At 46.8% G+C, this 71568-nt stretch overlaps 3 protein-coding genes across 5 annotated transcripts in view; 2 read left to right on the top strand and 1 right to left on the bottom strand.

Annotated features, from left to right (window-relative positions):
* selenol (selenoprotein L) overlaps positions 1–13460 on the top strand; it is a 26479-nt gene extending 13019 nt beyond the window's left edge. The window contains exons 7-9 of the mRNA XM_078213366.1: positions 3366–3488; positions 8494–8631; positions 11828–13460. The gene's annotated coding sequence lies outside the window, so the exon portion shown is untranslated. The remainder of the gene's footprint in view (positions 1–3365; positions 3489–8493; positions 8632–11827) is intronic.
* A 1989-nt stretch (positions 13461–15449) lies between these two features.
* epm2a (EPM2A glucan phosphatase, laforin) lies at positions 15450–35490 on the top strand. 2 transcript variants are annotated; one of them, XM_078213362.1, is made up of 4 exons: positions 15450–16043; positions 16973–17147; positions 24962–25203; positions 32026–35490. In XM_078213362.1, exons 1-4 carry the CDS (start codon positions 15803–15805, stop codon positions 32304–32306), a joined length of 939 nt encoding a protein of 312 aa, XP_078069488.1. In that variant the 5' UTR covers positions 15450–15802; the 3' UTR covers positions 32307–35490. The 2 variants fall into 2 exon arrangements, with proteins under 2 accessions (XP_078069488.1, XP_078069489.1); XM_078213363.1 differs by having other exon boundaries at positions 15626–15980.
* A 3223-nt stretch (positions 35491–38713) lies between these two features.
* On the bottom strand, positions 38714–68911 carry tbp (TATA box binding protein). 2 transcript variants are annotated; one of them, XM_078213364.1, is made up of 8 exons: positions 68794–68911; positions 61810–61995; positions 57797–58125; positions 49993–50080; positions 49072–49163; positions 45382–45549; positions 43280–43374; positions 38714–40034 (listed from the first exon to the last, which is right to left on the bottom strand). In XM_078213364.1, the coding sequence occupies exons 2-8, from the start codon at positions 61864–61866 to the stop codon at positions 39955–39957; spliced, it is 909 nt and encodes a 302-aa protein (XP_078069490.1). In that variant the 5' UTR covers positions 61867–61995; positions 68794–68911; the 3' UTR covers positions 38714–39954. The 2 variants fall into 2 exon arrangements, with proteins under 2 accessions (XP_078069490.1, XP_078069491.1); XM_078213365.1 differs by having other exon boundaries at positions 61810–62031; positions 68794–68894.
* Positions 68912–71568: the final 2657 nt, after the last annotated feature.

Genomic DNA, 71568 nt, shown 5'->3' with positions numbered 1-71568 from the left:
ATTGCAGTCAATGGGACTTTGTCAGCGCACATTAACTGCTGCATTTCCTCCATTACAACAATGACTACACTTTAAACAGTATTTCATTGAGTGTATAGTATTTGGGGCGGCATGGTGGCACAGTGATTAGTACGCTGCCTCACAACGCCAGAGACCCAGATTCGATTCATGGCTTGGGTCACTGCCTGTGCGGAGTCTGCGTGTTCTCCCCGTGTCTGCGTGGGTTTCCTCCGGGTGCTCCGGTTTCCTCCCACAGTCCGAAAGATGTGCTGATTAGGAGCATTGGACATGCTAAATTCTCTCTCGGTGTACCCGAACAGGTGCCAGAGTGTGGCAACTAGGGGATTTTCACAGTAACTTCATCGCAGTGTTAATGTAAGCCTACTTTTAATGTTAAAGAAAATTACTACCGATGCTGGAATCTGAAACCAAAAGAGAAAATGCTGGAAAATCTCAGCAGGTCTGGCAGCATCTGTAAGGAGAGAAAAGAGCTGACGTTTCCAGTCCAGATGACCCTTTGTCAAAGCCGAGTGGTTTTTTTTCTCTCCTTACAGATGCTGCCAAACCTGCTGAGATTTTCAAACTTTAACGTTAAACCTTGTTATCAGTCAAAATCTGACACTGAGCCACATAAGGAATTTGGATAGGCTTCCAAAAGCTTGGTTAATGAGCACCTTAAAGGACCAGAAAGAGTCCGAGTGGTTCAGGGAGGGAATTCCAAAAGTTCAGGCCTGGGCAGCCTGAAGCACGGCCACCAATGGAGAAGCAGTTAAAATCATGGATAAAAGAGAAAAAGAAAACAAATTCTTGCCTTTATATTGGCATTTTGCACCATCAATGGGCATCTCAAAGCACTATCGTAGAATCCCTACAGTACAGAAGGAGGCCATTCGGCCCAATGAGTTTGTACCAACCACAATCCCACCCAGGCCCTATCCCCATATATTTACCCTGATAATCCCCTTGACACTAAGGGGCAATTTAGCACGGCCAATCCACCTAACCCGACCATCTTTGGAGTGTGGGAGGAAATCGGAGCACCCAGAGGAAACCCACGCAGACACAGGGACAATGTGCAAACTCCATACAGACAGTGACCCAAGCCAGGAATGGAACCTGGGTCTCTGGCGCTGTGAGGCGGCAGTGCTAACCACTGTGCCACCGTGCCGCCCTATATTGAGGCGTTATAGGACTATACTATACACCCAGGGACAAATACTATACACCCAATGAAATACTATTTGAAGCGTAGTCACTGATGTAATGGAGGTAATGCAGCAGTTAATATGCGCAGGACAAAGTCCCATTGACTGCAATAATGACCAGATAATCTTTTATTGTGATGTTGATTGCGGGTTAATTATTAGCCAGGACACTAAGGGAGATGAACAGTGCGATGCTCTCTTGATACTGCACTAGGGGTATCAGCCTTGATTTGTTTGTGCAAAGGTCAGAATTTGAGCACCACAGGAATCTGGAAGGTAGTTGTGGGGCTGGAGAGGGTGAGGCAGTGAAGGGATTTGAAAATACGGATGAGGATGAGGAGGAATTTCTTCAGCTAGAGGGTGGTGAATCTGTGGAATTCATTGCCACAGAAGGCCAAGTCATAAGACAGAGATAGATAGGTTCTTGATTGGTATGGGGATCAAAGATTACAGGAAGTAGTTGATGCCAAAACATTGAATGTATTCAAGAGGCGGCTAGATGTAGCAATTGGGGTGGATGGGATCAAAGGTTATGGGGAGAAAGCAGGATTAGGCTATTGAGTTGGACGATCAGCCATGATTGTAATGAATGGCAGAGCAGGCTCAAAGGGCCAAATGGCCTCCTCCTATCTTCTATGTTTCTGTTACGGGGAAAAGGCGGGAGAATGGGGTTGAGAAACTTATCAGCCGTGATTGAATGGCGGAGCAGACTGGATGGGCTGAATGGCCTAAGTCTGTTCCTATATCTAATGGCCTAATAGTTTAACTTTATTAGAGTCACAAGTAGGCTTACATTAACACTCCAATGAAGTTACTGTAAAAATCCCTAGTTGCGAAAATCTGGGGCCTGTTCAGGCACACTGAGGGAGAATTTAGCATGGCTCGTGCACCTAACCAGCACATTTTTCAGACTGTGGGAGAACCAGAGCACCCGGAGGAAACCCACGCAGATGCGGGGAGAACGTGCAGACTGCGCACAGACAGTGACCCAAGGCCAGAATGGAACCTGGGTCTCTGGCGCTGTGAGGCAGCAATGCTAACCACTGCGCCACCGTGCCACCCTATATTGAAGCGTTATAGGACTAGGGACCAACGGTAGGCGAGCAACCCAATTTCCATCGCTCCACCGTTGGTGGTCCCATCTTCTGCGTCTCGGCCCTTGGCTCTTGGGATATCCCCCTTAAACTTTACCACCCCACTATCTTCCTTAAACCCTACCTCATTAACCAAGCCGGTTCCAATGCTTCCTTATTTGGCTCAGAGGTTTGGCTGCTAACCAATGTTCCGCTAAGTTGCATAGCGATCCAGACCATATTGCGCTGTGACGAGGCAATGTAGAGGCCGTATCGCTGATAACGATGGTTCTATGTAAATGCAAAAATAAGCAATGCACTGGGGATGCTGGAATCTGAAACAAGAACAGAGAGCATGCTGGGGAACCTCAGCAGGTCTGGCAGCATCTGCCGGGGGAGAAGAGAGAGAGAACGTTTAGTGTCTGTTCTGATGTGAAGACTTGAAGACGTTAACTCTGTTTTCTCCCGCCCCATATCTAAGGAAGGATGTGCTGGTCTTGGAGGGGGTCCAGAGGAGATCCACAAGAATGATCCTAGGAATGAAGGGTTTGTCATATGAGGAGCGGTTGCGGAGTCTGGGTCTATACTCAATGCGGTTGAGAAGGATGAGAGGGAATCTGATTGAAACTTACAGAATACTGAGAGGCCGAGATAGAGTGGACTTGGAAAGGATGTTTCCACGAGTGGGACAGACTAGAACTCAAGGGCACAACTTCAGAGTGAAGGGACGCTCCTTTAAAACTGAGATGAGAAGGAATTTCTTCAGCCAGAAGGTGGTGAATCTATGGAATATCATTCCCACAGGCCAGGTCATTGAGACAGAGACAGAGATAGATAGGTTCTTGATCAATAGGGGGCTCAAGGGTTACAGGGAGAAGGCGGGAGAATGGGGATGAGAATCATATCAGCCATGATTGAATGGCAGAGCAGACTCGATGAGCCGAATGACCTAATTCTGCTCCTATATCTTCTGGTCTTCAGGTCTACAGTTGACCGGCTAAGCTTTTCCAGCGTCCTCTCTGTTCTTGCTATCTAAATGCAAACTGTTATTGAATGGAAGCCTTGCTAACTGTTGTGTTTGGCACAGAGCCGTCTAGATGCTGTTCCGCTGAAGGTGCTGGTGATCTCGTTTGGCTGCCGTGAAGGGGCTGTCCAGTGGCTTCAGGAGACCAAGTGTCCCTACGACATGTTGTTGGATCCCACTCGCCAGGTGCTTCACATTTTAAATGCTTTCAACAATTCGCAGAGCAAAGATGGTGATCCCAATGGTGATACAGTAGAATCATGCTGCATTCAAGGAGGCCTTTCGGCCCGTTGTGCCAATACTGGCTCTTTGAAAGAGTTATTTAATTAATTCCACTTTCCCACAGCCCTGCAAACTTCACCAATTCAATTCCCTTTGGAAAGTTAACATTGAATCTGCTTGAAATACCCTTTCAAAAGATGCATGGCAGACCCAGATCATTGGCGATGATCTTACATTTGTTTTGTCTGGTTTTTGACTCCCTGCCAACGGAAACAGTTTCTCCCTATGTATGCTGTCAAATTCCCTCATCATTTTGAACATCGCCGTTAACTCTTCTCACAACCTACTCTGCTCTGAGGAGAACCATCACCAGTCTCTCCACGTAAACTAATCCCTCATCTCTGGTGAATACTTTAATAATCTGTTAGTGATTCACTCTGTTCCTCTCTCAATTGAGATCTCTATGTACTTTGACCCTGTGCTAACTTTGTGTTTGGTATTAATCAAGTTTTTGAGGCGATTCAGAAACCTGAGTCCCTTTCCCCACATCTGTTTCTTTCCCTTCCCTCTCTGTATGCTGCCTATTTTATAGATTTTTATCTCATCATTCCTCTTGTTTTGTTTTGGCAACATTCAGGTCAGGCTGACAACTTTCTTGTACGCAGAATTTTAGAGTCCCATAGAATCCCTACAGTACAGAAGGAGGCCATTTGGCCCATTGAGTCTGTACCGACCACAATCCCACCCTATTCCCGCAACCCTCAATTACCCTGCTAATTCCCCCTGACACTAGGGTCAATTTATCACGGCCAATTAACCTAACCCGCACATCTTTGGACTGTGGGAGGAAACCGGAGGAAACCCACGCTGACACGGGGAGAATGTGCAAATTCCACTCAGACAGTTACCCAAGGCTGGATTTGAACCTGGGACTCTGGCACTGTGAGCAGCAGTGCTAGGCACTGTGAGGCAGCAGTGCTAACCACTGTGCCACTGTGCCGCCCTAGAGTTTAAGAATAGCTTTCAAATCTGGTGTCAAGTGGATGATGACACTGCAGTCGTCTGTAAAGTGTAGATCATTAACATCCATTGTGGTTGGTTTAGTTTTGGCACAGAAGCAACTGAAGTTCAAGAGTTTTCCATTTGGGCAGTATTTAATAAGGGGGCAGCTGATCTTTGTTGAGGTGAATAGCCACTGCCAGATAGATTGGCACGGTGGCACAGTGGTTAACACTGCTGCCTCACAGTGCCAATTCCCAGCTTGGGTCACTGTGCAGAGTCTGCATGTTCTCCCCATGTCTGCGTGGGTTTCCTCCGGGTGCCCCGGTTTCCTCACACAATCCGAAAGAGGTGCTGGTTCGGTGCATTGGCCATGCTAAATTCTCCCTCAGTGTACCCGAATAGGCGCCGGAGTGTGGTGACTAGGGGTTTTTCACATAACTTCATTGCAGCATTAATGTGAGCCTACTTGTGACACTAATAAATAAATAATCTTTAAACCTTGTTATCAGCCAAAATTTGTCACCAAGCCACATAAGGAATTCGGACGGGTGACCAAAAGCTTGGACAAAGAGCGCCAGGTTCAATTCCGGCCTTGGGTGTCTGTGTGAAGTTTGCACATTCACCCCGTGTTTGCGTGGCTTTCCACTGTAGCTCCGGTATCCTCCCACACCCAAGGATGTGCAGATTAAGTGGATTGGCCATGATAAATTGCCTCGTTAGTGTTCCAAGATATATAGGTGAAATGAATTAGCCATGGGAAATGTGTGGAGTTACGGGGATAGTGTGGGACAGAGTTCCTGGGTAAGATACTCTATCAGAGAGTTGGTGCAGACTCGATGGGCCAAATGGCCTCTTCCTGCACTGTAGGGATTCTATTGTTTTATGTTTCCATTTCTCTTCTCTGTGTGTCTCCTTCCCTTTCACTCTCCTTTCTGAGCTGAGAGACAGAGGAAACTCTTTAGACCAGGTTTATTTCACCCTTGCTCCTACTGTTTTGCACGGTTGCCACATTCCAGGCAGAACAAGCTATTCTTGTTTGACCCTGAGCCGAGTGTCTGACTCCATATCTGCTTTGTCGCGAAGGTCACCGACTTCCACCTGTCTAACACTGCCCATTTCTGTCTCGCCTCAGCTCTGCTGAAACCCTCCTCCATGCCGATTTCAGCGACAGATCCAACTATTTCACTGATGTCTTAGCTGCTCTCCCACCTCACACCCTCCATTATTGTGAGTTCATCCAAAGTTCAGCTGCCCTTATCCTAACTCACAGCAAGGCCACCCTGTGCTCACTCACCTACATTGGCTCCCAGTCCTCTCACCCCCTCTATTGAAAGTGCGAGTCCTTGTATTTAAATCCCTCCATGGCCACATAGAATCAATACAATCCCTACAGTGCAGAAGGAGGCCATTTGGCCCATCGAGTCTGCACCGGCCACAATCCCACCCAGGCCCTATTCCTGTAACCCTAATATTTACCCTGCTAATCCCCCTGACACTAGGGTCAATTTAGCATGGCCAATCAACCTAACCCGTATATCTTTGGGCTGTGGGAGGAAACCGGAGCACCCGGAGGAAACCCACACAGACACGGGGTGAATGTGCAAACTCCACACAGACAGTGACCCGAGGCTGGAATTGAACCCGGTCCCTGGCGCTGTGAGGCAGCAGTGCTAACCACTGTGCCACCGTGTCGCCCATATAAATGCATGTTGCTGTTGTTCTTTGCCTCCCTTTAGTGCTGCTCTTTCATGTCCCACAGAAGCTGGCGAAATGTGAGTGATTGTGGCCTCATTCCATGAGGTCCTGGGAAATACAGAACAAGGTTCCACAGCCTTCCTGCCTTCGCCTAGGGGTGTTGGCTGATCTTGAGGGGAGGTTGTAATAAGATACAGTTTTTTTCTCTTTTTTAAATTCTTTCATGGTACATGAGCGTCGGTGGCTGGCCAGCATTTGTTACCCATCCGTCTTGCCCTTGTTCAGAGGGCAGTTGAGAGTCAACCACATTGCTGTGGCTCTGGAGCCACAGGTAGGCCAGACCAGGTAAGGAGGGCAGATTTCCTTCCCTAAAGGACATTAGTGAACCAGATGGGTTTTTCCAACAATCGACAATGGTTTCATGGTCATCAGTAGATTCTTAATTCCAGATATTTTTTATTGAATTCAAATTCCACCACCTGCCGTGGCAGGATTCAAACTCGGGTCCCCAGAACATTAGCTGAGTTTCTGGATTAATAGTCTAGCGATAATACCACTAGGCCATCGCCTTCTGAGTTTGTGCAGTATGATTCTATCAGAATAGGACTTACAAAGCTCTGTCTTCCCGCCAACTTCACTGGGTGCAGTGTTTAAAGGTCGGAGGAAGGACCTGTGGTTTCTGATTTTTAATCCACCAATCAACCCCAGGTGGTGAAGAATATAACAGCAAAATTTTCTATTTATATAATGGGCAGGATTTTCCAGCAGCACTCGCCCCAAGACCGGAAAATCCCGCCCGAAGTCAACGGACCTTTGCATGGTCTGTGTCCCTCCCGTCCAAAGACGTGCGGGTTAGGTTGATTGGCCAGGTTAAAAATTGCCCCTTAGAATCTTAAGATGCGTAGGTTAGAGGGATTAGCGGGTAAATATGTGGGGGTAGGGCCTGGGTGGGATTGTGGTCGGTGCAGACTCGATGGGCCGAATGGCCTCCTTCTGCACTGTAGGGTTTCTATTCTATTCTATGCTACAATTCCTGTAGTGGGACAGGAAAATTCCGCCCAGTATCATTAATGTAGTCCCATAGTGCTTTATTGAACCAAATCTGACACTGAGGACACAATATTAGGACAAGTGAGAGAAAGTTTGGTTTTAGGTAGGTTGTCGCCAGTGTCTCCAAGCAGGAGAGAGTGATTTGATTTGATTTATTATTGTCATGTGTTAGTATACAATGAAAAGTATTGTTTCTTGCGCACTATACAGCCAAAGCATACCGTTCATAGAGAAGGTAAGGAGAGGGTGCAGAATGTCGTGTTACAGTCATAGCTAGGGTGTAGAGAACTTAATGCGAGGTAGGTCCATTCAAAAGTCTGCTGGCAGCAGGGAAAAAGCTGTTCTTGAGTCAGTTGGTACGTGACCTGAGACTTTTGTATCTTTTTCCCGACAGAAGAAGGTGGAAGAGAGAATGTCCGGGGTGCATGGGGTCCTTGCTTATGCTGGCTGCTTTTCTGAGGCACCGGGAAGTGTAGACGGAGTCAATGGATGGGAGGCTGGTTTGAGTGATGGACTGGGCTACATTCACAACCTTTTGTAGTTTCTTGCGGTCTTGGTCAGAGCAGGAGCCATACCAAGCCGTGATACAACCAAAAAGAATGCTTTCTATTGTGCATCTGTAAAAACTAGTGAGAGTCGTAGCGGACATGTCAAATTTCCTTAGTCTCCTGAGAAAGTAGAAAGTAGATGCTTTTTAGACATGGGAGATTGTAATCAGTGTCTCAAAGCAGGAGAGAGTGGGAGATTGTAATCAGTGTCTCAAAGCAGGAGAAAGTGGGAGATTGTAATCAGTTTCTCAAAGCAGGAGAAAGTGGGAGATTGTAATCAGTTTCTCAAAGCAGGAGAGAGTGGGAGATTGTAATCAGTGTCTCAAAGCAGGAGAAAGTGGGAGAGAGGTGAAGTGGTTTAGAGAGGCAATTCCAGAGCTAAGGGTCTAAGGGGCTGAAGGCACAGCTGCCAATGGTGGAGTGACAAAATTCGAGGATGCCCAAGATCAAAAGTGGAGGAGCGCACATATCTCAGAGGGTTGGGGGTGGCTAGGGGAGGTTCCAGATATAGGGAGAGGGCAAGGCCATGGAGGGATTTGAAAAGCACAATGAAGATGTTCAAGTTGAAGCATTGATAAGACTGTGTAGGTCAGCACGGATGGCGATCAAACATCTACTCCATTGTGTCCTGCAGGATTTCAGTCATGTTTGAATCTCACCTGCTTCTTTTGCAGTTGTACCATGCATTTGGTTTGGGAGCGTCAGTGGAAAAGGTCTGGAATGTTGCTGTACTTTCCTACTACGCTGAGCAAATCGTCAGCAATCGCTCCTTACCAAAGAAAATGGAAAACATTCAGGATGATCCTCACCAGGTCAGTTAAGTGTCACCCGCTAAACAATCCAATAAAGGTTATACTCAGATGCCCACCTCACTTACCTGAATGTTGAGCAACTCCAGCGTCTGAACTGGCATTTCCAAAATGGCGCCACAAGCTAGCCTTCTGCCAAAACCGTGCTGTGCTGTTCCACGTGGTCAGTTACGATCAGAAATTGGAAATTGAGTGAGAAAAACATACGGGAAAATGTTGGGTTCTCCTTGTGCCCCCCTTCAGTCTTTGCTATGAATGTGTCAGCCTTGGCTTCAGTTAGTAGCACACTCGCCAGTGTGGGAAAGTTGTGGATTCAAATCCCACTCCAGACACTTGAACACAAAAGTCAACGTTGATAAATCCAGAGCAGTGCTGAGGGAATGCTGCACTGGCGGAGGTTTTATAGAATCCCTACAGTGCAGAAGGAGGTCATTCGGCCCATCGAGTCTGCACCGACAACAATCCCACCCAGGTCCTATCCCTGTCACCCCACATATCTACCCTGCTAATCCCTCTAACCTACGCATCCTGGGACACTAAGGATCAATTTAGCATGACCAATCAGCCTAACCCACACATCTTTGGACTGTGGGAGGAAACCGGAGGAAACCCACGCAGACATGGGGAGAACGTGCAGACTCCGCACAGATAGTGACCCAAGCCGGGAATCGAACCCGGGTCCCTGGCGCTGTGAGGCAGCAGTGCTCACCACTGTGCCGCCCAATCTGCCATTTTCTGATGAGGCTTTCGACTGAGGCCTAATTTGTCCTCCCAGATGAAAGATCCCATGACAGTATTTGAAAATCAAGGACAAATATCTTCTCCCCAGTGCTCTGGCCTGTATGCATCCCTCAACCAACATCATTAAAAGAGATTATCTGGTTATTATCATATTGCTGTTTGTGGGATCTTGCTGTGTGAAAATTAGCTGCTGCACTTCCTGTATTACAATGGGTGAGTATACTTCAAAAATTACTTGGTTGGCTAGAAAGTATTTTGGGATTCCCTGAGGTTATTTTAACATTAAAAAAAAATCAATTTACTTTAAAAATGTTCCGTTATCCAATAAATATATATTCTATTTCCCAGTTTATTAGTTAAATTCAGTGCAACTTTATCTTTTTTATTCTTTTAACTGAATTTCTCGCTATGTACAATAATTAGACACAATTCGAGGGACATAATCGAGGTGTTCAAGATTACGAGAGGGTTCTGATGGAATTAAATAGGGAGAAGCTGTTCCCATTAACGGAAGTGTCGGCAACCAGATTTAAGATAATCTGACTTAATGTCAAAAGTATTCCTGACGACGACGTCCTGAGATTGTGGAAGGTGCTAAAAAATGTATATTTGCATTTATTTAGCACTTTTCACAACCAGCATTGACATGCTTTACAGTCAGTGAAATATTAGGGTGGCGCAGTGGTTAGCACCGCTGCCTCACAGCACCAGGGACCCGGGTTCGATTCCCAGCTTGGGTCACTGTCTGTGTGGAGTTTGCACATTCTCCCCGTGTCTGCGTGGGTTTCCTCCGGGTGCTCCGGTTTCCTCCCACAGTCCGAAAGACGTGCTGGTTAGGTGCATTGGCCATGCTAAATTCTCCCTCGGTGCACCCGAACAGGCGCCGGAGTGTGGCGACAGTAACTTAATTGCAGTGTTAATGTAAGCCAACTTGTGACACTGATAAATAAAACTTTTTTAAAAATCAATTTGCGTACTGCAAGTAACAGCAGTGTGATAAAGACCAGATAGTATGATCCTTAGTATTGAATGAGGGATAAATATTGTCTGGGACAATGGGGGTGGGGGCGTTGATGGAATCCTTCCCTGCTCCTCTTCAAGATAATGCAATGGGACCTTTTCCATCCATCCAAGCAGGAAGATGGGAGGGGCCTCGAGTTAAAATCCCACCTGAAAGACGGCACCTCAGACAGTGCAGCACTATAGAAATTATTTCTGAAATAAGATCAAACATGCTGGAAAAATGCAGGGAGCATCTATGGAGAGCAAAAAACCAAGGTCAATGTCCTTCCATCAGAACCTTCTTCCTGACCTGTGCTTGTTTCCATGTTTTTATTCATTAGTGGGACATGGGTGTCACTGGCTAGCCAACATTTATTGCCCATCCCTAGTTGCCCGAGGGCAGTTGAGAGTCAACCACATTGCTGTGTGGCTCTGGAGTCACATGTAGGCCAGACCTACAGGGGCGGCACGGTGACACAGTGGTTAGCACTGCTGCCTCACAGCGCCAGGGAACCTGGTTCGATTCTCGGTTTGGGTCGCTGTCTGTGTGGCGTTTGCATGTTCTCCCCATGTCTGCGTGGGTTTCCTCCGGGTGCTCCAGTTTCCTCCCACCGTCCAAAAGACGTGCTGGTTAGGTGCATTGGCCATGCTAAGTTCTCCTTCAGTGTATCCGAACAGGCGCCAGAGTGTGGCAACTAGGGGATTTTCGCAGTAACTTCATTGCAGTGTTAATGCAAGCCTACTTATGACACTAATATATAAAACATTTTTTAAAAAACAGGGTAAGGATGGCAGATTTCCTTCCCTAAAGGACATTAGTGAACCAGATGGGTTTTTCTGACAATTGACAATGGTTTCATGGTCATCAGTAGATTCTTAATTCCAGATATTTTTTTTCCATTGAATTCAAATTCCGCCCCTGGATCCCCAGAACATTAGGTGAGTTTCTGGATTATTAGTCTCGTGATAATACCACTCGGCCATCGCCTCCCCTATTGAGACTGACAGGAAAGGGGCGCACTTCACCATGTCTCCTTCAGGTTGTTAGTTTGATTTATTATTGTCACATGTATTGGGATACAGTGAAAAGTATTGTTTCTTGTGCGTTATACAGACAAAGCACACCGTTCATAGAGAAGGAAAGGAGAGGGTGCAGAATGTAGTGTAACAGTCATAGCTAGGGTGTAGAGAAAGATCAACTTAGTGTGAGGGAGGTCCATTCAAAAGTCTGATGGCAGCAGGAAAGAAGAGATATAATTAGAGCATTGTTAGAGTTTAAAAGAGTTAGAATGAAGTTTTAGAAGCCGAGAACGAGAGTAAAAGATAGAATTAGAAGGTATGCTGGGCACAGCTTGCAAGAAGTGGCCTCATCCAGCGCCATCTTGAGAAATCAATGTAGTAAAACCTGGCAGGAAATGGAGGGGGGGTTTCATTATTTTATTTTCTTCCCCAACAGCTTGGTGGGGACTTTGGTTTGAATCAACAAGGGACCTTGATCTTCTTCCATCCCAGCAGCAGCCCTACTGATAGGCCCGACTTATCAGAGATACTACTCGCCATGGAATAGAGCTGTTTCCACAGGAAAATCTGGAACTGGAGAGAGAGCTTTCACCAGGAATGCCTCTGATTCTACATTCATGCTCTTTGCGAAACTAATCCGACAAAATGACTGACAAATAATTAGCCATTAGATTGCCTGTCTTAAAGCAGTAAGCGTTGCGTTCTCTTTGTGACTCGGTTTTGGCAGTTAAGTGGGTCGTGGGGTGGGGAGGGAGTCGAGATATCCAGGAGATAACTGCAGACAGACTGTGATGAGTTGTTCCACACAATTACACTGAGGGCTGACTTATGACAGAGTACACGGTGCTTTGAAGGAAATCATAGAAGATAGGAGCAGGAGGCGGCCATTCGGCCCTTCAAGCCTGCTCTACCATTCATCACGATCATGGCTGATCGTCCAACTCAATTGCCTAATCCTACTTTCTCCCCATAACCTTTGATCCCATTTGCCCCAAGTGCTGTATCCAGCTGCCTGTTGAATACATTCAATGTTTTGGCATCAACTACTTGATGTGGTAATGAATTCCACAGACTCACCACTCTTTTTGGGTGAAGAAATGTCTCCTCACCTCTGTCCTAAGTGGTCTACCCCGAATCCTCAGACTGTGACCCCTGGTTCTGGACACCCCCACTATTGTGAATATCCTCCCTGCACCTACCCTGTCTAGTCCTGTTAGAATTTTATAAGTCTCTGTAAGATTTTCTCCCCCCCACACCCCCATTCGTCTGAATTCCAGTGAAAACAATCCTAACCTAGTCAATCTCTCCTCATTCATCAGTCCCGCCATCCCTGGAATCAGCCTGGTAAACCTTCGCTACACTCCCTTGAGAGCAATCACCTGGGGTTGGGATCCATCCGTCCATTCTGATCTTCCATCTCTGTAAACGATAGCTGGGAAAAATTGGAGGCAGTGGGGGGGGAATCCTCTGATTTTTACTTTTGATTCACCCCATTTCCTCCCCAGCAGGAGGCTTATTTGGAACTGAACGCATCTGAAGCGGGGAAAGACGGGTTAAACCTTAGGACTGACTAGGGAAGTTGAAGATCTTCCTGAATGGGTATTATGAAATAATTGTCAGAAATGTGGTGCTTTTGGTGCACAGCCCCTCACTGCTGCTGTTAAAAGGGAGTCAGGTCCTTGCCTGTTTTGTGTGTATGAAGGTAGTGTGGTCACTCAGAGTATCTGAACGGCATTGCTTGATCCAATTGCGAAACAGGTAAGCACATCTCCTTAAAAGGTGAATTCTCAACTTAAGAACATACCATCCGTGAATGATAACCTGGCAACGGGCTGGATTTTCCTGTTGCACTCACCCCAAAATCAGAAAATCCTGCCCATGGTTAGTGGACCTTTGCCGGGCCGCTTCCCCCCTCCCACCCACTATGATTCCCATGGTGGGCCAGACGGGGAAATTCGGCCCAATATGTTTAAAAAAAAGTTGAATACAAACTGACAGTGGATTCACAACACTGCAGAAAGCCAAAGGTTGTATTTTTTGAATTTTGAAACAATAAATACTTGTTCACAAAATGAAAGTTGTTCTGTTTGTGAGGCTTATTCCACACTCACTGCTTACTTGTGAAAATGTTAAGTCTCTCTCGCTCTCTCAGCTTTCTGGTTAGTTGATTGGATTGCAACGCTCTGCTATTTTGGCACAGATAGTTTGTCATGAGGATCACATGTGAGTCTGAAAATAGGGGCTATGAATATAAGACGATCACTAACAAATCCAATAAGGAACTCAGGAGAAACTTCTCTAACCTGAGAGTGATGAGAACATGGAACTCGAAGGACTAGGGCGGCACGGTGGCACAGTGGTTAGCACTGCTGCCTCATAGCACCAGGGCTCCGGGTTCGATTCCTGGCTTGGGTCACTGTGCAGATTCTGCACATTCTCCCCGTGTCTGCGTGGGTTTCCTCCGGGTGCTCCGGTTTCCTCCCACAGTCTGAAAGCTGTGCTGGTTAGGTGCATTGGCCATGCTAAATTCTCCCTCAGTGTACCCAAACAGGCGCCAGAGTGTGGCAACCAGGGCATTTTCACAGTGACTTCATTGCGGTGTTAATGTAAGCCTACTTGTGACACTAATAAATAAATAGGTGAAAGCTCCACAGTCTCGGCTGACACTCGGTGCTGTAAGGGAGAGTGCTGTGTGGTTGGAGGTACTGTGGCTTTTGGCTGAGACTTTAAACCAAGACACCAACTGCCTGTTCAAGAAAGATGTGGAGATGCCGGCGTTGGACTGGGGTGAACACAGTAAGAGTTTTAACAACACCAGGTTAAGGTCCAACAGGCTTATTTGGTAGCAAATACCATTAGCTTTCAGAGCGCTGCTCCTTCGTCAGATGGAGTGGAAATCCCCAGTGGCATCACTTGAAGAAGAGAGGGGAAGTTTCCCTGGTGGCCGAGCCAAAATTCTTCCCACAGCATCCAAACTAACTGGCATTTTGTCTGATTTCGCGGGATCTTCCTAAGCACAAATTGGCTACACTATTTTCTTACCCGCTACACCTCAAAGGTGTATTGGTTGTGAAGGACTCTGGGATATCATGATGGCGTGAAAGGCACTATATAAATGCAAGTCTTTCTGCAACTGGACACAATTCAATGACATGCACTTAGGCAGCTTTGAGAAAAAGACCAGGGCATTTCTGACACAGGCCTCCCACGATCTCTTGCACAGAGGAATTGGCAGGAATCCTCTGTTCTCACCACCCTCACTGCTCTAAGACCATAAGATATAGGAGCAGAATTTTGCCATTCAGCCCATCGTGTCTGCTCTGCCATTCAATCATGGCTGATAAGTTTCTCAACCCCGTTCTCCCGTCTTTTCCCCGTAACCTTTGATCCCCCTATTGATCAAGAACCTATCTATCTCTGTCTTAAATACACTCAATGACCTGGCCTCCGCTGCCTTCTGTGGCAATGAGTTCCACAGATTCACCACCCTCTGGCTGAAGAAATTCCTCCTCATCTTGGTTCTAAGTTCTCTCATCACTCACTGGTCTGGTCACTCTCCCCCAGTTACTCTGTGGGCACTCTCTGGCCACTCACTTTCAGATACTCTCTGGTCTCTCTCACTCTCGACACGGTGGCACAGTGGTTAGCACTGCTGCCTCACAGCGCCAGGGACCTGGATTTGATTCCTGGCTTGTGTCACTGTGCGGAGTCTGCACGTTCTCCCCGTGTCTGTGTGTGTTTCCTCCGGGTGCTCCAGTTTCCTCCCACAGGCCAAAGATGTGCGGATTAGGTTGATTGGCCGTGCTAAATTGCCCCTTACTGTCAGGGGGATTAGCTAGGGTTATGAGGATATGGGTTTGGCTGGGATTGTGGTATGTGCAGGTTTGATGGGCTGAATGGTTTCCTTCTGCATTGTATGATTCTATGACTCTCTGGCCACTCAGTCACTCTCCCTCACTCTCTGGTCACCCTCTCTCAATGGCCATCCTTTGGCCACTCTCAAACACTCTCTGGTCACTCAGTGGTCTCTCTGTCTCTCTCTCACTCACTCACTCTCTGGTCACTCAGTTGGTGGAGACGCTGCAGGGACAGGGATCCAGCCAAAGTCTCTGGTCTCAGTGGTCTCTCGGTGTAGACACACAGGGTTATTTTGGGCAGGCAGAATGATTCAGCCAGTCTCTGGTCTCTCGGTGATCTCTCTCTCTCTGGTCACTGGGTGTAGACACACAGGGTTATTTTAGGCAGGGACAGGGATCCAGCCACACTCCCTGCCAGTCGCTGTTCTCTGGGCTCCGCTCTGCAGCGGCAGTCGGTGTTGGGTGTTGGGGAGGGAGAATCGCTGCTGCTGCTGCCTCCCCGGGATTTAGTCCCCGCTTCCCCCGGGCTGTGGGGCCGGGCCTGCGGGCTGGCAATGCTGCTGAGGTTTGGGCTGGTGGTGACCCTGGAGCAGCGGGATGTGCAGCTGTTCGTATGCGGCTCCAGGCCGGAGCTGGGCCACTGGGACCCGGAGCGGGCACTGCCCATGGTGGAGGCTGGCAGCTCCCTGAATGAACCCTCCTTCTGGAGCGCAGAGGTGCCGCTGCAGGAAGGTAGCACAGACACCTTCTGGTTCAAATTCGCCAAAAAAATCCACGGCCAGTTCATCTGGGAAGGTACAGGATACTGAGCACTGGCGCTGGACACAGACATTAGGCACTGGCAGACACTGATACTGGACACTGGGAACAGACACTGAGCACAGATACTGGACACAGACACTGGACACAGACACTGGGCACTGGGGACAGACACTGGGCACTGGGGACAGACACTGGGGACAGACACTGGACACAGACACTGGGCACTAGGGACAGACACTGGGCACAGACACTGGGCACTGGGGACAGACGCTGGGCACAGACACTGGACACAGACAGACACTGGACACAGACACTCAGGCCGGCTGTATGAAGCACCATCCAGTCATGTGGGGAGTATTTTATCCATGAAGCACAATGTTCGCTGCTCCTCCAGTCTAAGGCTGTCTCTCTCCTTCATTTATTCACTGATGAGCCAGTCAACAGCAAATCCCGGAGAGAGAGATGGCCCGTGGCTGGAGATCTGGCAAAATCTTTCACTTCACTCACTGGTAACTTTGAACACTGGCTTTGCGGGCTGGTTGGAAAGGCACGGCTTTCGGACTGTGGGGGGAAACCGGAGCACCCGGAGGAAACTCATACAGACACGGGAAGAACATGCAGACACCGCACAGACAGTGACCCAAGGCCGGAATTGAACCCGAGTCCCTGGTGCTGTGAGGCAGCAGTGCTGACCACCGTGGTAATCTGTTGTGGTGATGTTGGTTGAGGGATAAACATTGGCCAAGAAATTCCAGAACTTCCTCAAACTGGTGACTGTTAGAACCTCTATATCCAGGGTAGACTGGGCCACAGTTCAGTGGATCTGAAAGATGGCCTCTCCGATAATGCAGCGACCCCCCCCCCCCGCCCCCAGCCCCCCGCCGCCACCCCCCCCGCAATGATTGGTTTCTGAAAGCACTACTCAGCCCAGAGAAGAGTGATCTCTCTTTGTCCTCTTTTAGGAAATGGGCCATTACACGATCGCTGTTGTGAATACGACGAGAACAACTTGGTGGATGGCGTTTACTGCTACCCAGTCGGACATTATATCGAGGGCAGCGGGTGCACAAATGAGATGAAGCACACGACAGATTTCTACTTCCACATCGCTGATCACCAGGCTATGCACTACTCCAGGTAAAGCAGCCAGGAATGCCGAATCTTGATTTGGTTTGAAATGATTTGATTTATTATTGTCACATGTATTCGTATACAGTTAAAAGTATTGTTTCTTGCGCACTATACTGACAAAGCATGCCGTTCATAGAGAAGGAAACGAGAGAGTGCAGAATGTAGTGTTACAGTCATTGTTAGGATGTAGAGAAAGATCAGCTTGATATGAGGTAGGTCCATTCAAAAGTCTGATGACAGCAGGGAAGATGCAACACGGTGGCACAGTGGTTAGCACTGCTGCCTCACGGTGCTAGGGACCCGGGTTCAATTCCGGCCTCGGGTCACTGTCTGTGTGAAGTTTGCACGTTCTCCCTGTGTCTGTGTGGGTTTCCTCCGGGTGCTCCGGTTTCCTCCCACAGTCCAAAGTTGTGCAGGTTAGGTGAATTGGCCATGATTAATTCTCCCTCAGTGTACCTGAATAGGCACCAGAGTGTGGCGACTAGGGGATTTTCACAGTAACTTCATTGCAGTGTTAATGTAAGCCTACTTGTGACTAATAAATAAACTTTAACTTTAGAAGTTGTTCTTAAGTCGGTTGGTATGTGACCTCAGACTTTTGTATCTTTTTCCCGACAGAAGGTGGAAGAGAGAATGTCCGGGGTGTGTGGGCTCCTTGATTATGCTGGCTGCTTTGCCGAAGCAGCGGGAAGTGTAGACTGAGTCAATGGATGGGAGGCTGGTTTGCGTGATGGCAACCTAGCTGCTCTGCCCAGTAGTGGTACACATTCACATAGGGTGTTTACAGGTTACATCAATACATGGAATGTCAAAATATTTACGGCACAGAAACAGCCCATTTTGACCAACTTTTTGCTCTCAGCTCTGATGAAGGGTCATCCAGACTCGAAACGTTACCTCTATTCTCTCACCACAGATGTTGTCAGACCTGCTGAGATTTTCCAGCATTTTCGGTTGTTGTTTCAGATTCCAGCATCCTCATTATTTTACTTTCATTTTTGCTTTGACCGATCTTTTCCTCGTGGCAACGCTGCACAACAGCCCTCTTTCCATCTCACTGTAACAACAACAATTCTGCTTCTTTTTCATCCTCTTGTATTCATCTAATTTCCCCTTAAATGTATCTATGCTACTTGTCTTAACGACTCCCTGTGGTAGTGAGTTTCACTTTGTCATCGCTTTCTGTGTCTCTCCTACATGCTCTATTGGAGTTCCTTTGATATTAATTTTGTGATGGGTTTGGTTTGCTCTATTTTTGATAAAAGTGTCTTTCAGCAATGTCCGGTTAGTCAGTAGGAAATAGGCATTGTCTCAGACAGAGAGCTTTGGCTGATAAGCCATAGGTTTCCTTTGTCCCTGTATAGATCTCAGCTATGTAAGGAAACAGGAGATAAGCAACATATGGTAACATAGGAACGTAGGAATTAGGAGCAGAAATGGCAAATTCAACCCTTTGAGCCTGCTCCGCCATTCAATCAGATCTCTCCCTGGTCTCAAATCCACCTCCCCACCTGTTCTCCATATCCCTTTCTCCTGTTTATTTTATCAGAAATATATCTATCTCCTTCTTGAAACCATTCAACGATTCAGACTCCACCGCGCGATGGGGCAGTGAGTTCCACAAATTCACCACCCTCTGTGAGAAGTAGCTGATCCTCATCTCAGTTTTAAATCTACCGCCTCTCAACCTATACCCTGTGACCTCTTGTTCTAGATTGCCCTACAAGAGGAAACATTTGGTCCACATTTTCTTTATCAATCCCTGTTAAAATTTTATAAATTCAATCAGATCCTCTCTCATCCTTCTAAACTCCAGCGAGTACAAGCCCAAACTGTTTAATCTCTCCTCATACGTCAACCCTTTTATCCCCGGAACCAATCTGGTGAACCTCCTCTGAAGTGCCTCCAATGCCACCATATCCTTCCTCAAATAAGGAGACCAGAACTGGACACAATACTCCAGATGTGGTCTCACCAACACCCTATACAAAACTTCTCTACTTTTATACTCCAGTCCTTTTGCAATAAATGCGAACATTCCATGTGCCTTCTTTATTACATGCTGCATCTGCATACTAACTTAAATGCCAGTAAATGCCCTACCAGGTTACCTCTTCCAACATTGATTCTTGTGCCTTGTACATGGTGGACAGGCTTTGGGAAGTCAGGTGGTAGGTTGCTCGACCCAGAATTCCCAGCCTCTGGCTGGCTGTTGTAGCCGCAGCATTTTTTAATTATACATTTGCTCTCTAACGGACTAATTACCTTGTTTTAACGTCTTAACTTTGATTTTCCTGTTCATTGGCATGGTGGCACAGTGATTAGCACTGCTGCCTCACAGCGCCAGGGACCCGGTTCGATTCCCAGCTTGGGTGACCGTCTGTGTGGGAGTCTGCACATTCTCCTCATGTCTGTGTGGGTTTCCTCCGGGTGCTCCGGTTTCCTCCCACACTCCAAAGATGTGCAGGTTAGGTTGATTGGCCATGCTAAATTACCCATTAGTGTCAGGGGGATTAGTAGGGCTAATATGATTTGATTTATTATTGTCACATTAGTATACAGTGAAAAGTATTGTTTCTTGCATGCTATACAAAGCATACCGTTCATAGAGAAGGAAAGGAGAGAGTGCAGAATGTAGTGTTACAGTCATAGTTAGGATATAGAGAAAGATCAACTTAATGTGAGGTAAGTCCATTCAAAGGTCTGATGGCAGCAGGGAAGAAGCTGTTTTTGAGTCGGTTGGTACATGACCTCAGACATTTGTATCATTCTCCTGCCAGAAGAAGGTGGAAGAGTATGTCCGGGGTGCGTGGGGTCCTTGATTATGCTGGCTGCTTTTCCCAGGCAGCGGGAAGTGTAGACAGAATCAATGAGTGGGGTTCTGGGGATAGATGGGATTGTTGTTGGTGCAAGCTTGATGGGTTGCAGTGTAGGGATTCTATGAACTGTGGAGCTTCACATATATCCTTGTACGGGAAAAAAGATCGGTATTTGATTTGTACCTTTTCCATCTCCTGTACAAATATTTTCCATTGTTTGACCAGTGGTTTTATTTGTCAATTATTTTCCTCCATTTAATCTGAACAATGTTCCTTTTGATCCCACTCTGATTTTTTTTCTCCAGTCAAGTACCTTGGTTCTTGGCTTTTCTTTCTCCCTCTTCTGTTTTTACACAATCTAATTATATCGTGCTCAGCACTTCCCAGACGTTCTCCTATATTTAGGTCACTTACTTTCTGCCTCTCATTATCCAGAACTAGATCAAGTTTATTTGCTTGTTGGAGTAGCAACATAATCAATTGAGAAAAAACATCCTGGACAAGCTTCCCCTTTCTCACTATAACAGTTTTCCTATCCCCGTCTATCTCTGGTTAATTAATTAATACAATTATATATTTTTTTCAAGCTTTTAGGAAGGATAGACAGGAAGGAAAAGGAGGTGGGTAGCTCTGTTAATAAAGGGTAATATCAGGACGGTGGTGAGAGACGACATAGGCTCTAAGGAGCAAAACATGGAATCGTTGTGGGTGGAGATAAGGAATAGTAGGGGGAAAAAGACACTAGTAGGCGTGGTCTATAGGCCCCCAAATAATAACTTCGAGGTGGGGAGGGCTATAAACAAGCAAATAATGGATGCGTGCAAAAACGGAACGGCAATAATCATGGGGGATTTTAACCTGCATATTGATTGGTCGACTCAAATTGGACGTGAAGGGCTTGAGGAAGAGTTCTTAGAATGCTGTCGGGATAGTTTCATTGAACAGTATGTTACAGAACCTACGAGAGAGCGAGTTATCTTAGATCTGGTACTGTGTAATGAGACAGGTAGAATTAAGGATCTTCTTGTGAGGGATCCTCTTGGGTTGAGTGATCATAATATGGTTGAATTTCTGATACAGATGGAGGGTGAGAAAGTAGGGTCCCAAACCAGTGTCCTCTGCTTGAACAGAGGGGAGTACGATAGGATGAGGGCGGAATTGGCTAATGTAGACTGGGCGAGCAGACTGGTAGGTAGGACAGCTGAGGAACAGTGGAGGATTTTTAAGGAGATTTTTTTAAGTACTCAGCAAAAATATATTCCAGTGATAAAGAAGGACTGTAAGAAGAGGGATAACCAGATGTGGATAACGAAGGAAATAAGGAGAGTATTAAAATAAAAACAGATGCGTACAGAGTGGCCAAAAATAGTGGAGAATTAGTGGATTGGGAAAGCTTTAAAAAACAACAAATAACGACTAAGAAAGCGATTAAGAAAGGAAAGATAGATTATGAAACCAAACTAGCTCAAAATATAAAAAATGACAGTAAAAGTTTTTACAAATATATAAAAAGGAATAGAGTGGCTAGAGTGAATGTTGGACCTTTGGAGGACGAGAGGGGGGATTTAATAGTGGAAAACGAGGAAATGGCTGAGACTTTAAATAAGCTCTTTGTGTCAGTCTTCACGGTGGAAGACCCAAATAGTTTACCGAATATTAGAGATCGAGAGTTGGTGGGAGGTGAGGTCCTTAATACAATTACTGTTACTAAAGAGGTAGTGCTTGGTAGACTAATGGGACTGAAGGTAGACAAGTCCCCGGGCCCGGATGGAATGCATCCCAGGGTACTGAAAGAAATGGCTGAGGTAATAGCAGATGCGTTAGTAGTTATTTATCAAAATTCGCTGGAATCTGGGGTAGTGCCGGCTGATTGGAAAACAGCTACTGTTATGCCGCTGTTTAAAAAAGGAAGTAGACAAAGGCGGGTAACTACAGGCCGGTTAGCTTAACGTCCGTAGTTGGGAAGATGCTGGAGTCCATCATTAAAGAGGAAATAGCAGAGCACCTGGATAAGAATGGTTCGATCAAGAAGACGCAGCATGGATTCATGAAGGGAAAGTCGTGTTTGACGAATTTACTGGATTTTTATGAAGATGTGACTAGTACGGTTAACAGAGGGGAACCAGTGGATGCGGTGTTTTAGATTTCCAGAAGGCATTCGATAAGGTGCCTCACAAAAGGTTGCTGCAGAAGATTGGGGTACACGGAGTTGGGGGTAAGGTGTTGGCGTGGATTGGGGATTGGCTATCTAACAGGAAGCAGAGAGTTGGAATAAATGAGTGCTTTTCTGGTTGGCAGTTGGTGACCAGTGGCGTGCCGCAGGGATCGGTGCTGGGGCCTCAACTGTTTACCATTTACATAGATGATTTGGAGGAGGGGACTGAGTGTAGGGTATCAAAGTTTGCTGATGACACGAAGATGAGCGGGAAAGCGAATTGCGGGGAGGACGCGGAAAGTCTGCAGAGAGATTTGGATAGGGTGGGCGAGGATCTGGCAGATGGAATATAACGTTGACAAATGTGAGGTTATCCACTTTGGAAGAAATAATAGTAAATTGGAATATTATTTAAATGAAGAAAAATTACATCATGCTACTGTGCAGAGGGACCTGGGGGTCCTTGTGCACGAATCGCAAAAACTCAGTCTGCAGGTGCAGCAGGTGATCAAGAAGGCGAATGGAATGTTGGCCTTTATCGCGAGGGGGATAGAATATAAAAGCAGGAAGGTCTTGCTGCAACTATACAGGGCACTGGTGAGGCTGCAACTGGAGTACTGTGTGCAGTTTTGATCCCCTTATTTGCAAAAGGATATATTGGCCTTGGAGGGAGTGCAGAGAAGGTTCACCAGGTTGATACCGGAGATGAGGGGTGTAGCTTATGAGGAGAGATTGAACAGATTGGGTCTGTACTCGTTGGAGTTTAGAAGGCTGAGGGGTGATCTTATAGAGACATATAGGATAATGAAGGGGCTGGATAGGGTAGAGGTAGAGAGATTATTTCCACTTAGAAGGGAAACCAGAACTAGAGGGCACAGCCTCAAAATAAGTGGGGGCCGGTTCAGAACAGAGTTGAGGGGGAACTTCTTCTCTCAGAGGGTGGTGAATCTCTGGAATTCTCTGCCCATTGAAATGGTGGAGGCTACCTTGTTGAATATGTTTAAATCACGGGTAGATAGATTTCTGATCGGTAAGGGAATTAAGGGATATGGGGAGCAGGCGGGTAAGTGGAACTGATTCGCTTCAGATCAGCCATGATCTTGTTGAATGGCGGGGCAGGCTCGAGGGGCTAGATGGCCTACTCCTGATCCTATTTCTTATGTTCCTATGTTCTTATATTTTGGTGCTCACAGTAAAGACTGGAAAATGGAACAACATTTCTTCCAAGCTCTCCCCATTTAATTCCACACCCAGTCCTCAATAACATGCCTCCAATCAACCTCAGAACATCACTCCCAACTACACCGTTGGGAAAGTTGAAACCTCCTACTATAATTACCCTGTTGTTATTGTTTTTACACACCTCCGTGAATTGTGCACACATTTGCTCCTCAATTTCCTGCTGACTATCTGGGGGTCTATAATAAACATCTAGCAACATAGCTGCCCCTTTTCAATTCCTAAACTCTACCCACAAAGCTTCATTCAATGCCCCCTCCAGGATACCTTCTTTCTTTACTACAGCAACTGACTCCTTAACTAATAATGCAATGCCTCCTCCTCTTTTACCCGCTCCCCTATCTTACCTGAAGATTCTATATCCCAGAATGTTGAGCTGCCAATCCTGCCCCTCCCTCCCTTAACCACATCTCTGTGATGGCTACTATATCATAATTCCATGTCTCAATCATCGCCCTTAACTCATCCATTTTACCTGTAATACTCCTGACATTAAAGTGGAGGCTATCCAGCCTTGCCGTACTCCCTCGAAACTTAATATAGCTGTACTCCCACTGACTTACTTTTTTGCACAATCCAAACCACTCACTGTAGTTTTTAAAATTCTACCATGGGATGTGTGCGTCACTGGCAAGGTCATCATTTGTTGCCTATTCCTAATTGCCCTTGAACTGAGTGGCTTGCTAAGCTATTTCAGTGGACAGTCAACCACATTGCCGTGGGTCTGGAGTCACATGTAGACCAGATTGGGTAAGGATGGCAGATTTCCTTCCCTAAAGGACATTAGTGAACCATCCTATCTACAAAAATCCTATCTACGCTGTCTGGAGCCCTCATGATTTTGAACAGCTCCATCAAATCTCCTCTCAACCTTCCCTTCTCCAAGGAGAAGAACCCTAGTCTTGCCAATCTATTCTTGTAACTCAAGTCCTTCGTGCCTGGAATCCTTTTCATGTCTAAACCCTTCACATCCTTCCTAAAATGGGATGCCCCGTGCTGGTCAGGTGCATTGGCCGTGCTAAATTCTCCCTCAGTGTACCCAAACAGGCGCCGGGGTGTGGTGACTAGGGGAATTTCACAGTAACTTCATTGCAGTGTTAATGTAAGCCTACTTGTGACAACTTTAAATAAGCTTTAAAAAAAAAGGATACCATAAGACATAGGAGCAGAATTAGGCCACTCGGCCCATCGAGTCTGCTCCGCCATTCAATCATGGCTGATATTTTTATCATCCCCGTTCTCCTGCCTTTTCCCCATATTAATCAAGAACCTATCTATCTGTCTTAAAGACACTCAATAACCTGGCCTCCACAGCGTTCTACACCGAAGAGTTCCACAGATTCACCACCCTCTGGCTGAAGAAATTCCTCCTCATCGCTGTTTTAATATGTTATCCTTATATAATATATATAAGGATATAATATATATCCCTCTTATATAATATATATTTAATATATGTTATACCAAGTATCTGCTCTTTCTATGGGTGTAAACTGTCTCTTACCATTTGAAGGTGGGTTCCTTGTGACGGTTAACTTAGTTAGAAGTGTTATGTAACAGCTGGAATATATTCACAATGAATTGAGTGTGGTTCTGATTGCCTGCAGGATTCTGCCCAGGATTTGGCTTGGCAGCTGTCCTCGACAGATAGAACATGTGACCATTAAACTCAAGCACGAGCTGGGGGTGACTGCGGTAATGAACTTCCAGACGGAGTGGGACGTGGTTCACAATTCGTGTGGATGTAACCGCAAAGCAGAGCCAATGAGACCTGAATTCATGATGGAACTCTACAAAGACACTGGCTTAGCCTATGTGTGGATGCCAACTCCAGATATGAGTACAGAAGGTGAGTGAGTATTGGTCTTGACTATCATTGCTTACTGTAAGAGACATAAAGCTATCAACGAAAAGTGGCTGCATCTTGAAAAATAAATAGAATCCCTACAGTGCAGAAGGAGGCCATTCAGCCCATCGAGCCATCAATGACAATCCCACCCAGGCTCTATGCCCGTAACCCCACATTTTTACCTTAGGTAGTCCCCCTGACACTAAGGGGCAATTGAGCATGGCCAATTAACCTAACCCGCACATCTTTGGAGTGGGGGAGGAAACCAGAGCACCCAGAAGAAACCCACACAGACACAGGGAGAACATGCAAACTCCGCACAGACAGTGACCCGAGCCGGGAATGGAACCCAGGTCCCAGGCACTGTGAGGCAGCAGTGCTAACCACTGTGCCACCCATACCACTGTGCCCAAGTGCTGCCCATATAGAATATAGAACACAAAATATGGGCTCACAGATAACTAACAACTTGCATTTATAGAGCGACTTCTGACAAAATCCCTCGGCACTTTACATGAACATCCTAATTTTGTGCCAAGTCAAAGAAGGAGATATGCGGGCAGATGACCAAAAGCTTAGTCTAAAGAGATGGATTTTAAGGTGGGTCCTAAAGGAGGAGAGAGGGATTGGAGAGGCAGAGAAGGGAATTCCAGACTTCAGGGCTTAGGCAACTGAAGACAAGGTCACCAATGGAAGAGTGAATGCAGTGCAGGGGGAGGGGGTGAAAAACAAAAGGGTCATGATGCAGGAGCACAGAGGCCATGGAGGCTGATGGGTCTGGAAGAGATAAGGAGGGGGCAAGGCAGTGGAGGGATTTGGGAACAAGGGTAACATTTGTTACATCAAGGCATTTGGAAACTGGGAGACAAGACGGGTCAACAAACTCACTTACAAATTCCAATGTAGCAAATTTACCCTTCCTCATTTGAAAGTTCCCATTTCAAAAAAACACCCTTAGGGTATTTTTATCCTGTTCCTTGATCATTAAGAATCCTAAAAGATGGAGTCAAGTTAATCTGAGTGCTTGATGACAAGTTGTACCTTCAGTTATTTGAATGACAACAAATAAAATATCTTCTCAAGAGCTTGTTTTTGTTAAATATCAACACATCCAGAAAACTAGTCTTTTGTGCTGAGTAATGCACCTGGATATCATAGAATCCCTACAATGCAGAAGGAGGCCATTTGGCCCATCAAGTCTGCACTGACTCTAGAGAGCATCCCATTCTATCCCCATAACCCCACATATTTATCCCACTAATCCCCCTAACCTATGCATCTTCGGACACTAAGGGGAAATTTAGCATGGCCAATGCACCTAACCCGCACATCTTTGGACTGTGGGAAGAAACCGGAGCACCCGGAGGAAACCCATGCAGACACGGGGAGAACGTGCAAACTCCACATTGACAGTCGCCTAAAGCCAGAAATTTAACCCTGGCGCTGTGAGGCAGCAGTGCTAACCACTGTGCCATTGTGCCACCCAATATACAGAAATAATTTTTTTTGGAACTGAAGGAAATCATTCACAAAGGGGCAGGGTGTTTTTTGTTAAACTACTTTTATGAGTCAAGGTTGTGTTCTCACAGAAAGTGAGCTGAGAATGTTGATTACATTGAAAGGATTTAAAGAAAAAGTTTTAAGATAGAAAAAAGTTTAAAGTTCATTTATTAGTCACAAGTAGGCTTACATTAACACTGCAATGAAGAAAATCCCCTAGTCGCCACACTCTGGCGCCTGTTCGGGTACACTGAGGGAGAATTTAGCATGGCCAATGCACCTAACCAGCACGTCTTTAGACTGTGGGAGGAAACCGGAGCACCCGGAGGAAACCCACGCAGACACAGGGGGAATGTGCAAACTCCACACAGACAGTGACCCAAGCTGGGAATCGAACCCGGGTCCCTGGCGCTGTAGCACAGTGGTCCCTGGCACGGTAGCACAGTGGTTAGCACTGCTGCTTCACAACTCCAGGGACCTGGGTTCGATTCCCGGCTTAGGTCACTGTCTGTGTGGAGTTTGCACATTCTTCCTGTGTCTGCGTGGGTTTCCTCCGGGTGCTCCGGTTTCCTCCCACAGTCCAAAGATGTGTGGGTTAGGTTAACTGGCCATGCTAAATTGTCCCTTAGTGTCCCGGGATGTGTAGGTTAGAGGGATTAGCGGGTAAATATGTGGGGATATGGGGACAGGGCCTGGGTGGGATTGTGGTCGGTGCAGACTCGATGGGCCGAATGGCCTCTTTCTGCACTGTAGGGATTCTATGATTCTATGAGTGGCAGCAGTGCTAACCACTGTGCCACCCCATTACATAGCTCTTACATCAAAATTTTCTCCAACTATCAGGAAAACCAAAACCACTGACTTCTGTTCCAGCTATAAATTCTATTTCCTAGCTATTGACTGCAGCTGGTTTGAAGCTGACTCAGACTGTTTGCAACCTTGGTGTCATATTTGTCCCAGATATGAGCTATCAACCACATATTCATGGCACAGCTAAGACTGCCTATTTCCACCGCCATGCCATCACCCAGCTCTGCCTCGCTTTTTGTATTCATTCATGGGATGTGGGCATTGCTGGCTAGGCTAGCCGGGATTCTGGGCTGATTCCGGGGATGGCGGGACTGATGTAGGAGCAAAGATTGACTAGGTTAGGATTGTTTTCGCTGGAGTTCAGACGAATGAGGGGGGTATCTCATAGAGACTTATAAAATTCTAACAGGACCAGATAGGGCAGATACAGGAAGGATGTTCCTGATGGTGGGGGAGTTCAGAACCAGGGGTCACAGTCTGAGGATTTGGAGTAGACCATATAGGATGGAGATGAGGAGACATTTCTTCACCCAAAGATGGGTGAGCCTGTGGAATTCATTACCACAGGAAGTAGTTGATGCCAAAACATTGAATGTATTCAAGAGGCGGCTGGATATAGCACTTGGGGCGAATGGGATCAAAGGTTATGGGGCGAAAGCAGGATTAGGCTATTGAGTTGGATAATCAGCCATGATCGTAATGAATGACGGAGCAGGCTCGAAGGGCCAAATGGCCTCCTGCTCCAATCTTCTATGTTTCTATGCTTCTATCCCTTAAACTTGTTATTCAAAATTCTTGTCATGTCCTTATCACCCACCACTGTCTGACCTGCATCAGCATTAAGCAATGCCTCCATTTTAAAATTCTCATCTTTGTTCTCATCCCTGGCCTTGCCCCTTCCTATCTTTGTACTCTTCTCTCGGCGAAAAGCCCTCTGAACTACCTGCGCTCCTCTAAGTCTGCCGTTTTGAGGGTCACAGTTTTTATTGCTGCACCTGTGCTGGCCGTGCCTTCAGTTGCCAACTTCTTAAAGTTGCTACTTTTTGTTGCAGTTGTTACAGTTCTAACACATTCTCCCTCCCTTCAGTTCTGACAAAGAGCTAAAGGACTCGACACGTTAACTCTGTTACTCCCCTAATAGATCCTGGCAGACCTGCTGAGTTTTTCCAGTGTCCTCTGTTCTTGTATAAACACAAGTTCGAAATCATTCTTGTAAATTATTTACCCCTCTCCTGTTACTCTACTTTAGGGTGGCACGGTGGCACAGTGGTTAGCACTGCTGCCTCACAGCACCAGGGAACCGGGTTCAATTCCCAGCTTGGGTCACTGTCTGTGTGGAGTCTGCACGTTCTCCCTGTGTCTGTGTGGGTTTTCTCCGGGTGCTCCGGTTTCCTCCCACAGTCCAAAGATGTGCGGGTTAGGTTGATTGGCTATGCTAAATTGACCCTAGTGTGAGGGCGATTAGCAGGGTAAATGCATGGGGTACAGGAATAGAGCCTGGGTGGGATTGTGGTCGGTGCAGACTCGATGGGTCGAATGGCCTCCTTCTGCACTGTAGGGATTCTATGATCCTCTGTAAAACATGGTAACTCGAACTGTACATAGTACTTCCAAGTGTTGCCTAAGCAAAGTTCTATAAGTTTACCATAGCTCCATTGTTTTTGTTCTGGCCTTACTGACTAGTGCCATTCCTATGTGATTTGTACTTATCACATTTTATTTGTGACTTTATTCTTTAAAAATGTAATACCTCACTCTTATCTATGTTGAAATTCAACTGCCATTTATATAGAAGTTTTTAAAATGTTTTCTTATAATTTGTTGCAATCGTCCTCAGTTTTGACTAGTTCTCCAAATTTGATATCATACACAAATTTAGAAATTGTGCTTTTGATTTCAAAGTCTAAATTGTGGATATATTTTGTGAAGAGTCCAGGTCTCTGAACTGATACTTGTGACAACCCCACTTTCTATCATCTGCCACTCTGAATAACTAAGGATGTGGTGGCATTGGAGGCAGTTCAGAGGAGGTTCCCCAGATTGGTTCCGGGGATTAAAGGGTTGACGTATGAGGAGATATTAAACAGTTTGGGCTTGTACTCGCTGGAGTTTAAAATGATGAGAGGGGATCTGATCGAGGTATATAAAATTTAAAAAAGGATTAATAAAGTAAACTTAGACCAAAGTAATGTAGACTGAATGTTTCCTCTTATGGGGCAATCTAGAACAAGAGGTCACAGGTACAGGTTGAGATGCAGTAGATTTAACACTGAGATGAGGAGGAACTACTTCTCGCAGAGGGTGGTGAATTTGTGGAACTCGCTGCCCCCCATAGCGCGGTGGAGTCTGAATGGTTTCAAGAAGGAGTTAGATATATTTCTGATAAAAAAGGGAAAGAGGGATATGGGAAACAGGTGGGGAGGTGGATTTGAGACCAGGGAGAGATCAGTCATGATCTGATTGAATTGCAGAGATAGATTTGTCTACTTCTGCTTCTAATTCCTATTTTCCTAAGTACTCGTTACCCATACTCTCTGCTTTGCTTTGGAAAGAGCTTGGTATCCACTTTACAATGGGTCCCCACTCCACATTTGCTGACCCTATTCATTCATTTATTATGTACTACCTAAACAAAGGCCTTTTGGAAATCTAGGTACACTACATCTATCTATGATCCCCAAGATATGCCCAAGAGGCAGTGAAGAATGGAGGGTACATAAACAGCGCAGAAACAGGTAATTAGGTTCACTGCCAATGCCCATATTCCACCCGAGCCTCCTCCTCTCCCTTTATAGCACAGAAACAGGAGTGCAGAGGGTTGGCTTATGAGAAGAAACTTAGTAGACTGGGACTATACTCATTGGAATTCAGAAGAATGAGGGGAGATCTTATAGAAACATATAAGATTATGAAGGGAATAGATAAGATAGAAGCAGGGAAGTTGTTTCCGCTGGCGGGTGAAACTAGAACTAGGGGGCATAGCCTCAAAATAAGGGGAAGCAGATTTAGGACTGAATTGAGGAGGAACTTCTTCACACAAAGGGTTGTGAACCTGTGGAATTCCCTGCCCAGTGAAGCAGTTGAGGCTACCTCTTTGAATGTTTTTAAGGCAAGGATAGATAAATTTTTGAACAGTAAAGGAATTAAGGGTTATGGTGAGCGGGCGGGAAAGTGGAGCTGAGTCCACAAAAAGGTCAGCCATGATCTTATTGAATGGCGGAGCAGGCTCGAGGGGCCAGATGGCCTACTCCTGCTCCTAGTTCTTATGTTCTTAACTCAATCCACCAGGTCTATGTTCCACAAGAGCTTCCTCCCCCATTTATTTTATTTGATCAACAAAGACTTTATTCCCTCCTCCCTTATGTACTTGTCTAGCTTCCTCTTAAACATGTTATCCATTCCTTATTAGATAAGTTGCACATTCTAATCATTTTCTAGGCAAATACATCATTGTATTAGTTATGTAATTCCTGACAGTGATAGCTCAGAGAGGTCCCACGAACCCAAGAGGCATTCCATTTCCCATAGAATAGAATCCCTATAGTGCAGGAGGAGGCAATTTGGCCCATCGAGTCTGCATCGACAACAATCCCACCCGGCCCTATCCCATAACAACACATATTTACCCTACTAATCCCACTGACACTAAGGAACAATTTGGGCAGCACAGTGGCACAGTGGTTAGCACTGCTGCCTCACAGTTCCAGAGACTTGGGTTCGATTCCCGACTTGGGTCACTGTTTGTACGTTCTTCCTGTGTCTGCATGGGTTTCCTCCGGGTGCTCCAGTTTCCTCCCACAGGCCAAAGATATGTGGGTTAGGTGGATTGGCTATGCTAAATTGCCCCTTAGTGTCCCAGGATGCATACGTTAAGAGGGATTAGCGGGGTAAACATGTGGGGTTACGGGGATGGGGCCCAGGTGGGATTGCTGTCGGTGCAGACTCAATGGGCCGAATGGCTTCCTTCTGCACTGTAGGGATTCTATGATTCTATGAATGTACCACGGCCAATCCACCTATCCAGCATGTCTTTGGAGTGTGGGAGAAAACCAGAGCACCCAGAGGATGTGCAGACTCTGCAGACAGTGACCCAAGCCAGGAATTGAACCTGTGTCCCTGGTGCTGAGAGGCAGCAGTGCTGACCACTGTACCACCCCAGTTGTGCTCAAACGTAATTAATTAATGCATCCAAATTATAAGATGTGCAATGTAAATAAAGCATTACCTTGTTCGATTTGCTTTCCTTCCCACAATCTTCTGTATTGTTAAACAACTTGATGAATAAAGTTAATAGAAGGTTTCATTTGGTAAACTGCTTCTTGATATGATGGGTCATTCACGACTAGTTCCACACATATTTTAAGCGTTCCTTTTATTTCCTTCCTTGGACTTGCAGTTAAACTATAAAGTGGTCAAATTACCCTTCTTCTGACCAGTGAAAGATTTTGACTTCAAAGCAATGAAACTTCCTGACAAACTTTCTTTGGTTCTCTCTGATTTGTCTCACATCAGGCAGGGTGAAGATGCTACCTCAGGCTGTGTACTTGCTTCATGGACTGCTGGAGAATGGTCACACTGTCTATATCCATTGCAATGCAGGAGTAGGTAGATCAACTGCTACAGTGTGCGGGTATCTGATGTACATCATTGGATGGAGTCTTAGAAAAGTTCAGTACTTTGTGACCTCCAAACGACCTGCAGTGTACATAGATGAAGAGGCTCTGATACGCGCCCAGGACGAATTTTATCAAAAATTTGGACATGTTCATTCTTCTGTGTGTCACAACTGTTAGTTATTATTAATTACACCTTAAAAAGACCATCTTTAAAGATGGGTGGTGAGTTGTGTTTTCTTTTTAAAATCAGTGCACATTTTGATTTGAATGTTAGGGTAGCCCAACACCTTTGAACAGACAATCCTTGCAACCACCTAGAATCAGTTAATACTTCCATTTTCCATTGCCTAGCCAGAGTTAATGCTTTTAATTTCATAGAATCGGAATCCCTACACTGCAGGAAGAGGCCAGAGGGCCCATCGAGTCTGCACTGACAACAATCCCACTCAGGCCCTGTCCCCATAACTCCACATATTTACCCTGCTAGCCTCCCTGACACTAAAGGGCAATTTAGTACAGCCAATCTACCTAACCCACACATCTTTGGACTGTGGGAGGAAACCGGAGCACCCGGAAGAAACCCACACAGACACGGGAAGAACCTGCAGACTCCACCCACACAGTGACCCAAGCCAGGAATCGAACCTAGGTCCCTGGCACTGTGAGGCAGCAGTGCTAACCACTCTGCCACCCATGTTCCAACGCGAGGAAGAAAAATACTTATATGCAGTTCTAAAAAGTATTGAGAGTAGGCCATGTTTATTCACCAACAACACTGGGTAGAAACTGATTGATTCTGTTGTGCTACCCCAAAGAAAGTATTGTTTATTTACAATTCTCTTTCCAAAAACCTTACTGGGGCATGCAGCAATCCTGGAGTTAAATCCTGTTCAGTAACTTGCCATTGAAAGGTATGTGAAAGATGGCATCAGGAACCTTGCCTTGTGATTTTCTCTCTTTCCTGTGGACAACATCCACGGCTTCACATAGCACTGGCTAGCCAAATGGCAAATATGGAGTAGCAAATGTTAAGGTATCAGTTAGTTGTATCACCAGGTAGCCACTTACCTTAAGAGATCAATAAATTGGAATACAACCTGGAGTCTCACACATTTATATCTGAAATTGGGGAACATGAGTTTATAGTACAAACAGGCCATTCCGCCCAACAGATCTATGAGTGTTTATCCTCCACGAGTCTCCTCCCATCTCTTTTCTTATCAGAATATCCTTCTACAGTTTTCCCTATCCACGGTAGCACAGTGGTTAGCACTGCTGCCTCAGAGCCAGGGATCCATGTTCAATTCCGGCCTTGGGTCACTGTCTGTGTGGAGTTTGCATGTTCTCCCCGTGTCTGCATGGGTTTCCTCCCAGTCCAAAGATGTGTGGGTTAGGTGGATTAGCCACGCTAAATTGACCCTAGTGGCAGGGGGATTAGCAGGGTAAATGCATGGGTTTGCGGGAATAGGGCCTGGGTGGTCAGTACAGATGCGATGGGCCATATGGTCTCTTTCTGTACTGTAGGGAATCTATCAATTGCTTAACTTGCTTTCCCTTAAAGACATCTATGCTATTCACCTCAACCACGTCATGTGGTAGCGACTTCCAAATTTTCATCACGCTTTGGGCAAAGAAACAGAATTCCCTATTGGATTTATTATCACGATCTTACATTTATCACTTCATGTTTGTTTTAAATTCTCTTGATGGACTCAACCCTCCAAACCTACTGAAGGAAAAATAAGTGCTGTACTGCTACTAACTACCTTTTTGCCTGTCCTGCATCCCAGTTTCTGAGTATACAGCGAAATTACCAGAGGGGTGGGTGACTTGTTCATCCTTTTAGCCAAGGACTGGTAGATGTCATTTAGGGACCTATGGGAGAGTGACAAAATAGGTATGTAATAAAATACAGCAAAGCCACAGAATTAGTGCTATGATAAGCTATAATTATTGTAACTTTCATGACTATTGTCATATACAGGCCATTGAGCCATGTACAAGCACACATGCCAATACTGAGCCATGAGAAAGGAATGAATATTTGACTGTACTATTCAGAAAAAGCACAAACTGCAGTAACAATCATATATTAAAGGATTGAGTGTGTGGATACTTCCTATTGTAATTTTTAAAAATTTGTCACAAGTAGGCTTACATTAACACTGCAATGGAGTTACTATGAAAATTTCCTAGTTGCCACACTCCAACGTCTGATCGGGCACACTAAGGGGCAATTTAACAAGGCCAATGCACCTAATCAGCGCGTCTTTTGGACTGTGGGAGGAAACCGGAGCACCCGGAGGAAACCCACGCAGACACAGGGAGAATGTGCAAACTCCGCACTGACAGTGACCCAAGGGGGAATTCAACCCGGGTTCCTAGCACTGTGAGGCAGCAGTGCTGGTCACCGTGCCACCAATTTTATATTAACATCGAACATTGCAATTGCCCATGTAAAATCCCAGTAACAAGTTGTTGTCAGTCAGTGCTGCTGTAGTTTGAATCTCTTCCAATTTGGTTGACATTTTTATAGGCTCAGATTTTGTGGTCGGAGGCCCTGCGACAGTATTCACTGCTGACCTTGAAGATAGCTGCCAATAAAGATCAAGTAGTCTCTGTGGTATGGATAGCCCCTTTCCTGACATCAGTGTGAATCTGGCACTAGGTCAAAGGGACCTCCAAAGGTCGAGCAGTGATGTCTTCAAGCAGGGCAAGCAGCCAATTATGCTGACATATTCCCACAGACAAAACAAGAAGCAAAATGCACTCAATTATTCCCTACTAATTTTTTTACAGAATCATAGATTACCTTACAGTGCAGCAGGACATTCAGCCCACCGAGCCTGCACTGATAATCCCACCGTAACCCCATGCATTTACCCTGCAATTCCCCCTGACACTAAGGGGCAATTTAGCATGGCCAAACAACTTAACCCAAACATCTTTGGATTGTGGGAGGAAACCCACGCAGACACAGGGAGAACGTGCAAACTACACACAGACATTGACCTGGGGCCAGAATTGAACTCGGGTCCCTTGGGTTACTGTCTATATGTTCTCCCCGTGTGTGTGTGTGTGGATTTCCTCCAGGTGATTTGGTTTCCTCCAACAGTCCAAAAGCCGTGCTGGTTAAGTGCATTAGCTGTGCTAAATTTTCCCTCAGTGCACCCGAACAGGCGTTCAAGTGTGGTGACTAGAGAATATTCACAGTAACTTCATTGCAATGTTAATGTAAGCCTACTTACAACACTAATAAATAAACTTTAATGTATGCCCAGGCTGTTGTTTTACTTTCAGTTTTGTATTCTGATGCGGAACAAAGAATTCTTCAATAAAACCTGTTGTGTGTTTGTTTGAATGTGTGTGTGCAAACCAAGTCTTTTTCTGCTAAAACATAGTTAGGACATTACAAAAAGAAAACTATCGTGCATTTATATGTCAGCCTAGATTATGAGCTCAAATATCCAAGTGGGGTTTGGTGCCACAACCTGTGCTTCCACGTCAAGCTGCAGGCTTTTACAGCCTCACTCGTCCCGAAACCATAAAATTCTGCCCGAAATCAACAGACCTTTCCATGTTCCACCCTTCGCCCGTCCCAATTCCCGTGGTAATATTCCGCCAAAGGTTAATATGTAGTTCACTATTCTATGGACTATTTGAACATCTGCCTATCAAGTTGTTTAACTAAGATAATCAAATGACTTAATTCAACATCATTCATGTTGGAAAAATGGAAATCAAGTGATTTCCATTTTTTCTTCATGCAGCATTTTACAGGTCTCAATTCATTAATCATTCACCAAAGAAGAAATGTACTATAGGAGGAATGTATTAAAACACATCACATTTAACCCATCATCACTTTGAAGTTTGCAACAATGGAAGGGAAGACCAAAAAGCTTGCCTGCACGATAAAATTATCAATCACAATCAGTTTTCAAAAGGTACATTAGCAAGCAAGCAGTGAATCTTCAGGATATCAAACTGAGCTGTCACAGATTGCCAGCCAAGAATTAATCCTAGTTACTCCTATCACTTCAATAAACTTTGAAACCGTTCATCAAGTTACATAAGTCTTGTAGCAAAACTTGATTAATTACGGCAACTATAGTTTACTGGTAGCACTCATCTTGGAGTTCAGAGGTTGTGGGTTAAAATCCCACAGTGAGAACTTGAGCACAAATACCTAGGTCATCGCGTTACTATGCAGTACTAAGGGTGTGCTGAAGCATTGGAGGTAAAAAGTGCACATAAAAGATCCCATAGCACGATTTTAAGGAAGTACATTCCATTGTCTTAGCCAATATTTATCACTTAACCAACATCATCATCAAGGGGCAGCACAGTGGCACAGTGGTTAGCACTTCTGCCTCAGCGCCAGGGACCCAGGTTCAATTCCGGCCTTGGGTCACTGTCTGTATGGAGTTTGCACTTTCTTCCCGTGTCTGCATGGGTTTCCTCCAGGTGCTCCAGTTTCCTCCCACAGTCCAAAGATGCGCGGGTTAGGTTGATTGGCTATGCTAAATTGGCTATGTCAGGCGGATTAGCAGGGCAAATGTGTGGGGTTATAGGAATAGGACCTGGGTGGATGGTGCAGACTCAATGGGCTGAATGGCCTCCTTCTGTACTGTAGGGATGCTATTCTATGACCACTAAAAATCAGATTCTCTAGCCAATGTTGGTGCTAGTGGAATTGTGTGTGCAAATTGGCTGCTCACATTAGTGACTGCACTTCATAAGTGTTTCACTGAAGTGTGCTTTGGAAGATCCAAAGGTTATGACAGATGCTGTCTTTTTTTTGAGCTTTATCATGTATCCTCAACTTTGCCATGCAGTCACAAGAACAGCAGAACATCTTACAGCAATGTTAAAGCAATGATAATTCCGGTCATCTATAAATTCCGATAAAGAAATGAAACAGGGCACATCTGGCTAGCCAGATGAAGGATAATAATTCAAACAAAGAATTTAGAGATTACTAGTGTAGAGAATTCAAATTCAAAATCCAACATGAGATCCATGATCAGAAAGTGACAATAAAGCTATCAGATTGTTGTAAAAATTCCAACTGGTTCACTAAATCTTTTTAGGAAAGGAAATCCACCACCCTCACCTGGTCTGCCACATTATGATTGAATCTTAACTGACCTCTGAAATGGCCTAGTCACCCACACAAATTCTAGGGATGAGCAACAAATGTTCCTAAAATAATTTTCTGAAAGGAAGTACATAATGTTGTAATGGACTTTCTTATAACCTTGGCTCTAAACAGAAGTCATTAAAGTTTAGACTAACAAGTTTCACATTTCTATTTCAGTTCAAAATATTCTACGATTGACTTGTGTGTCCACTTTCTACACAATGAAATACTGCAGGAAGGCAGGAGTGAGAGTTTCCAACAAAACATCAATCATCAGCCTGTAGCTTCTGCTGGAGTGGTAAGCGAGTCGGATTGTCACTTTGTGCCCAGTTTCTGACCTTAAAATGGAGTCTCACCCATCTTGCCTGACCTTCTGACCCAGGCCAGGAGAGATCTGTGTGGTGCACCAGGTTCCAAGGCCTCCAGTTGAGGTCAGCTCAGTTCAAGGTCAAGTAAATCACAACCCTTTTTAAACAGCATTAGCTGTCATAAACCAGGCAAGTTTAAAGGTCCAGCACTGTGACCAGCCTGGGAGAAGGTAAGTGTTTAAGGTAAGTGGATAGTGAAAGAGGTGGAGTTGGGGGATGCCCATGGGCACATTCGGGGTGGGGGTGGTGGTGATGGGGGGGGGTTTGGCTACAGTTACCCAGAAGCAGTTTTAAATCCTACTTTTTCTAGGTCACTGTTGCTGTATGACAGTTGGGACCATCTCAACTTTTCTATTTAAAATTACATTAATGGATGGTTTGCAGTGCAGGAAAGGAAGTTTTAACTCCCAGGCAATTAACGTGCAATCCTTACCTTGGAATATCTGGAGGGGCATCCGGAATACCCTGTGGATCTTTGGTGCCCCCCCCACCCCAAGATACACTGCCCCAGAATTCGGAAGTTATCTCAAGTAGTTTCACAAGGATTGCAGCAGGAGGGGGAAGAAAAGGAAGTCATGAAGCAAGCTTTGAAAAGGCTTTTAAAAAGGAGGGAGCATGACAAAGATGCACTGGGAGAATTCTAAAGTAAAGGAAAAAGGTGGCTGAAGGCTTTGACAACTGTAGAGAGTGGAGAAAGCACAGCTGGATGGGTTCCAGGGAGTGACCAGCAAAATTGCATCGAGATGTTAGTTGGGCCACTCTCAGGATGAGCCACCTGGTCACTGCAGCCTCCTGGAACTTGTGACGTGTCTTTTTTGGGATGGGGGTTGGACGGAGAGAGATTTTTTTTCTTAAATTGGCCTAGGGTTCTCTCAGCAGGAGAATGTGTGGCTGCTAGGAAAGTATACGGGTAACAGTATGAAACATTACACCATGCAAGTATAGAAAAAGCACAACAGACCAGCTGGTCTTGACCTGATCATTACAGGCTTGCCTTTCCAGTCGTATTTCGAGAACCTTAAAACTGATTTCCTTTTTTTAAAAAAGGAAGAACAGTTACTTCTTTAAAGTATTTAAAACCAACACATTAAAGAAAACCATTTATTCCGTAGCACTGAACACTCTAAGCTCAGTCTGAAAGTTGGAGGTTCAAGACAACAGGATTTCAGCACATAATCTGACATTTCCAGTGCAGAATTGAGGGAGGACTACATTGTCACCTTTGGACAGGATAGCAAGCCAGACATGATTCCCCTCCCCCCTCTCCAGTGGATTCTGTGGCACAACTTGTAGAGCAGTGGACTTCTGTTCAGTATCAAGTCATTTAATCCTTCAATCAATATGACCAAAATAGACTTTCACGTCATTAACTTCTTGCTGTTGGCGAGCTCATGCTACACACAAATTGGCTGCCACATTTGCCTACATTATGCCAGCAACTACACTTCAAAAAAAAATAGCTGAGAAGCATTTTGGGACTTCCCAAAAAATCTGAACACTCCAGAGATACATGGATAGAAAGCAATCGGAATGTGTTAACAAATTTACAAAATTTGAAGCATCTTACTTCAGGAGCAATTAAAACACGGTGCTCAAAAAAAAATCACTATATAAAAAGAACTTGCATTTATATCAGGAGCTGGGATTGAACCCATTGGCATTGATACAAATGGGAATTTTAGTTATGTAGGAACAGAGTAGATCACTTATCCCCTCAAACCTGAAATCATAACCAATCAGCAAGTTTCGTGAAATTCTACTCTGTTACAAGGAAACCAGCATCAACAAGTTAGATATTCAGCTGTCTGCACAACCTTGCCATTAATAATCATGACAAATATATTTTGTCTTGAATGGAAAAAAATTTAATGTAAAAATTGCAGTTGCAATCAGCTGCCGATTTGGGGAACAAGTCTTTGATCGTGCTTTAAAAAGCAAGATATTTTCAAATAAGGTTGAATTAAAAAATTGAGCTTGAAAATACATTAACAGAGATACATTTACATGGCTTACATCTTATAAAAAATTCAATATAAATAACATGCAAAACAAAATGTTCCATTGGTTGATAAAATCCCAACTAAAAGACAACTCAAGTTTCTGACAATGATTTTCAAAAAACTCTCATAGGGTGGCCAGAACGGTTAAAAAGTAATTATTTTACTCCTAAATCATTGCATATAATAAATTTGAATCACCCCATGTAAATGTTGCTTTGGAACACCAGCAGAAAACTGCGTTCAACTATACAGGCTATACAAGGCAGCAGGCAAGTGAAATGGTCCTTCAGAGTAGGAAGTCTTTGAGAACAAAGTTATGTCGTCTTCCTGAAACCTTTCAAAATTGGATAGATGTTTTCAAATGCTTCGTAGATCTCTGCACGAACTTTTGCACCTTCAAAATACAAATTATACATCAATTGGGACAACTGGAAAGAGGTTTTTCAGTTTGTGAACAAAAATAAACGTGGCTGAGGTGAGTAGCGTTGGTACATTTAAGGGGAAGCCAGATAAACATACGAGAAAGTTGTGCTGATAGGGTTAGGTGAAGTAGACTGGGAGGCAGCTTGTGTAAATAGTGGACCAGTTTGGACAAATGGCCAGATTCTGGTTTGTTTTACACAACTCTATTCAATCCAGTAGGATGTTGAAATCTGAACAACTAATTAGATCACAAATAATTAGCTACAGAGCTGAAATGTTTTCATTACCTTCATGATGGAGCATAAGAACAATAATAGATTAGTGATCAAAACACATCCCCATATTATTCAAACTCATTATATGCAGCAAGTCAGCTTTAGTGAAATTGGCTATATAATTTGCATTGGTATACATTAAAAAATTTAAAGTACAATGGAATTCAGGCATCAGAAAATATTCAAAACAAAAATGGGATGAATAAAATTTCTATTAGTTTGAATTTGTCAACAGCTTAAATTTATTTTAGGAGAGTCACAAGTAGGCTTACAATAACAGTGCAATGGAGTTACTGTGAAAATCTCCCAGTCACCACAATCCATTCAGGTACACTGAGGGAGAATTTAGCACAGTCAATGTACGTAACCAGTGCATCTTTTGGACTGTGGAAGGAAATTGGAGCACCCAGTGGAAACCCACGCAGATACAGGGAGAATGTGCAGACTCCGCACAGGCAGTGACCCAAGCCAGGAATCGAACCCGGGTCCCTGGGGCTATGAGGCAGCAGTGCTAACCACTGTGCCACCGTGCTGGTTCTAAGGTACTAGTGACAACTTAAAACTTCACAATTGGAAACGCAAAGAAATATTTTGTGTAAATTACAGAAATGCTTTTTCCCATTCTGGAAAGATAGTTCAGGTATTTTAAGATTTCTAATCAAGAAACCAAAGAACTGAAACACTGCCTCGTTATTGTAGGCTTTAACTGTTGCACAGCAAATGAGACATGTCTGTTACATAATTAGTGAACAGGAATTTGACCAAGATGTCAGAAAGTGCAGATGCTAACGAGCGTACAGTAATCTAAAAGCTCAAATCAATGGGCAACAGTGACAAACAAATTCTACACAGATCAGATTCTCACAGTGCCAGGTACCCGGGTTCTATTCCCAGCTTGGATGAGTGTGTGGAGTTTGCACCTTCTCCTGTGTCTGCATGGGTTTCGGGTTTCCTCCCACAGTCCAAAGATATGCAGGTTAGGTCGATTGGAGCAATTTAACATGGCCACAGTGTCAGAGGGATTAGTAGGGTAAATATGTGGGGTTACAGGGATAGGGCCTGGGTGGGATTGTTGTCAGTGCAGGCTTGATGGGCCAAATGGCTTCTTTCTGTACTGTACGATTCTATGAAATTCCACACAGATCGATGTAAAGGCAGGTGATTAGCTGAGATTAAGTTTTTTTTTGAGTTTATTAGTGTCACAATTAGGCTTACATTAACACTGCAGTTAAGTTACTGTGAAAATCTCCTAGTCGCCACACTCTGGCACCTGTCTGGGTACACAGAGGGAGAATTTAGCACGGCCAATGCATCTAACCAGCACGTCTTTCGGACTGTGGGAGGAAACCCACGCAGACACAGAATGTGCAGACTCCGCACAGACAGTGACCCAAGCTGGGAATCGGACCCGGGTCCCTGGCACTGTGAGGCAGCAGTGCTAACCACTGTGCCATCCTCATTAGAACATAGAATGCTAGAGGGAACAGGGCAGGAAAGATGGTGGAGCTTTTGTGGATGGATTATTGAACTTATTGGTCAAGGTCTCTCAGCCAATCAAGTAAACAAAATGAGAAATTTAAAAGGCAAGGACATTGAAGTTACAGGTGTCAATGTTGAGGTCATATTTAAGCAGTGTTCACTACGAGAAATATACACAATTATTGGAGGGAGTCCAGAGAAAGCTGCATAGCTGACTACTAAAGGGCGAGATATGAAAAGATGGACTACCATAAGAGTTTACTCTTTTAGAACTGCACCATTTCACTTCAGCAACATTTTATTTATGCTAAACACAACTATACTGTCATAACATTTCCACACACAATAGTAGTTTGTTTATATCATACCAAATCCTTGACATAGGTTAAGGCAGGACAATGACTAGGGGCTGCAGCAAACATTGAAGAACTGTCTAGGCCTTGCTCAGACTCTTGTGCGGTTATCGCAGTCAGGTGATTATATGATCGCAATTGGGTGAGGACTCTGTTCAATTGCACAGCTGAACTCACCATTGGAGAAAAGATGAAAGTGAGCATGTGAAAGTGAGAGAAACAGTGAGGGAGAAAAAGCGAAAAGACTAGTTATTGATCATTGTCGAACCATGCAGAGCAATGGACAGAGGCAACAGCATGCAGAACTACCAAAGATCCTAACCCAAGTTATCAAGACTATGTACAGCAGAGTTGAGCCACTAGATGGACCCCTCGGTCAAAAGGCCTGAACTACGAAGAAGGATTGGTGAAACCTGGAAAGGAAAAAATTGATCTTGGAATTGTGCAAGATAGTCAAGGAAATGTAAGAAGTGAATCTGGAAGATTTCTTTAAGTTCTGAGCGCAGGACAATGGTTCAAATAAATTAACCATAACATTTAGATGGGATTAAGGAAATTCACCTCGCGTTATCAACAAAAAGAATAGAAATCCAGGAAATGTAAATGGTGGAAATCTCAAACAACTGAATGCCTGGATGGATGTAAAAATGGACTGAATTATCCATTATCGTGAGATATGCAAAACTGAACTCGAATGCAAAGAGGATTCCACCAGCCACGACTGACATTTTCCTTCTATTAAAAAAATGGATCGAGAAAGGGAAATAAAGTTGTCAGGAAACAGAAATAAGGCATTTAATTTGAATCAATGCAGCAGTCTGAGAAAGTGAACGATCTGGTTTGTCATGGGAATTTACAGGACTAGAAGGGACCATTGTGGTCCATCTGTTCGGTCTGAAAACTTGAAAAATATCATGCAGCCCTGTTCAACGTAGCCACATAATCCCTGTATTTTATGTCAAAACTAAATATCCATTTCCCCCATTGCATCTTGTCAAGTTCATGTCATGAGCTATGTGAAGTTAATGTAAAGGGGAGAAAGAAGCATGCAAAGTCAGCAGTCAGTTATGAAAACCATCCGAATAAGGCAAACAAGTGATGCAACTTACCCGTTAATACAACTTTTCCAGACACAAATATTAGTAGTACAATTCTCGGTTTGATCATTCGGTAAATTAATCCAGGAAACAGTTCCGGCTCATAACTACAAGAAAAAGGTTGATAATTGACCATACAATACAATTAGAACTTATTGTGGCACATTACTGATCAAACAGATTATTAGCTCAATATACATGGTTGGATTTTTTAAATTATATTTATCTCGGAGATCCTAGTTTCCTTTCATTCCAGAGTGGGGGTATAATAGATGCAAGGCTGTAAAGGTCACAAGTTTGCATTCCTAACTGCATACACAGTTGAATAAAAATGAATGATACTATATAGGTCAAAGGATGGACCAGTAGATGGTGCTATGAGGTTGGGACACAAGAGGGAACTTTTTGCATCTGCTATACATTTGATGAGAGTGATCAAAACTCGAGTCAAAGATATTCATATTTTCTTGACTCCAGGGTTAGCCTTCCAGACAATTTGATAGCTACCATCAAGTCTCAGTTTCTAAAAGGGCAAGAGCCAATCCACTCGAGGTGAACCACACTGTACGAGCATTAGCAATTGATGCTGCAACCTCCAAGCAGAGGAATAGGAAGACAAAGTTCCAGGATGCAGTGCAAGCTATGAAATACGGATTGGCCAGAAACAAGGGTCTGCTCCAGATTAACAGGCGCAGCCCCCAATCTAGTCATCAAGAAAAGGGAGAATATGCTGCTTAAAATAACCCTGGTTAACAGCTACTTAGCAGCTCAGCAATGAACAAAACCCATTTAAGGCACCTACTGACCTTTTTAAAACAATGAATCAATAGGAAGAAACATGCCTCAGTGAAGTTAATCAATCAGATTTCTTTAAAATTTTAATTTGGCTTTAATTCCCAACACTCTGTGCAGTGCATTGCTGCTTAGTTTAATATATTTCAGTACTGACCTGATAACTACGTTAAAGATTCAGCCACTTGCTGCAATATTTTAAAGTTCACCCTCATCAAGGCTAATATTTATTATCTGTTGGTAGCTGAGATGGTAGTGATCGGCTACCTTCTTGAACTGCTGCGGCAGTCTGATACAACTGAGTGGCTTGTTGTTAGTCAGTTAGGAGTCAACCAGTGTGGGCCTGGAGACACAATGGGCAAGGATGTCTTGTTTCCTTCCCTGAAAAAAGTTAGTGGACCAGTCAGATATTGATAATATTCTGACTTTATAAAAGGAGAATCTTTTTTCAGAATGCTTTTTGTTTAAAAAAATGTCTTGGTGTGATTTAACTTGTATTGCTTGGACTGTTTGTAGAGGCCTCTGAATTAGTCCAGTGACATAACTACTATGCTATAATGCCCAGGCAACTAGGGTTACAAAGCAGGCTATAGAACACCCAAAGACACACAGTATCTACAAACTGATATTTTAATCCCAAATACATATTAAGCACAATAGCAGAAGAGGCTAAAAGGGCATGTGTATGCTTCCCTTGGTCGAATCAATTGGTGCATTCATTCTAGGCTAACTCCAGAATACAAAACTTTAAATTCTTATTTATTTTAAATATTCTGCACACTGCAACAATGACATGTTAATGCATCTTCAATGCTGAAAGTGTTGCAAGATATAAATGCACTTCAGTTCGAAATGAGCATTATGCAGCGACTTAGAGCACACATTTAATTCTAGTAAGAAATAGAATGCAGAATTAACAGAAACGGTAAAGCTATTTCCTCTCCACAGGTGCTGTCAGACCTGATGAGATTTTCCAGCATTTTCTGTTTTTGAACAAAAGTTGGGGACAGTGTCAGAAGGGAAAAATCTGTGAACACAACACATGTTAAAATTGAGGGATGGTTGCATTACTGCATCGGGAGTGCCAGTCTAGATTGTGCGCTCAGGTCTATGGAGTGTGGCTTGAACCCATCCTGAATCAAGGGTGTGCCAACCCACTGAATGAAGATTAAATATCAAGTTATCGTCATGATCCCTGTATCTTTGCATTTGGAAGTTTCCTTTCGCCACAGAAAGTAGTTCATGAAAACATGACTATTAGTTTTAATTTTTATCCTCTGAATACAAGTAGAATTCCTGGCACTTCTGCCAATGGTTTTTACCTGCTAAACTGCTGGTGAGTGAGCACCAGACCCTCTAGCCGAATGGGAAATTTCACATCGCAACTACCCACCATGTTCTGAATCTTAAAATCCAGAAACTTAGCTGGGAATCCCAATTTCTGTACAACTCTGGCATATTTTCTTGCAGCCAATCGTGACTGTTCTTCACTGCAACAGAAGACACGGGTTAGTGCTTATTATTGAACAAACGATTATTGTTGTCAGTGCCAGCAGCAATCAGGTACAACTTGACAAAGTGGCGTGGAGATAGTGGTTTTGTTTAGATGAGACTAATATCAAGTCAAAAGACAAAAACCTCAGATACTTTCAAAATAAACACAGAAAATGAGAGTAGAGATCAAAGATCTTTCATCAGACCGCTTCATCAACCTGAAACAGGTTTGCTCCACAGATGCTGCCTGACATGGTGAGTATTTTTGACATTTTAAATTGATGTACTGACTATTATGCTCATAGTTCCTTATTCTAATTAACGCTCTGAAAAGCCATGAACAATAATTTCTCACGTACACTATTATTGGCAATTATAAATTGGAAAAGGAAATTTGACTTTTAATGCCGATTAAATTCCCACTTCTATAACCCATGTAATCTGGAGAAAGGCACCTCTGCAGTCATTCACAGTTCTCAAATGCAGATATACCGTTCAATAATCTGCGCACAGCAAATGACCTTAAAACATTTCTCAAGTAGAACTTTAGAGTTAGGTGAATTGGCCATGTTAAATTGTCCATTAGTGTCAGGGGGATTAGCAGGGTAAATATATGGGGTTGCAGGGACAGGGCCTGGGTGGGATTGTTGTCGGTGCAGACTCGACGGGTTGAATGCACTGTAGAGATTCTAAGACCCATCGTACAAGGAACCCCCAGCTTCTGACGCGACACTACTGACTTCATTCAGAAACTCAGTACCCATGGAGCAGTTGAACCAGGAACACTCCTCGTCACAATAGATGCCTCAGCACTCTGCACCAGCATCCCCTACGATGACGGCATTGCTGCAACTGCACTTCTCCAACTTCCATCGTAAACACATTAAAGAAGCCATCCCCTACGGACAAGCCCTCCGTATACACAGTACTCTGTATACACAGTACTCAACGCCGACAACTGCCAGTCTCCAGACGCAATTCTACAACTCATCCGCTTCATCCTGGACCTCAATGTCTTCACCTTCAACCACCAGTTTTTCATGCAGACACACGGAACAGCCATAGGGACCAGATTCGCACCTCAATATGCCAACATCTTCATGCACAGGTTTGAACAAAACCTCTTCAACGCACAAGACCTTCAACCAACGCTATACACTAGATATATCAATGACATTTTCTTCCTTTGGAGTCACGACGAACAATCACTGAAACGACATGATGACATCAACAAGTTCCATCCCACCATCAGACTCACCATGGACTACTCTCCAGAATTGGTTGCATTCTTGGACGCATGCATCTCCATCTAGGACAGTCACCTCAGCACTTCACTGTACCATAAGGCCGCAGATAACCTCACGATGCTCCACTTCTCCAGCTTCCATTGTAAACACATTAAAGAAGCCATCCCCTACGGACAAGCCCTCCGTATACACAGAATCTGCTCAGATGAGGAGGTCGCAACAGACACCTACAGACGCTGAAAGACGCCTTCGTAAGAACAGGATATGGCACTCGATTCATCGATCGACAGTTCCGACGTGCCACAACGAAAAACCGCACCGACCTCCTCAGAAGACAAACATGGGACACGGTGGACAGAGTACCCTTCGTCGTCCAGTACTTCCCTGGAGCAGAGAAGCTACAACAACTTCAGAGCCTTCAACATGTCATCTATGAACACAAACATCTCGCCAAGGCCATCCCCACACCGCCACTACTTGCCTTCAAACAACTGTGTAACCTCAAACAGACCATTGTTCGTAGAAAACTACCCAGCCTTCAGGAGAACAGTGACCATGACATCACACAACCCTGCCACAGCAATCTCTGCAAGATGTGCCGGATCATCGACACGCATGTCATCATCTCACGTGAGAACACTATCCACTAGTTACATGGTACATACTCATGCGACTTGGTCAACGTTGTCTACCTGATACGCTGCAAGAAAGGATACCCCGAGGCATGGTACATCAGCGAGACCATGCAAACGCTATGACAACAGATGAATGGACACTGCTCGATAATCACCAGGCAGCAGTGTTCCCTTCCTGTTGGGAAACACTTCAGCATTCAAGGGCATTCAGCCACTGATCTTTGGGTAAGCATTCTCCAAGGCGGCCTTCAAGACACACGACAATGCAGAATGGCCAAGCAGAAACTGATAGCCAAGTTCTGCACGCATGAGGACGGCCTCAACCGGGATCTTGGGTTCATATCACACTACCTGTAACCCCCACGATTTGCCTGGGCTTGCAAAATCTTACTAACTGTCCTGGCTTGAGACAATTCACACCTCTTTAACCTGTGTTTATCCCTCTCTCCACTCACATTGTCTGTTTATGTAAAGACTTGACTACCTGTTAAGACTCGCATTCTAAGCATTGCCTTGTAATTGAGTCTGTGTCTATATATACCCTGTTTGTGAACGCAACTCTCCACTCACCTGATGAAGGAGCAGCACTCCGGAAGGTTGTGTTACCAAATAAACCTGTTGGGACTTTAACCTGGTGTTGAGAGACTGCTTACTGTGCCTACCCCAGTCCAATGCCGGCATCTCCACATCATGATTCTATGACTTAGTCTTAAACCGTCCTGTTCACTTGGAGGCCAACAGTAGAGTGGACACAACAGATCCAGGTTCCCCTGCAGCAGATCCACTTTTAATAGATTACTTTCTATGGTGGGGGTATAATATGAGAGTATCCAGGGTTTTGTGGTATTTGCCAAATTCAAGCAGTTAGGACTATCAACATTAATAACAAGTTCTCGTGCTTGCATTTGTTACACAAAATATGAAAACTGTGCATGGTTAAATAATTATATCTCCACATGAATTCTTAACACAAGGCACAGTAGATGTACAATGGGCATATTTGCATTGAAGAGAGCATTGGAATTGAAAATGCATCAGAGCAAGTGTCTATCAGAAAGTCAGTTGTGGCACAAAAAGGAATTAAACAGAAAAAAAATGGAAGAGTATAGACAAAAAGGGCAATGGGCCAAACCACAGTGTACTTTTAATTCCCACAAGCATCTTTAAACCAAATCCTTCTTCAAAAACATGTCAAGAAATCCTTTCAGGATGAACTACCCTACCTCTTAAATTGTTGTAAAAACGACTGTTTTGAAACAACCATACCAATCCCTTTCTAACATTAAATATTAAATAAAGTTTATTTAATGACAGCAAAAAATCAGTAGGTTGTGAGAAAAGGCCTTCCCTTTCCATCAAGGGGAGAAAGGATCTTTCTTTTCATTAAGGCAACACTTGCCTTAACTGTAAATACATAATGATCATTTTGGCACTTACGCAGGAGGAGGAACATGTACTAAGGGAATTATTTTTACTGAGACTTAACATTAGTGTTCTTTGATAGTTGTTGCTACCTCTTGAGAAAACAGGAGATTAGAGTTGCCAAAAGTATCCACTAGGGGACTATCTTTACATAGCATCAACAAGCATGAACTTTAAAGCTGGTTAAGAACAGCATCAAGTGATTTGTCCTTACCTCTTAGCGCCAGTGCACACCATTTTCCCAGAGCTGAAAATAAGCGCAGTTGTACGAGGTTCCCGGATTCTCATGATGACAGCAGCAAAACGCTATAACAGAGATAAGTACTGGTTTAGACTGCTGCCCAGCAGTTTCTCTTACAGTCCAGTAACACTTGGAATACCAAGGTCTAGCAGCACAGAGGGAAGCAATCTATAGCCTGACAACACTCAATGCAGTAAATTTGAGGTAACCACTCCCTGCCCCTACCAACAGACTTTGCATTGACTGACCACGCACAGCTCCTGGGATAGAAAATGTTTGGGTCACAACACGGTGAAGAAATTTCTCATCTCACTCTCTAAGATTATGACCCTATGTTCTAGGATCCCAGGCAGGGGAAGCAGCCACTCAGCTCCTACCCTCTCAAACCATCTTAAGAGTTCTACATGTATCAATGAGTTATTGAAATGGAAATAGTTCTAGTCACCAATAGTAGTCATTGTGATGTACACAATTTTAAAGAAAATGTTGCTGGGGGTAGGGATTGGTCAAGACTCCAGACCCATACCAGTGCAAGCTTTTCTTTGTTGGAATTCTACTTTCTTCAGATATCATAGCCTCTAATTTCATCTCCAAGAACTGAGTTTAATGTTCTCAAGCTGACAGCTTTAATTACTCTATCTGGTGTCTGTCATGTAAACATGAATTTTGCAAACTTTTGTTGTATTGAAAAGGAGGAGAAAATACTGCAATAAGGGAGAGCACTTTGAACACTGGGGAAAGGAAAATATGTAAAAAACCACCTCCTCCTCTCTTTCTTCTCACTATAACACTATAAACCTCCCTCTTTAAATACTGAGTTCATGTAAGAAAGCAGATTCAATACTTCACTTTGCTAAATCATACACACATACATGCATTTACACAAACACCCACCTTTGGATTATATTCAGCGTTTCTTGCTCGAAGAGCTATTGTCTTCAAGTCCAGTTTGCAACCCAGATTGACTGTGGACACTATATTTCTAGATACAAAAAGTATTTAAATTGTTCCATTAAATAAACCATTTAATTTAATAAAAACATTGCAGTCCTTTCAAACTTAATATTTTTCATTAGAGCACTGATTTAATATTCAAGAGTCAACATTTTTCTGTATATTTTACATTTGAAGTTGCCTAGGCAAACCAATACTAAAAGTAATTATGGACCAATTCCTCAATCTCACACTCAGAAGAAATTAACTTGTCCAATTTTAGTTGGTGATTGTATCACATTCAATTCAATCGCAGTACATAAGCAGTTAAACAAAACACGAGAGCAGCTCATTTCCCCACACCAAGTTAATTTTAATACAGTTCAAGTTTTTATGGTTACAAACTGACATGAAAAATAATTCAAACAAGTGGCCAATTTGAAATCTCAAGGGAGAAGAGAAAGAGTGAGAGGTGTAAAAATAAATGTCAGTTTAATATGTTTAGGTCCAAAATTCAACAGGTAAGGTTAGGAAAAAGACCCAAAATCTAACGTGACATGAAAGCTATAGCAAAATCCTCAACTTTTGTTAAGGAAGGGAATATATTGTTCCGTAAAGGCAGCCAATCAACTGATGGAAAGCGTGATTGATAAGATGTGCATTTCTTTAGCACCTTTCATGATGGTCTCAGGACATCCCAAGATGCTTTATACCAGGTAAAGTACTTTTCTTTTATATATAAAGTATTAATCCTGGTTGCAAATGCATGAAACATAGCAGTCAATTTATGCACAGCAATTTTTCATAACGTGAAATCAAATGTTTGTTGAGGGATAAACATTGGTCACAATAGATAATCAAGTTTGGGTTGAACTGGCTTAATGATCTGGGATCCCTTCTTTATGGCCTAGCTTTGCATTACTTTTCATAATTCTCATTACTGATAATCCTTAGAGGGTGGCCGCATATATGGAATGAGCTGCCAGAGGAAATGGTAGAGGTGGGTACAATTACAACACTTAAAGACATTTGGACAGGTACATGGATAGGAAAGGTTTAGAGGGAAATGGGCCAAATGCAGGAAAATGGGACCAGTTCAGTTTAGGAAACCTGGTCGGCATGGACAAATTGGGCCGAAAGGCCCGTTTCCATGCTGTATATCTCTATCACTCTTCCAAACAAAATGAAAAGTAGACTTCTTGTCCACTTATCTCTACCTCTGTTTCACAAGTATTAGAATCCAATTCAGATCATTCATTTTTTTCCAAAAGAGAATAGTTGACTTTAAAATTCAACCTGAAAAAATTGAACTGACATTAAATGAAAAAGGAATCTTGCATATCTATCTCCCTTAGCTTAATATATTGTTCCAAACTGATTAAAGAATAATGCAACAGGTGTAATCAAATTTTTTTCATACACAGCCTGTTTTTCACAAATAGATTTTACCTTAATAAAGCTTTTACAATTTGCCATGTAGGTTTTGAAAATTTGAAAAAGCTACTGTACAAAGATCTTTGAGGCAAAGGAAAATAGTTCATCACTACAGCCGACCAACTAGAGTTGATGCATCCTAGGAAATTAGGAACAATGCATAACTCAAGATTATACAATCCAATCTCATTTAAAAACAGCTCTGGACAAAAGTAAAAGGCCCAAACCCAGGGCTTTGGCAGAAGCGGAAGTTTCCACTTCAATGAAGGTATTACAAAAGACTATTCAGATTTTACTGTTTTGTGAATTATGCAATTAAAATTATATTGCATTCTTTTTAAGCACTTAGTTTGGAAATCAAATTTTAGAGATAGTATTTTTTCAACAAGTATATACAGCTCCCATTGACCAAATTGCATAATCTCAGCATAGTATAATCCAACTAAAAATAGCATCATCAAGTGCACAAAATATTGACATTGCTCATTTCATCACCATCGACAAGTTTCTCTACACCCTAGCTATGACTAACACTACATTCTGCACTCTCTCGTTTCCTTCTCTATGAACAGTATGCTTTGTCCGTATAGCGCGCAAGAAACAATACTTTTCACTGTATCCCAATATGTGACAATAATAAATCAAATTAAATTAAATGGTGCTAATGTGTTTACAGTGAAACACATGGGCCTGTACCAAATGTTATGCAAGTTCTGAAAATTAAATATCAACTCAGCTATTACAGAATTGGGCTAATCACTGACATTCACATTTGATTCAATGGTTACGAAATAACTAATTAAAATGATCAAGAACATAATGGCAACATGCCACCAATCTCTTCACTTTGTGCCGTTTCAGCAAAAGGGAAATGTCACACCTTACAAAATTAAATCCTTAAACTTCACATTTTAGGATATTGCATGTCTGTAACGCAAGATTCATTTAAAGTATTTAGTTAACTGCTGCTTTGAGCTAATCTAATAAAGAAAATAGTTTGATTCAATGAATGGGATTTCTGCTCAAAAACGTGAATGATTTGAATGCTTAGTTTTTGCTACTTGCCAAAGACTTAGACCAGTATGTTTACTTTAACCTGCATGAAAATTCATCAGGAATAATAACTGCAACAAGAAATGAGAAAATATGGTCCTGTATTCACTAAAAGAGTCTGTATATGGTTGACTTCAAGCAATTCAATCGCCAAGTGATTCACCCAAAGACATAAAAGAAAAAAAGATGCAAAGAGCAGAACAGGTGAGAGAAAGCAAGAAAGGATAAATCATAATTGTTCTCGCAAACCACAAATATTAAGTCTGAATGTTTCACAAATTTCAGTAATAAACCTGGATAATAAATAGAAACATGGAAATCAATTCTAGGTTGTTCAGTCAAACTGTTCTGTTTCTTGTATTAATATCTGTCATTGGCAAAACTAAAGGTTCCAAACTACAAAGGAAGCAGGTATCCAAATGCCAAAAGGCAGTTTTTGTGAGGGTTTGCCCCTATATTGATATCACTGATCAATCACTCTATATTTGATAGTTCCTTCAGATCCTCCCTCAACACATTTTCTAAACGAAACTGGAATACTGATGGTATACATCTGCAAGCCTTTGTCGATCTTTGGAAGATTAGAGGAGTACGGTGTGGAGCAGCTCTTCAGAAACACAGATGCATTTTCTTCTTGGGCTTCAACAAGCATCTTCCCAGTTTTTGTTGTTGCACCTTTTATCTTACTTCAAAGATTAGGGATGTAGTCTTCAATCCTCTTGCCACAGCCATCAGTTATGCCTGTTATGGACTCAAGAATTTGGCATTTGTACATGTATAGACTACAAGGGAATTGGTTTTTCACAGTATGACCTGATTCAGGTGCCATGTAAATGCCACGTGAATCTGATGACATGCTCCTTCAGTATTTCCACGTTTTATAGAAATAATGTGCTCCCCTTTCATGTTTTAAGAGGTTGTCTGAAGGCACACAAATGAAAAATCCGAAACAGTGTTCAATGTTTTGGTGGGAGGGTTGGAATGACTCCTGGACAGCATGCGCCATTCGACAGCTCACCATGGCAAGCTATGTTCAGCAACTCTTTCAAGAAATAAAGGAAAGTAAGTAAAGTTTATTTATTAGTCACAAGTAAGGCTTACATTAACACTGGAATGAAATTCCCCTAGTCGCCACACTCTGGCATCTGTTCGGGTCAATGCACCGAACCAGCACGTCTTTCAGACTAAGAATAATTCTTAAATATTCTTTCAGAATAAGAATAAAACTGAAGATATAAAGTGACTTCTCTCTAACATCCCTCATCACGCACCAATGCCAAGACTTTTCTTTCTCTCTCCACAGTTACTGCCAGACCTGCTGATTTTTTACCGCATTTTCTGCTTTCATACCTGGGGGACTTTCACAGTAACTTCATTGCAGTGTTAATGTAAGCCTTACTTGTGACTAATAAATAAACTTTTAATTTTTCTTTCCACAGCTGTCCATTACAATGATTATATAATCTAAATGTCAGACAATAATGTCAGTGCATTGTAGGGCTTTTATCGCCATACACTTGGAAATTTCACAAATGTTCTTCTGACCTCCGGGGCTTCCCCAAGATCTATTTGGAGGTCAGAGAAACCCCCATGAAGTTTTCAGGGTCACAATAAACATCAGATATTAATATTTTTCTTGCAATATTTAGGATTTCATAGTGTTTGCTATTTGAATTAATTAGAAAAAATGCTCTTGCACCATCCAAACAATACCTTTTAAATTCACTCAAGCTATACAAAGCCATAAATCACACTTTTGAGGTAACAACTATTATACACCATCATTATCCAATGCAATGCAAAAGAGCACGTTAGATCTCTAGGTGATGCTACCAACTGAAAAGAACACCATAATACTTTGGGAAATATCTGAACATGTATGCTATCCCTTATACCATCCAAGTATGTTAAATAGGATGCAGGCACTGGACATTTTTGCTGCACCCGTCTTTCGAGAGGTAGACTTGGAGTTGCTGTATCCATCTTTGTACAAACCTAGGGATATAGAATCCAGATAATAGAGCCTAAGACATGCAGTTCTTCCGATTTCCACAATACATCAACAACCACTAGGATCACCCTAGTCACATGAGTTTTTTTGAAGGGGCAACCACGAAAGTAGATGAGGGCAGTGCAGTTGATGTTGTCTACATGCACTTTAGCAAGGCCTTTGACAAGGTATTGCATGGTAGGTTGTTGCACAAGGTTAAATCTCACAGGATCTAGGGTGAGGTATCTAAATGGATAAAAAAATTGGCTTCTTGACAGAAGCCAGAGGGTGGTTGTAGAGGGTTGTTTTTCAAACTGGAGGCCTGTGACCAGCGGTGTGCCTTAGGGAAGAGTGCTGGGTCCACTGTTATTTGTCATTTATATTAATGATTTGGATGAGAATATAGGAGGCATGGTTAGCAAGTTTACAGATGACACCAAGATTGGTGGCATAGTGGACAGTGAAGAAAGTTATCTCCGATTGCAACGGGATCTTGACCAATTGGGCCAGTGGGCTGACGAATGGCACATGGAGTTTAATTTAGACAAATGTGAGGTGATGCATTTTGGTAGGTTGAACCAGGGCAGGACTTACTCAGTTAATGGTACGGCATTGGGGAGAGTTACAGAACAAAGAGATCTAGGGTTACATGTTCATAACTCCTTGAAAGTGGAGTCACAGGTGGACAGAGTGGCAAAGAAGGCATTCAGCATTGGTCAGAACATTGAATACAGGAGTTGGGACGTCTTATTGAAGTTGTACAAGACATTGGTAAGGCCACACTTGGAACACTGTGTGCAGGTCTGGTCATCCTATTGTAGAAAGGATACTATTAAACTAGAAAGAATGCAGGAAAGATTTACTAGGATGTTACCGGTACTTGATGGTTTGAGTTATAAGGAGAGGCTGGATAGACTGGAACTTTTTTCTCTGGAACGTAGGAGGCTGAGGGGTGATCTTATAGAAGTCTGTAAAATAATGAGGGGCACAGATCAGCTAGTCAATATCATTTTCCAAAGTTAGGGGAATCTAAAACTAGAGGGCACAGATTTAAGGGAAGGGATACAAAAGTGTCCAGAGGGACAATTTCTTCACACAAAGGGTGGCGAGTGTCTGGAACAAGCTGCGAGAGGTAGCAGTAGAGACGTGTACAATTTTATCTTTTAAAAAGCATTTAGACAGTTACATGGGTAAGATGTGTATAGAGGGATATGGGCCAAATGCGGGCAATTGGGATTAGCTTCGGGGTTTGAGAAAAAAAGGGCGGCATGGACAAGTTGGGCCGAAGGGCCTGTTTCCATGCTGTAAACCTCTGACTCTTCTTTTGGGTAAAAACTGAGTAAACATACCTCAAATAGATCTGTGCAGGAGGTGACTCCAAGGCAAGTTGGTAATTTCAGTCACTGGTCAAAGTGCACTGCACCCCTTTACTACTCATATCTAAAGCAGTTTTTCAAAGTCACATGTGATGCAGTAGGCATAGGCATTAGCTAAACAATTGAATGCAGAATCCAGCTTAGCACCCCCAAAAACTCATTTATCCATATAACTCTCATTACCAACTTCAACAATCCATATGCAGATGCCCTGTGGATCAGAAATCAAATCAAATGTCCGTTTTTGACTTTAAGAGTCTCCCAGGTTTGTTGGATAGCACCAAACTCAACCATGGCATCAGCCAATTGAAAAATAATGTGTTATTTCTTGTCCTTTTTGGGTAAACACAATCCAGTGCTGCTGCTCACTGCAAATTATAACACAATACAATTTTGCAGCAACTCTCGACAGGATTCAGGAACTGCTTCAGTGGTCTTTTCCTTTCACTTAACAGTCCAGATTCTCCCTGCTGTTACAACACCTTGCTGTGTTAGTGGGCAAGTGACTAACAAGCTTTAGTTATGGTTTATAAGGAAATCATTGGCCACGTTATCTGCTGCCTACTCTATCCTGGTGGCAATCACAACAACCCAGTCTCAGGTTTGTGTCAGTAACATCTAACCTGTGACTGAGTATCTTGACCCAATCACACATTCTCCAGAGATCAATGTTTTATTCCGGCACCGGCAATTTTCCTCAAGAAAGCCAAGGGCTGAGTCCATGGCTGTTTGCCCAATAATGTTGAACAATACAGTGCAATTGTAAACATTGGAGGAGGCAAACTAAAAGCTAATTGCTGTGTTGCTCTGATTAACACCGACACGTAATTGGTGAATCTTAGGAAGGAAGGAGAGAGCAAAGCACTCCTGCCAAATGATTTTGAAGCTGTAGCACTAACACATTCAATCAACCATAAGGAGAACCAGTATGCGCACAGATCTTGTGAGCCAAGGCTTTAAATCCCTGTGATCACTGTTGAAGTGTAATGCCAACATCACGGAGTTTTATTAAAAAATCCATTGCAAGAATTCCTCGGGGAGCAATTTTCAAATCTCAACTTTAGTGCATCACTCACTCCAATTTTACTTTTGCTCATCCTTTCAATCAAAGATCATTGGATGTCAAAGATCTGCAATTTCCATGATTTAAAAGGAACAAAATATGTCTCTGCAAATTTAGTAATTAAGTGATATCCAAAAAGCTAGTTTTGATGAAAGACACTTCGTCACCACGACAGAATCGTACAACAGTCCACCGATCCATTGCTTCTGTGTCGACCCTTTGAGTTAGCCAATTAGTCTCTGTACTATTCCTAGAGATTTGCAATTTTTCTTTGCAATATACATATAATTCCCTTTTGGAAGTTAATATTGAATCTATTTTCATCATAAAAAGGAACTTAAAGTCAACAAAACACAAAGAGAAAAAAAACAATTTTAAAAGTTTACTTTCTAATCATGCCAAAGTAGCTGTGTCCAAGAATCTGTACCAGCAGGGTCTCCATTTAAAAAATTCAAAACAACCAAGTAATGCTTTCTACTTCCAATTTCTGGTGCTTACAATTTTAGACAGAACCATGAGCAGTTTTGGTTGTTCTGCATGAAACTAACCTACAAGGGGCCCATGATAACCACAGTTCAGTACATTTTGCAAATTCTGGTGCTAGTCATCCTATGCTGTTTCAGGTAAGATCACAGCATTGCGATTGAAGGATTTTTCAGAAACTGAAATTACAGCACATCCAGCTGACAGTGGTGATGGTTTACCCAGTATAAGTTCCACTAATTTTCAATAGTCTTTATCTGGGAATGCTTAATGATAGCAACTGGCTCAGTAAGCATACAAATGATATCTACTATCATAATAAATAATTCCAAGTACCTCCAAAAAATGTCTTAAAAGTGCACTTACTGTAGCTGCGGTACAATTCCTGAACTCTCAGAAGCAGGGGTAGCAGGTGTTACGGGTGTCATGGGAGTCATTGGTGAGGGGTAATGCGACGTGATGCCTGGTAAAGAAGTTGTAGTCATTGTCTGTGAATGAAACAGCTGTGGTGGCTGGCTGGAAGTAACCTGCGTTGCTAATTGAGATGTTGTGGATTGCTGAGCTGCCTGCTGCTGTTGCCTCTGCTGCTCTTCCAACAGAGAGATGCTATTGGAGCTTTGAATGGGCTGTGGAGTCAGGCCAGTGCCATACGGCATCATGGGACTGAACATGGGCACTCCTGGCGTCATGGCACCCTGGAAGGAAGAGAAAAAATAATTGGAAATCATACTTACATTGTATACTTCCAAATATTAAAATTTAAATCTCCATAGTCTCATCACTTCCTACCTCTCTAAACTCCTCCAGTGCTACATTTCATCACTCCACCATTGGCAGCTGCACCTTTAGGTGTAAAGGCTGGAATTCCCTCCCTAAACCTCTATGCCTCTCAGTTTCAAATACATTCCTTAAAACCTACCTCTTTGACCAAATTTTTGATCATATCTCATGTTGCTAGGTGTCAAATTTTATTTGATATAAATGAAAGGTACTGCTGTAGTAAAATGCATAAAATTTAGCACGGCAATACTGGAGTTAGATGAAGATTACAGTAGGACTGAACACCAAGAACCAGCAGAAAAGACGAGGGTCTCAAAGCAAAGCCATTTTGAGTTCAATTCCTTAATCTGGCAAAAAGGTAAGCTCATATATACAGATAGCAGATGCACTTAAATGCTATGACGGATTGAGACATTGATAGGAATGGAATTCCTCAAAATTATAGTGAAATTTCTGGACATTCATTAATTTTAAAAAAAGAATGTGACTCAAGTCAATATTCTAGTCAAAGTAGTCAAAATTGTGCAATGTAATCTCCAAAGCATTCATGAAGTCTCTGAGAATCCAAGGTTAAAAAAACAGAATTAGACTTACCCAGTCAAACCATAGGAACAGGAGGCAGCCATTTAGCCCTGTTCCATCATTCAATTCAATTATGTCTGAATGTACCTTAACTATCACCTACCCTGATTCTATAACCCTTTGCCTAACAAAAACTCAAACTAGGGTCTTGGTTGTGACCAATTATAGTCCACTGTTGTTTATAGTTAAATAATAAGATGACAGCTCTGTTTAATACCACTGCATCAGTTATGCTCAAACAACTCGGGCAGCATGGTGGCACAGTGGCTACCATTGCTGCCTCACAGCTCCAGGGACCTGGGTTCGAATTCCGGCTTGGGTCACTACCTGTGTGGAGCTTGCACGTTTTTCTGTGTCTGTGTGGGTTTCCTCCGGGTGTTACACTACCTGTGTGGAGCTTGCACGTTTTTCTGTGTGTGTGTGTGGGTTTCCTCCGGGTGTTACAGTTTCTTCCCACAGTCCAAAGATGTGCAGGTTAGGTGGATTAGCCATGCTCGATTGCCCCTCAGTGTGCCAATATGTGTAGGGGAATTAGCAGGGTAAATACAAGGAGTTATGGAATAGGGTAAGATGCTTTGTCAGAGTCGGTGCAGACTCTATGGGCCGAATAGCCTCCTTCTGCACTGTAGAATTGTATGTATGTAACTCTTGCTAATTTGACTCTGACAAAAGACTGATGAAACCATTTAAATGAAAGAGTCATGGATTCAATTACCATTGCAAATTACTTTCCATGTCTGTTCTGCATGTTATCTGCTGAAACCCTCATCCAAGCCTTTGTGGCCTCTAGGCTTGACTATTCCAACACATGCCTGCTGGTCTCCATTAGGATGAAAATACAATGTTATGGGGAGAGCGCAGAAATAATTCACTTTTGGATTCTTCTAGAAAAGATCTACCACAGACAAAATTAATTCAACAGCTTCCTCACACTGCAAATTCTACAGTTCCAGAGAATGCAGTGCTATTCGTTCTTAAAATCATAGCATAACCTAAGGAGAGGTTGATGGATCAAAGGTCTTCACCTGCCAAAATTACCATGTTACTTCACAAAATGAACAAATGCACTTGGTACAAGTCAAGTACTAATTTGATGAAGAATTCTATTATGAGTCTGAATACGTTTACCCCAGATAAAGGCACGGGTAAATGGAAGGTTTGGTATCCTTTGGTTTTGACATTATCCAGCACAAATACAACTTAACATTTCAAAGGAACTCTTCTTTCCCATGATCCTCAAAGCAAAATCTAGACAATAACTTTCCCTCTGAAGTGGTAAAATGCATCATAGAATCCCGACAATGCAGGAGGCAATTCAGCCCATCGAGCCTGCACCGACAACAATTCCACCCAGGCCCTATCCCCATAACCTCATGTATTTACACTGCTAGTCCCTCTAACACGAAGGGGTAATTTAGCATGGCCAATCAACCTAACCCACACATCTCTGGATTGTGGGAGGAAACCCATGCAGACACAGGGGAGAATGTGCAAACTCCACACAGACAGTGACCCGAGGCTGAGATTGAACCCAGATCCCTGAAGCTGTGGGAAGCTGTGCATCTCTTTTAAGGTACCAACTTAATAAATGAACTCAAATTAACTTAGGGACAAATTAAAAGGGGCAGCTCCCCAAAAGGAGGGGGAACAGCCTAAATAAAAAACAAAGTCAAAAGGAAACTTAAAACATTAAATCATAAAATGATTATTGGGGTTTATAATACACCTTTTTTTCTCAGGCACAAATAAAATGTTGAGTTAAATGTGCTGAATGGTATCATGTGCAACAGTCAATCCTCTACCTTCAATACAGTGGACAATTCTAACTCTGCTTCATTCATCATCATGTCACCTTCTCCTTGTTCCATTCCTACTCATTTCAATCAATGGTTTCTCCTGGTCAACTCTTGTATATTCTAAAGCTCCATCCTTGATCTGTTGCTACTTGTTATAAATAGGTTGCCTCCCATGGACATCAATCAGCCTTCATAAATACACCAGTTAAGCGGGAGGCATGGTGGCACAGTGGTTAGCATTGCTGCCTCACAGAGCCAAGGACCCGAGTTCAATTCCTGGCTTGGGTCACTGTCTGTGCGGAGTCTGCATGGGTTTCCTCTGGGTGCTCCAGCTTCCTCCCACAGTCTGAAAGACGTGCTGATTAGGTGCATTGGCCATGCCAAATCCTCCCTCAGTGTACCCGAACAGGCACCGGAGTGTGACGACTTGGGGATTTTCCACAGTAACTTCATTGCAGTGTTAATGTAAGCCTATTTGTAACTAATAAACTTTAACTTTACTTTAAAACTCAACCCAAAGCGTCGTATGGATTTGAAATGCTAACCCTGTTTCTCTCATCGCAAATGCTGACAGACCCAAGCTTTTCTGGTGCTTTTTTGTAATTTAAGGCTCAAACTCCATCTTATTGCCACAGTATACTGTTACACCAGCAAATCCAAAGCATCACGTTAGAAGGGAGAAATTTCTGAGAGGAGCCAATCCACTAACCATTGCTTAATTACAGTACCCAATAACATGCAATTTAGGTACATGACCCAATCCAGAGGTGAGATTTAAACCTACAGGCAATGTAATAACATACAATGTCAACAACATTTTCACACTTAATATCTTGCATGCTCTACCCACTGGTCTTACACAAAGTAATTGGGTACCTTATCACCAGCATCTTACCCCAAATAACCAGCATCCCTGTCCTTGCAATGCTCCAAAGTGTTTGTCCTCATCCTTAAATTCATCCACTGTGGTCCTACAATTTCCACCAGGCTTACATTACAAATGCACCACCCACTTCTGACTCTAATCTACCATATATGCACTCCTACTCCTGTTCACCAGTGACAGCCCCTTCCGTCACACTCCTAAATATCACTGCCACATCGTTTCAGCGTCAAATTTCCTTAAAGTTATTGCAGACACCTCCCCTCAACTTCTTGGGGTGTCACTTGCTACAAACTTTGTAGTGCAGGAGAGGTGTCAGCAAGTTGCAGTGAACTTACTGTTGGCGATGATAACCCTTGTGCATAGGGAGGCAAGCCATTGTTTGACTGATCCATGGCTTGAGCGTGTTGTTGAGACCCACAGGATGGAAATGATCAGCTTTCTTGGTCACCTCAAAAATCAAGACTTAATTCGAAAGCAATTTCGGCAGTAGTTCATCACTGCGCTCTTCAATCAACCAGCATCTGCACATCAAAAGAGTTACACTAAGGATTCAGAATCTGAGAATGGAATGGAAATTGAGGGTTAGTCTCCCACCATGCCCCCCCACTCCTCGTTCCCATCCCCCACCCTCCCACTCCTTGCCCCCGACCCCCACTCCTCGTCCCCATCTCCCACCCCCACTGCTCCTCGTCCCCGCCCCCGCCCCCCCCACTGCTCCTCGTCCCCCGCCCCCCCCCCACTGCTCCTCGTCCCCCGCCCCCCCCACTGCTCCTCGTCCCCCGCCCCCCTCACTGCTCCTCGTCCCCGTCTCCCGCCCCCCCACTGCTCCTCATCCCCGAATTCCCACACCCCACTCCTCATCCCAGTCTCCCACCCCAACCCCCCCACTCCTTGTCCCCGTCTCCCACCCCAACCCCCCCACTCCTCGTCCCCGTCTCACACCCCAACCCCCCCACTCCTCGTCCCCGTCTCCCACCCCAACCCCCCCACTCCTCGTCCCCGTCTCGCACCCCAACCCCGCCACTCCTCTTCCCCCTCTCCCACCCACCCCTCCACTCCCACCCACCCCTCCACTCCCACCCAACCTCCCACTCCTCGTCCCCCCCACTGCTCCTCGTCCCCGTCTCCCACCCCCCCCACTGCTCCTCGTCCCCGTCTCCCCACCCCCCCCACTGCTCCTCGTCCCCGTCTCCCCCACCCCCCCCACACTGCTCCTCGTCTCCCCCACCCCCCCCACACTGCTCCTCGTCCCCCACCCCCCCCACACTGCTCCTCGTCCCCCACCCCCCCCACACTGCTCCTCGTCCCCCACCCCCCCCACACTGCTCCTCGTCCCCCACCCCCCCACACTGCTCCTCGTCCCCCACCCCCCCCACACTGCTCCTCGTCCCCCACCCCCCCACACTGCTCCTCGTCCCCCACCCCCCCCACACTGCTCCTCGTCCCCCACCCCCCCCACACTGCTCCTCGTCCCCCACCCCCCCCACACTGCTCCTCGTCCCCCACCCCCCCCACACTGCTCCTCGTCCCCCACCCCCCCCACACTGCTCCTCGTCCCCCACCCCCCCCACACTGCTCCTCGTCCCCCACCCCCCCACACTACTCCTCGTCCCCCACCCCCCCCACACTGCTCCTCGTCCCCCACCCCCCCCACACTGCTCCTCGTCCCCCACCCCCCCCACACTGCTCCTCGTCCCCCACCCCCCCCACACTGCTCCTCGTCCCCCACCCCCCCCACACTGCTCCTCGTCCCCCAACCCCCCCACACTGCTCCTCGTCCCCCAACCCCCCCACACTGCTCCTCGTCCCCCACCCTGCTCCTCGTCCCCCACCCCCCCACACTGCTCCTCGTCCCCCACCCCCCCCACACTGCTCCTCGTCCCCCACCCCCCCCACACTGCTCCTCGTCCCCCACCCCCCCACACTGCTCCTCGTCCCCCACCCCCCCCACACTGCTCCTCGTCCCCCACCCCCCCACACTGCTCCTCGTCCGCCACCCCCCCCCACACTGCTCCTCGTCCCCCACCCCACCCCCCACTGCTCCTCGTCCCCGTCTCCCACCCCAACCCCAAGGAGGGTGGGTGGGAGATGGAGGACGAGGAATGGTGGGGGTGGGTGGGAGACAGGGGACAAGGAGTGGGGGGGATGGGCGGGAGACGGGGGAAGAGGAATGGTGGGGGTGGGTGGGAGATGGGGGAAAAGGAGTTGGGGGGGGTGGGGAGGAGACAGGGGACGAGGAGTGGGGGGGGGAGACAGGGGACGAGGAGTGGGGGGGGAGACAGGGGACGAGGAGTGGGGGGGGAGACAGGGGACGAGGAGTGGGGGGGGAGACAGGGGACGAGGAGTGGGGGGGGAGACAGGGGACGAGGAGTGGGGGGAGACACAGGGGACAAGGAGTGGGGGGGAAACAGGGGACGAGGAGTGGGGGGGTGTGGGGGAGGGGGACGAGGAGTGGGGGGGGAGGGGGACGAGGAGTGGGGGGGGGAGGGGGACGAGGAGTGGGGGGGGAGGGGGACGAGGAGTGGGGGGGGAGGGGGACGAGGAGTGGGGGGGGAGGGGGACGAGGAGTGGGGGGGAGGGGGACGAGGAGTGGGGGGGGAGGGGGACGAGGAGTGGGGGGGGAGGGGGACGAGGAGTGGGGGGGGAGGGGGACGAGGAGTGGGGGGGAGGGGGACGAGGAGTGGGGGGGGAGGGGGACGAGGAGTGGGGGGGGAGGGGGACGAGGAGTGGGGGGGGAGGGGGACGAGGAGTGGGGGGGAGGGGGACGAGGAGTGGGGGGGGAGGGGGACGAGGAGTGGGGGGGGAGGGGGACGAGGAGTGGGGGGGGGAGGGGGACGAGGAGTGGGGGGGGAGGGGGACGAGGAGTGGGGGGGGAGGGGGACGAGGAGTGGGGGGGGAGGGGGACGAGGAGTGGGGGGGGAGGGGGACGAGGAGTGGGGGGGAGGGGGACGAGGAGTGGGGGGGGAGGGGGACGAGGAGTGGGGGGGGAGGGGGACGAGGAGTGGGGGGGGAGGGGGACGAGGAGTGGGGGGGGAGGGGGACGAGGAGTGGGGGCGGAGGGGGACGAGGAGTGGGGGCGGAGGGGGACGAGGAGTGGGGGCGGAGGGGGACGAGGAGTGGGGGGGGAGGGGGACGAGGAGTGGGGGGGGAGGGGGACGAGGAGTGGGGGGGGAGGGGGACGAGGAGTGGGGGGGGAGGGGGACGAGGAGTGGGGGGGGAGGGGGACGAGGAGTGGGGGGGGAGGGGGACGAGGAGTGGGGGGGGATGGGGGACGAGGAGTGGGGGGGGAGGGGGACGAGGAGTGGGGGGGGAGGGGGACGAGGAGTGGGGGGGGAGGGGGACGAGGAGTGGGGGGGGAGGGGGACGAGGAGTGGGGGGGGAGGGGGACGAGGAGTGGGGGGGAGGGGGACGAGGAGTGGGGGGGGAGGGGGACGAGGAGTGGGGGGGAGGGGGACGAGGAGTGGGGGGGGAGGGGGACGAGGAGTGGGGGGGAGGGGGACGAGGAGTGGGGGGGGAGGGGGACGAGGAGTGGGGGGGGAGGGGGACGAGGAGTGGGGGGGGAGGGGGACGAGGAGTGGGGGGGGAGGGGGACGAGGAGTGGGGGGGGGAGGGGGACGAGGAGTGGGGGGGGAGGGGGACGAGGAGTGGGGGGGGAGGGGGACGAGGAGTGGGGGGGGAGGGGGACGAGGAGTGGGGGGGGAGGGGGACGAGGAGTGGGGGGGGAGGGGGACGAGGAGTGGGGGGGGAGGGGGACGAGGAGTGGGGGGGGAGGGGGACGAGGAGTGGGGGGGGAGGGGGACGAGGAGTGGGGGGGGAGGGGGACGAGGAGTGGGGGGGGAGGGGGACGAGGAGTGGGGGGGGAGGGGGACGAGGAGTGGGGGGGAGGGGGACGAGGAGTGGGGGGGGAGGGGGACGAGGAGTGGGGGGGAGGGGGACGAGGAGTGGGGGGGGAGGGGGACGAGGAGTGGGGGGGGAGGGGGACGAGGAGTGGGGGGGAGGGGGACGAGGAGTGGGGGGGGAGGGGGACGAGGAGTGGGGGGGGAGGGGGACGAGGAGTGGGGGGGGAGGGGGACGAGGAGTGGGGGGGGAGGGGGACGAGGAGTGGGGGGGGAGGGGGACGAGGAGTGGGGGGGGAGGGGGACGAGGAGTGGGGGGGAGGGGGACGAGGAGTGGGGGGGAGGGGGACGAGGAGTGGGGGGGGAGGGGGACGAGGAGTGGGGGGGGAGGGGGACGAGGAGTGGGGGGGGAGGGGGACGAGGAGTGGGGGGGGAGGGGGACGAGGAGTGGGGGGGGAGGGGGACGAGGAGTGGGGGGGGAGGGGGACGAGGAGTGGGGGGGGAGGGGGACGAGGAGTGGGGGGGGAGGGGGACGAGGAGTGGGGGGGGAGGGGGACGAGGAGTGGGGGGGGAGGGGGACGAGGAGTGGGGGGGGAGGGGGACGAGGAGTGGGGGGGGAGGGGGACGAGGAGTGGGGGGGAGGGGGACGAGGAGTGGGGGGGGAGGGGGACGAGGAGTGGGGGGGGAGGGGGACGAGGAGTGGGGGGGGAGGGGGACGAGGAGTGGGGGGGGAGGGGGACGAGGAGTGGGGGGGGAGGGGGACGAGGAGTGGGGGGGGAGGGGGACGAGGAGTGGGGGGGGAGGGGGACGAGGAGTGGGGGGGGAGGGGGACGAGGAGTGGGGGGGAGGGGGACGAGGAGTGGGGGGGGAGGGGGACGAGGAGTGGGGGGGGAGGGGGACGAGGAGTGGGGGGGGAGGGGGACGAGGAGTGGGGGGGGAGGGGGACGAGGAGTGGGGGGGGAGGGGGACGAGGAGTGGGGGGGGAGGGGGACGAGGAGTGGGGGGGGAGGGGGACGAGGAGTGGGGGGGGAGGGGGACGAGGAGTGGGGGGGGAGGGGGACGAGGAGTGGGGGGGGAGGGGGACGAGGAGTGGGGGGGGAGGGGGACGAGGAGTGGGGGGGGAGGGGGACGAGGAGTGGGGGGGGAGGGGGACGAGGAGTGGGGGGGGAGGGGGACGAGGAGTGGGGGGGGAGGGGGACGAGGAGTGGGGGGGGAGGGGGACGAGGAGTGGGGGGGGAGGGGGGCGAGGAGTGGGGGGGGAGGGGGGCGAGGAGTGGGGGGGGAGGGGGGCGAGGAGTGGGGGGGGAGGGGGGCGAGGAGTGGGGGGGGAGGGGGGCGAGGAGTGGGGGGGGAGGGGGGCGAGGAGTGGGGGGGGAGGGGGGCGAGGAGTGGGGGGGGAGGGGGGCGAGGAGTGGGGGGGAGGGGGGCGAGGAGTGGGGGGGGAGGGGGGCGAGGAGTGGGGGGGAGGGGGGCGAGGAGTGGGGGGGGAGGGGGGCGAGGAGTGGGGGGGGAGGGGGGCGAGGAGTGGGGGGGGGAGGGGGCGAGGAGTGGGGGGGGAGGGGGGCGAGGAGTGGGGGGGGGGGGGGCGAGGAGTGGGGGGGGGAGGGGGCGAGGAGTGGGGGGGGGGGAGGGGGCGAGGAGTGGGGGGGGGAGGGGGCGAGGAGTGGGGGGGGGAGGGGGCGAGGAGTGGGGGGGGGAGGGGGCGAGGAGTGGGGGGGGGAGGGGGCGAGGAGTGGGGGGGGGAGGGGGCGAGGAGTGGGGGGGGGAGGGGGCGAGGAGTGGGGGGGGGGAGGGCGAGGAGTGGGGGGGGAGGGGGCGAGGAGTGGGGGGGGGAGGGGGCGAGGAGTGGGGGGGGGAGGGGGCGAGGAGTGGGGGGGGGAGGGGGCGAGGAGTGGGGGGGGGAGGGGGCGAGGAGTGGGGGGGGAGGGGGCGAGGAGTGGGGGGGGGAGGGGGCGAGGAGTGGGGGGGGGAGGGGGCGAGGAGTGGGGGGGGGAGGGGGCGAGGAGTGGGGGGGGGAGGGGGCGAGGAGTGGGGGGGGGAGGGGGCGAGGAGTGGGGGGGGAGGGGGCGAGGAGTGGGGGGGGGAGGGGGCGAGGAGTGGGGGGGGGAGGGGGCGAGGAGTGGGGGGGGAGGGGGCGAGGAGTGGGGGGGGGAGGGGGCGAGGAGTGGGGGGGGAGGGGGCGAGGAGTGGGGGGGGAGGGGGCGAGGAGTGGGGGGGGAGGGGGCGAGGAGTGGAGGGGGCGAGGAGTGGGGGGGGGAGGGGGCGAGGAGTGGGGGGGGAGGGGGACGAGGAGTGGGGGGGGAGGGGGACGAGGAGTGGGGGGGGAGGGGGACGAGGAGTGGGGGGGGAGGGGGACGAGGAGTGGGGGGGGAGGGGGACGAGGAGTGGGGGGGGGAGGGGGACGAGGAGTGGGGGGGAGGGGGACGAGGAGTGGGGGGGGGAGGGGGACGAGGAGTGGGGGGGGGAGGGGGACGAGGAGTGGGGGGGGAGGGGGACGAGGAGTGGGGGGGGGAGGGGGACGAGGAGTGGGGGGGGGAGGGGGACGAGGAGTGGGGGGGGGAGGGGGACGAGGAGTGGGGGGGGGAGGGGGACGAGGAGTGGGGGGGGGAGGGGGACGAGGAGTGGGGGGGGGAGGGGGACGAGGAGTGGGGGGGGGAGGGGGACGAGGAGTGGGGGGGGGAGGGGGACGAGGAGTGGGGGGGGGAGGGGGACGAGGAGTGGGGGGGGGGAGGGGGACGAGGAGTGGGGGGGGGAGGGGGACGAGGAGTGGGGGGGGGAGGGGGACGAGGAGTGGGGGGGGGAGGGGGACGAGGAGTGGGGGGGGGAGGGGGACGAGGAGTGGGGGGGGGGAGGGGGACGAGGAGTGGGGGGGGGGAGGGGGACGAGGAGTGGGGGGGGGGAGGGGGACGAGGAGTGGGGGGGGGAGGGGGACGAGGAGTGGGGGGGGGAGGGGGACGAGGAGTGGGGGGGGGAGGGGGACGAGGAGTGGGGGGGGGAGGGGGACGAGGAGTGGGGGGGGGAGGGGGACGAGGAGTGGGGGGGGGAGGGGGACGAGGAGTGGGGGGGGGAGGGGGACGAGGAGTGGGGGGGAGGGGGACGAGGAGTGGGGGGGGGAGGGGGACGAGGAGTGGGGGGGGGAGGGGGACGAGGAGTCGGGGGGGAGACGGGGGACGAGGAGTGGGGGGGTGTGTGGGTGGGGAAGGGGGACGAGGAGTGAGGGGGTGTGGGAGAAGAGAAAGGAATATCTGGGACATTATTTTTCTGGAGAACACCATCAGCGCCGGGCCCGGGCTCCTCCTGACCCCTCACAGATGAGCTCAGCCCCGGGATGTGCAGCAGCGAGTGAGCCGGGCCTGATCTGGGCCGGTGGCAGTGGCTGCAGCTGCCCTCCGAATCTGGAAGCTATGCAGCTGGGTATAATCCCGCCCAGCGGTTCCCTCCCCCCTCCATGCCCACCTCCCTGCCCGCACAGTGTCCACTCACCAGTGGTGGGGTGAAGTCAAGAGAGGACGGGACTGTGGGGCCGAGCGGCCCTCCTGCTGCTCGCGCGCTGCGCTCCTTCTCCCGACAACCTGCCCGAACGCGCGCGCGCCCTTGTGCTGGGGGAAAGGAGCGCGCGCTGGCCATTCCCAGCCGCCACCGCGCGGGGGGCGGGGCCCACGTGACCCGGGCTCCCGCTCACGCGGCAGCGGCCGTTGGGCGCTCGAGCTGTGAGCTGGTGTTTATCTCCCACCCACCCCCCCCCTCCTCCGGACCCTGCCTCCGGCCAACCGCCGCCTCACAAGCCTGGCACGGACCGAGGGGCAGAAGATCCTTCAACTGGACCGCGATTTGGGCGAAAACAGAGTGCAAAACAACAAAGCCAAGCTTAAAAAGTTTAGTTTATTTATTAGTGTCATAAATAGGCTTACATGCACACTACAATGAAGTTACTGTGACAATTCCCTAGTCGCCACACTCCAGCGCCTGTTTGGGTACACTGAGGGAGAATTTAGCACGGCCAATGCACCTAACCAGCACGTCTTTCAGCCTGTGGGAGGAAATGGGAGCACCCGGAGGAAACCCACGCAGACATGGGGAGAACGTGCAGACTCTGCACAGACAGTGACCCAAGCCAGGAATTGAACTGGTTTTTTTTCAGCATTTTCAATTTTTTAATTTCAAATTTCCAACATTCACAGTATTTTGTTTTCATTGCTGGAGGCGGCAGCAGATGTACCTAAAAGATCGTGCCAGTCTGATGAAATCCTGACCTAAGAACATAAGTAATAGGAGCAGGAGTCGGCCATCTAGCCCCCCCGAGCCTGCCCCGCCATTCAATAAGATCATGGCTGATCTGAAGTGGATCAGTTCCACTTACCTGCCTGATCCCTATAACCCCTAATTCCCTTACCGATCAGGAATCCATCTATCCGTGATTTAAACATATTCAACGAGGTAGCCTCCAGCACTTCAGTGGGCAGAGAATTCCAGAGATTCACCACCCTCTGAGAGAAGAAGTTCCTCCTCAACTCTGTCCTAAACTGACCCCCCTTTATTTTGAGGCTGTGCCCTCTAGTTCTAGCTTCCTTTCTAAGTGGAAAGAATCTCTCCACCTCTACCCTATCCAGCCCCTCCATTATCTTATCGGTCTCTATAAGATCCCCCCTCAGCCTTCTAAATTCCAATGAGTACAAACCCAATCTGTTCAGTCTCTCCTCATAATCAACACCTCTCATTTCTGGTATCAACCTGGTGAACCTTCTCTGCACTCCCTCCAAGGCCAATATATCCTTCCGCAAATAAGGGGACCAATACTGCACACAGTATTCCAGCTGCGGCCTCACCAATGCCCTGTACAGATGCAGCAAGACATCTCTGCTTTTATATTCTATCCCCCTTGCGATATAGGCCAACATCCCATTTGCCTTCTTGATCACCTGTTGCACCTGCAGACTAGGCTTTTGCGTTTCATGCACAACCTTGCGTCTCATGACCTGACTGAAGTGCGCCTGAACCAAAGGGAGATTGCCTTAAAAAGCTCAGTCGCCAGACCTGATGGAATGCAGAGTCAAAGGACCTACCCCGATCACAAATGGCTGAACAAAATTTCAAAGAGAAGGAAAACGCTGAAGGGCAGAAAAAAACACACTATGCAGAGGAAAAGTCAAATCTGATCCAATGTAGAGTCAGAGAACCTAGCCAAATTGGAAGGGTGAGCAAATTTCTGTAAAATAGGTTGATCTACCTTTAAAAGTCTCAGAGCATTAATCAGGCACAGCATACTGAGTGTTTAACCAGTGCAGCTGATAGAATGCTGTAGCTATTACAAAGTCAGCAGCCTAACGCATGGTGGCTGGGCGCGAATGGATGAAGAAAGAAAAACAGCAGCCAGAGCTGCAAATGAGCTGTTTGGCCCAAATGACTTGTTTTGAAGACTTAATGAAGAGTCGACTGGTTTGAAGAGTCAGGCCCTCGATCATTATGGGAGCCTGTCGAGGCCTGATAGACCAGGGAAGGAGCATTGACAGGATGGTTACAGTACCACCACCTTGGAAGAGCGAAAGTAAAACTTGTACTCCCCTCTTATGGAGAATAGCTATGGATGATAAATTAAAACTACCAGACCGATTTAAGCTAATGCAAAGGTCAAACTAGGTGCAAAATTGGGCATCGTGGAGAAGTTTTGTAGATTGCATAAGTACATTGGGATTAGGGAGGAAATCAGAGGAAGTCTGAGTTAATATAATTTTATATGTCTTTGATGAACTTACTGATGAAATAATCCTAATACAAGGCATTGATAAATCCTCAACCAGCTTTGATGAGATATTAAAAGCTTTTGAAAGTATTTTAATTTTTAAGTTGCAGAGTATGCAGACTTAAAAAGGATAGAACAACCCCAATAAAGCAACAAAATGGTAAAGACGATACAAAACCAAACCACATGATGGTCACGGATCATGTCAGTGCAATGAAATGCACGAGCTGAAGAGGAAAGAGGAGCTTAAAAGTAGATTTTTTTTAAAAAGGCTGTCGCATTATTCAAATTGCAACATCAGGTGGCAGCGCTAAGCCATCTGGTTCCGATAGAAGGTAAAGTTGTAGAGCTTTCCAAGCTTCGAGCAGATAATGAAACCACAACTAGCATGATTACAGAACTGAAACAAGCCAAGGCTTTGCTGGAGACTGACCTGGCTAACTGTGAAACTAAGTTGAAGGACAGGGACAAAGCTCTGCTGCAAGCAGAGAAAAAGGACAGAAATAACATTGGAAAAT

The sequence above is a fragment of the Mustelus asterias genome, chromosome 5 (genome assembly GCF_964213995.1).
Source record: "Mustelus asterias chromosome 5, sMusAst1.hap1.1, whole genome shotgun sequence".
In the NCBI taxonomy this organism is placed as follows: Eukaryota; Metazoa; Chordata; class Chondrichthyes; order Carcharhiniformes; family Triakidae; genus Mustelus; species Mustelus asterias.
This window is presented reverse-complemented; position numbering and strand designations above follow the sequence as displayed.

Bases quoted from the DNA above. Each gene is read 5' to 3' on its own strand.
- tbp (XM_078213364.1), bottom strand. From the start codon at position 61,866: ATGGATCAGTCAAACAATGGCTTGCCTCCCTATGCACAAGGGTTATCA. The intron at 43,375-45,381 runs GTAAAAACCATT...TTTTTCTTGTAG, and splicing joins ACTCACCAGCAGTTTAGCAG to TTATGAGCCGGAACTGTTTC. The intron at 40,035-43,279 runs GTAAGTTGCATC...TGTATTTTGAAG, and splicing joins TGGAAAAGTTGTATTAACGG to GTGCAAAAGTTCGTGCAGAG.
- epm2a (XM_078213362.1), top strand. From the start codon at position 15,803: ATGCTGCTGAGGTTTGGGCTGGTGGTGACCCTGGAGCAGCGGGATGTG. The intron at 16,044-16,972 runs GTACAGGATACT...GTCCTCTTTTAG, and splicing joins CGGCCAGTTCATCTGGGAAG to GAAATGGGCCATTACACGAT. The intron at 25,204-32,025 runs GTGAGTGAGTAT...GTCTCACATCAG, and splicing joins TCCAGATATGAGTACAGAAG to GCAGGGTGAAGATGCTACCT.